Below are 59030 nucleotides of genomic sequence, written 5' to 3'. Positions count from 1 at the left end.
CACACACATCGACCCACACACACATCGACTTGCACACACACACCGACTTTAGATATACACACAGATGGAGTTACACACACATATCGACGTACACACATACAGCAACTCACACACACATCGATGCACACACATATACATAGACTCACACATCGACCTATACACACACAACAACTTACACACACACGGACTCACACACATACATAGACTGACACACATATTGACCTACACACATACACATACAGTGAGGGAAAAAAGTATTTGATCCCCTGCTGATTTTGTACGTTTGCCCACTGACAAAGAAATGATCAGTCTATAATTTTATTGGTAGGTTTCTTTGAACAGTAAGAGACAGAATAACAACAACAAAATCCTGAAAAACGCATGTCAAAAATGTTATAAATTGATTTGATTTTAATTAGGGAAATAAGTATTTGACCCCCTCTCAATCAGGAAGATTTCTGGCTCCCAGGTGTCTTTTATACAGGTAACGAGCTGAGATTAGGAGCACACTCTTAAAGGGAGTGCTCCTAATCTCAGCTTGTTACCTGTATAAAAGACACCTGTCCACAGAAGCAATCAATCAATCAGATTCCAAACTCTCCACCATGGCCAAGACCAAAGAGCTATCCAAGGATGTCAGGGACAAGATTGTAGACCTACACAAGGCAGGAATGGGCTACAAGACCATTGCCAAGCAGCTTGGTGAGGTGACAACAGTTGGTGCGATTATTCGCAAATGGGAGGATATTGTCAATGATCTCAAGGCAGATGGGACCATAGTCACCAAGAAAACAATTGGTAACATACTACGCCATGAAGGACTGAAATCCTGTAGCGCCCGCAAGGTCCCCCTGCTCAACAAAGCACATATAGATGCCCGTCTGAAGTTTGCCAATTAATATCTGAATGATTCAGAGGACAACTGGGTGAAAGTTTTGTGGTCAGATGAGACCAAAATGGAGCTCTTTGGCATCAACTCAACTTGCCGTGTTTGGAGGAGGAGGAATGCTGCCTATGACCCCAAGAACACCATCCTCACCGTCAAACATGGAGGTGGAAACATGCTTTGGGGGTGTTTTCTGCTAAGGGGACAGGACAACTTCACCGCATCAAAGGGACGATGGACGGGGCCATGTACCGTCAATTCTTGGGTGAGAACCTCCTTACGTCAGCCAGGGCATTGAAAATGGATCGTGGATGGGTTTTCCAGCATGACAATGACCCAAAACACATGGCCAAGGCAACAAGGAGTGGCTCAAGAAGAAGCACATTAAGGTCCTGGAGTGGCCTAGCCAGTCTCCAGACCTTAATCCTATAGAAAATCTGTGGAGGGAGCTGAAGGTTCGAGTTGTCAAACGTCAGCCTCGAAACCTTAATGGCTTGAAGATCTGCAAAGAGGAGTGGGACAAAATCCCTCCTGAGATGTGTGCAAACCTGGTGGTGTTGTATATGTGGTGTGTGAAAATTTGATGAAAATAATGAAAATCAAATGAAATTTGAAATCTGCATAATTAATCCGAAATTATGTTAATTTGTGTAATTATGCGTATAAATCATGCTAATTCGAGAAGTAATCGTATTAATTAATACGAGTGGGTGTGGTTATGTTAATGACACCCTTTATGATAATCAGGCCCCGCCTCGTTGACGAGGTGGGGTTATCAATCGGGATAATGCAATCAATCGTATGGAGTTATGCTAGTATCAACTCGGCTTCGTTGTCTAACTTCGTATTATCGATCAGTGTAATGCAATTATTCTCGCTTTAACGTTTATTGGGTGGATTAGTGTGTTTTTATTTTAGGTCCCCACGTTCATATCTCGCCGCATAGGAAATGATCACACGACCACTTCTGCATTAATCAATTTTATTTCTAAATAAACTTTAACTCTAATATAGTATGTGAACTCTCAATCTCGGAACTTCAACACGGTATCAATACAGTACCATCACGACAGTGTGGTTTCACTTTGATATTCCACCCCCCCCCCCCCCCCCCCGTGTAACGCAATTGTTGTTAGTTAAAACATGCGTGCAAGCCATTCTAAACAAAACTTTAACATTCTATTATGAATGATTATATTTGAAATCGGCCACACAGTACTCCTGGATGCTCATTCATCGATCCATAGGCAATCCTTATCATAACGCAAGATACTTAAAGATTATACGGCGATATTCGTACGAAAAGAAAATCAAAAACAGTTATTATTCTCAAAGGCACAAATCTCAATAGATCCATCGGCAAGATTATATGACTACAGAAATGGCTTGGAGTAAGGGCAGACGATGGTGTGCTCTTTTTTCCCCCAAGATCTTTATCTTATACCAAGTTTTAATTAATTGTGGACCAGATCGCCTGATAAGGATCTGGTTGGACACATCATTCCCCACGTGAGTGTAGCTCTGCGGAAAGTGTCAAGAATCAATTCGTATTTATGGATCTGTTGGGAATTTATGCGATTAAGAGTACAGCCCAACTAAATATTAAGGAGGAAATGATTACACACACATCGAGTGACACACACACATGTATGGACTTACACACACATGTATGGACTTACACACACATGTGGAACAACACACACACATATATGGACTGACACACACAGACACACAAACGCACGTTGACTTACACACTCAGATGGAGCCATGCACACATCGATTAACACACACATGGACTAACACACACAGCGACTGACACGCACACAAATGGACTGACACGAACACACATATGGACTCACACACACATGGACTCACACACACACATCGACGTGCACAGCAATCCCCGATGATGGCACAGCTATCAGTATCGCAGTACTACATATGAGTAAATAGCGCAACGTGAGCAATTGAAACAATAGAAATGCATTGAAGAAATAAGTGTTAATTAAAGAGCATGAGTACGCACAGGTAAGTTGAGAAGCAGGCCACAGTCTAGATTATAGACTGCTAGTACGCCGACTCAATGACATAAGCATTGCTACAGTCGACATAAAAAGCTGGCAATACAGGCAGCAGCTGAAAAAGCAGAATACAGTCGACATGAAAGGCTGGCAGTACACTGAGTGAGGTAAAGAAGCAGGCAACAGATTATAGACTGGCATATACTCAAAATAGTCAAAAGGAAAATGAGCAGTGTAGATAATAGACTGCCAGTGCACTGACGTTAATTAATCAGCAGGCAGCAGGCCACATCACAGACTGGCAGTAGACCTACATTTTGATTAAAAGCTTTCGTGACTGCAGGGATTCATATTCTTGGTTCTTTCGGTAAAGTCACGTAGAAGGGAAACAATAAAATAATAAAAAATATAAAACAATAAAATTCTCACGACGTTTCGACTGCAACACAAGCAATCATCATCAGGTGTGAAAACCACAACAAGAAAATTTGAAAAAGTGGCGGTTTTTTTTACATTAGCACCACGGATAGCGATTTGACAGTTTGTTCAGATGGACGAGTCCATCTATATTCTTGGTTCTTTCGGTAAAGTCACGTTGAAGGGAAACAATAAAATAATAAAAATATAAAACAATAAAATTCTCACGACGTTTCGACTGCAACACAAGCAATCATCATCAGGTGTGAAAACCACAACAAGAAAATTTGAAAAAAGTGGCGTTTTTTTTACATTAGCAACACGGATAGCGATTTGACAGTTTGTTCAGATGGACGAGTCCATCTATATTATTGGTTCTTTCGGTAAAGTCACGTTGAAGGGAAACAATAAAACATATATAAAATAATAAAATTCTCACGACGTTTCGACTGCAACACAAGCCGTCATCATCAGGTGTGAAAACCAACGGCAAGAACATTTGAAATAAGTGTGCTGCAGTCGAAACGTCGTGAGAATTTTATTGTTATGAATATTATGTTGTTTTATTGTTTCCCTTCAACGTGACTTTCCCGAAAGAACCAAGAATATGAATCACTGCAGTCACAAAAGCTTTAAATCAAGAGTCCATCTATGTTCGGATAAAAGGAAGGGGGGAGACGAAAAATAATGGATGCGGTCTGAAAGCCACCTTAAGCGTGATCAATCAATTAAGACCTGAAATGGTTTATCAAATTCCTGCCAATGATTGCTAAGCCAGAATCCATCTTCTCGGTTGAAATTGTCTCTGTGTTTGTAAATGTGGATAGCCTCATGAACGAATCTCTCATGGTAGCCAGATGGCTTGCAAAGAACCTCTGTCTTGGAGAAGTCAATGTCACGTGAACCTACTGAATTATAACAGTGATCTGCCACAGCCGAAGTGTTGGTCCTACCGTATTTCAGGTCTGCTTTGTGTTCACAAATGCGGTCCGAGACATGTCGTTTGGTTTCTCCAATGTAACTACTACCACAGAGGCAACTTAGTTTGTAGACGCCAGGGTACTGTATGTCCGGAATCACATATTTTAAAGACGGAACCAGATCACGGATTTTATGTAATGTGTTTAATCGGACCTGGATTGTGTTTATTTAAGATTTTGGAGATCTTTTTTGTGATCCCCGCAATGTACGGTAAAGTGATGGTTTTGAAAGGCTCCTCAAGAGGGTCCTTCTTCATGGTTGGAGTGATAGCTTTGCGGATTGTGTAGTCGGAATAACCATTAGCCTTAAGAGCTTGGTGTACGTGATTGAGTTCACTGGCTATGTGTTCCTGGTCGGATATGCATTGGGCTCTATGGTGCAGAGTCTTGATGAGGGAATTCTTCTGGGATAGATGGTGGTGGGAATCCGGTTTCAGGTAAGCATCCGTATGGGTAGCTTTCTTGTAGACAGAGTGGCTCATTGAACCATCAGGTCTCTTTTTTATTCGGACATCCAAAAAAGGTAGATTGCCATCTTTTTCGACTTCCATGTTAAATCTGATGGCTGGGTGTATGGAATTGATGTGGTCGAAGAATTGGTCTAGAGCAGGCCGACCTGAAACACGGTAGGACCAACACCTTGGCCGTGGCAGATCACTTTAATGATTCGGTAGGTTCACATGACATTGACTTCTCCAAGACAGAGGTACTTTGCAAGCCATCTGGCTACCATGAGAGATTCGTTCATGAGGCTATCCACATATACAAACGCAGAGACAAATTCAACCGAGAAGATGGATTCTGGCTTAGCAATCATTGGAAGGATTTGATAAACCATTTCGGGTCTTAATTTATCACGCTTAAGGTGGCTTTCAGACCGCATCCATTATTTTAGTCTCCCCCCCCTCCTCTTTTCCGAACATAGATGGACTCTATTTAAAGCTTTCGTGACTGCAAGAATTCATCTTCTTTGGTTCTTCCGGTAAAGTCACGTCGAAGGAGAATAAAATAATAAAATAAGACAATTAAATTCTCACGAAGTTTCGGCCACAACACAAGTAGCCTTCTTCAGGTGAAAGAACAGAACTGTCGGGACGACAGAGCTTGAATGAACGCTGTGGCATCTTAGCGTTAATGATATCATTGCCCATGTCGACGTTGCACTCAAAGGCTTGAGTCACATCTCTGCAGACGTAGCAAGATCTGAAATCGCTGCAACCCTCAAAAACGCTAAGATGCCACCTAGCAACATCAGCAAAGATGAACGCTTTGAATTCTCTCAATTAAAAAAGAGAGATGATATTGTCGTCCTATCAGCCGACAAGGGCAATGCCACTGTCATCATGGACAAAACAGAATATAACAACAAAATTCAAGAACTACTCAACGATGGCAGCTTTACAAAAATAAAAAGAGATCCCACCAACAGCCTGGTTACCAAAACGAACAAAATCATCTCTGATTCAACAGCATTAATTGATCAGACCAAACAGTTCTCGTTGAAACCCTCTGCTGCCAGACTACCAAGATTATATGGTCTCCCAAAGATACACAAAGAAGATACACCCCTTTGTCCCATCGTCTCTACTATCAACTCCCCCACCTATAAACTGGCTGATATACTGCGACCTTTCACTGGAAAAACCACCTCTGCGGTACTAAATTCTACGCACCTGGTATCGACAATCAAAGGCATTTCCATGTCCCCAGACAACCTGCTTGTCAGTTTTGATGTGGTGTCCTTATTCACCAAAGCTCTGGTACCTGACACCATCGCAATAATTGAAGACTTGGTTCATCAAGGACTGCATACTGATGTACCCCTCCTGGTGAGACATTGCTTAACCAACACATACTTCACCTGGAATGGAACTTTCTACATACAGACTGAGGGCACCCCAATGGGCTCCCCGTCTCCGGTTGTAGCCAACGTATTCATGGAAAAATTTGAAACTGACGCCATCCAGACTGCCACTCTACACCCGACCTTATGGAAGAGGTACGTGGATGACACTTTTGTCATCTGGCCACATGGCCAGCCTGCTCTAGACCAATTTCTCGACCACATCAATTCCATGCACCCATCCATCAGATTTACCATGGAGGTCGAAAAAGATGGCAAGCTACCCTTTTTGGATGTCTTAATTAAAAGGGTTCCTGATGGTTCAATGAGCCATTCTGTCTACAGAAAAGCTACCCATACAGATGCTTACTTGAAACCGGATTCCCACCACCATCCATCCCAGAAGAACTCTCTCATCAAGACTCTATACTATAGAGCCCAATGCATTTCCGACCAGGAACACATTGCCAGTGAACTCAAGCACGTACACCAGGCTATCAGAGCTAATGGTTACTCCGACTACACAATCCACAAAGCCATCACTCCAGTCATGAAGAAGGATCCTCTTGAGGAGCCACTCAAAACCATCACCTTACCCTACATTGCAGGGGTCACTAAAAAGATCTCCAAAATCCTGAATAAACACAAGATCCAGGTCTGATTCAACACAGTACATAAAATCCGTTATCTGGTTCCATCTGTAAAAGATGCTGTTCCAGACATACAGTACCCGGGCGTTTACAAACTAAAGTTCCTCTGTGGTAGCAACTACATTGGGGAAACCAAACGACATATCTCGGACCGCATCCGCGAACATGAAGCAGACTTGAAACACGGTAGGACGAATTCTTCTGCCGTGGCAGATCACTATTATAATTCAGTGGGTTCACATGACATTGACTTTTCCAAGACAGAAGTTCTTTGCAGGCCAACTGGCTACCATGAGAGGTTCGTTCATGAGGCCATCCACATATACAAGCAGAGATACAATTTCAACTGAGAAGATGGATTCTGGCTTAGTAACCATTGGAAAGATGTTTTAAACCATTTCGGTTCTTAATTAATTGTATTATACGGTGACCGTCAGACCGCAGCTCTTTCGCTGGCATTGCCTCTTAATATCTCTCACACCACGGTTAATGGTATGGTTTATAACATGGAGTATAACAGCGCGTTGTAGTTCTTTCCCTCTCCCCTCTCCTCCGTTCCGAGCATGGATTGACTCGTCCGCCTGAACGTCGCTGTCCGTGGTGCTGGCGTTGAGGGGAAGGGAGGAAAACCCACCATTTTTCGCCATATGGCATTGATATATAACGACTTATTGTTGGTGGCTCAGTTGGTTGGAGAGTATATAGAGTTTATTGATAACATTGAGGGAGCTTATATTTTTTATTGGTTTACTATATGGTATTCATTATATAGTGTAGTGTATACCCAGTTGCTTTGTGATTAATAGCTCAGCTTATTGAAGAATATATTAAGTACATTTATTATATTGATGTAATATAGATTGTTTTTTCACATCGGTTTACTTCATGATAGTTGGTAGTTGGAGGCCTTTAGCGTCCATATACTAAATGCCTCTGTTGATATGTTAACTTTTACTTTAACACAGCTATTTCTGTCACAAGCTAATCCCTCAGCTATTTCAATGCTAATTCTGCTGCTTTGATAGGTAAACTCCTTTGTCAAGGCTCTCCACGCCTCTCACCGAGCTTAAAAGATGTTACGAATCTTAACAGCGTTCATTCAAGCTCTGTCGTCCCGACAGTTCTGTTCTTTCACCTGAAGGCTACTTGTGTTGTGGCCGAAACGTCGTGTGAATTTTGTCTTATTTTATTATTTTATTCTCATTCTACGTGACTTTACCGAAAGAACCAAAGAAGATAGATGCACTCGTCCATCTGAACAAACTGTCAAATCGCTATCCGTGGTGCTAACGTTAAAAAACCGCCACGTTTTTCAAATTTTCTTGTTGTGGTTTTCACACCTGATGATGATTGCTTGTGTTACAGTCGAAACGTCGTGATAATTTTATTGTTTTACATTTTTATTATTTCATTGTTTCCCTTCTACGTGACTTTTACCGAAAGAACCAAGAATATGGCAGTAGACCATTGCAGCGTCATAAAAGCACAGCTAAAAAAGGGAATATTTAGCAACGTAATAATGAAAAATAAGTTTAGTGCACACAAACATTATGATTGTAATATCTGGCAACGTATTTGTTTAATAATAACAAGCAAGAATACAATGGCATATAAGCGCTGTAATAATATTAATATCTACAGATTTCATAGCAGTAACTGCACACCATCGTGTTGGGGGGGGGAGGGGGGTGAAGAGGACATTCCACTGTGAAAAAAATGCCTCAGCGTTATGTTTATATTTATTGCATGTGAAACGTGTAAAAATAATGTCCCCTGTGAGCTCGACTGAATGTACATCACTTTGCAGGGTCCGCCCCCCCACCCCCCCAGGCAATTGTCGTCAGTTGGTATGATCGAGCTCGCGCAATAAGTAAATAATTAACATAAAAATGGCACTAAATCGCTAATTTTACTGATTTAAAGTTTACGGATGGGAAAACGGAATAGCCTATTCCCACCGCGGGGCTTAGGGCGTGCTGCCTAGCAAAAAATTTTCGACGTAAAGCCCACCGTTCGGGAGCCAAATCCGTTGCAAGCGTGCGCATGGAGACTTTTATATACAAGATATTATTATTAAGAGACACATCGCCAACATTGCATTATTGCATTGAAATATACTGATCACATTACATCGCATTTACTATAAGTCATCTCTGAATGGATTCCAACACCTGCATGCAATCTTAGACTGAGAAGCCAAGTGATAGCACGGTTGATATTTGTTAAAAGAGGTTCACAGTTCACATCTGTCCGGCAGCCCTCATGATTTCTGCAGCAATATTGACCAAAAATATGCACCATCAGCTTAACAGTGGATGTTCAACATTCATGGTGTGAGGGTCAAAATTTGCCAGATTCGAAAGATTAGCCACAAATTACCCCACTGGGGTTACACATCAATCATCGCTCCACCCTAATGGCAGACTCATTTCCACGTGCAGGTCGGTACTGAATTACCTTGCACCACAAAGGGACAGCTGCCACTTGGGCTAGCTGACGAACGATTGAGATGAAATATGATACAAGCCTCTTTTAGTTGAAACATTTCACCTTTGATTAGCAAGATTGGCTACGTACAGTGAGAAAGAAATAAACATTTATGCAAGCGCCAATATTAATGTAAATATTAACGTTGAATGCTGTGGAGCTTTTTTGTCTCCCACTCCTGCTTACAGATCTACCCAACCTCCAAGTCAACACATGCTGGCCGCTCCTACTCTGCATCCTCCAAAAGTCTACCTCCACAAACTGCTGGGTTTCATTTCACCCTCTCTCAGTCTGCAGCCTCCTCCAGTTTCACGCTGCCTCTATTGATCACTTGGAGGTTAAACCCTTTTAATGGGAAAGGCACAAATCTGGCTGTCGCCTGATGAAGCTATTTGTAATGATTGGCGAAACGTCGTACTCAAATTGTAAAAGTTGTGGCTTGCGTCTCCAACACACCGGTGTGCTATACTAGTGACGAATTGTCATGTTCTGTTAACGTGACAACCCTTATTAGTTGGCTGTGTCGGGTGGTGGTGGGTTTTGACGATAAATTGAAATATTTCCGTGATCTAACCTTAAAAACTTCTTATGGGAAAGGCCTGTGAATGAAATGGAACTTCTTTATCTAAAGCTCTATGATACACATCTACAGTGAGGGAAAAAAAGTATTTGATCCCCTGCTGATTTTGCACGTTTGCCTACTGACAAAAAAATATCAGTCTATAATTTTAATGGTAGGTTTATTTGAACAGTGAGAGACAGAATAACAACAAAATCCAGAAAAACGCATGTCAAAAATGTTATAAATTGATTTGCATTTTAATGAGGGAAATAAGTATTTGACCCCTCTGCAAAACATGACTTAGTACTTGGTGGCAAAACCCTTGTTGGCAATCACAGAGATCAGACGTTTCTTGTCGTTGGCCACCAGGTTTGCACACATCTCAGGAGGGATTTTGTCCCACTCCTCTTTGCAGATCTTCTCCAAGTCATTAAGGTTTCCAGGCTGACGTTTGACAACTCGAACCTTCAGCTCCCTCCACAGATTTTCTATAGGATTAAGGTCTGGAGACTGGCTAGGCCACTCCAGGACCTTAATGTGCTTCTTCTTGAGCCACTCCTTGTTGCCTTGGCCATGTGTTTTGGGTCATTGTCATGCTGGAAAACCCATCCACGATCCAGTTTCAATGCCCTGGCTGACTTAAGGAGGTTCTCACCCAAGAATTGACGGTACATGGCCCCGTCCATCGTCCCTTTGATGCGGTGAAGTTGTCCTGTCCCCTTAGCAGAAAACACCCCCAAAGCATGTTTCCACCTCCATGTTTGACGGTGGGGATGGTGTTCTTGGGGTCATAGGCAGCATTCCTCCTCCTCCAAACACGGCAAGTTGAGTTGATGCCAAAGAGCTCCATTTTGGTCTCATCTGACCACAAAACTTTCACCCAGTTGTCCTCTGAATAATTCAGATATTAATTGGCAAACTTCAGACGGGCATCTATATGTGCTTTGTTGAGCAGGGGGACCTTGCGGGCGCTACAGGATTTCAGTCCTTCACGGCGTAGTGTGTTATCAATTGTTTTCTTGGTGACTATGGTCCCAGCTGCTTTGAGATCATTGACAAGATCCTCCCGTGTAGTTCTGGGCTGATTCCTCACTGTTCTCATGATCATTGCAACTCCACGAGGTGAGATCTTGCATAGAGCCCCAGGCCAAGGGAGATTGACAGTTCTTGTGTTTCTTCCATTTGCGAATAATCGCACCAACTGTTGTCACCTTAGAACTTGATTAGGCGCTTTCGTGACTGCAGGAATTACTCTTTGGTTTATTCGGTAAAGTCATGTAGAAATAATAAAAATAAAATAAGATTATATAATAGCATACGACGTTTCGATCGCAACACAAGCAATCATCATCAGGCAGAGGAAACACATAACCGCAGATATATATACAGACCTTAAGTAGGGGGAATTAACACAGATATACCAGGGGACACAGAGAGACGGAACATCACACTAAATCAAACAGGGTTTAGCAAAATTTGTAAACTATATAAAGCAACACAAACGGTCGGTTAAAACACAATTAACGCATGGTTTGGTTGAATACGCTGTTTCAAAGATTGTTAAATTGTAAGTTAAGTCTGAAATTTAGGATAGTGATAGAATACTTACCGTAGAGAGACCGTTCGAGGGGAGACTCGCGCACAGTTAAGGAGTAAAGTAAAGCTGTCCCGAGGCTTTAAGAAGGCGAGTGATGTAGGAGGGCCAAGGTCCACAGACAATGGGACACAAATTTGCATGATACAAGTTATCAGGCACACAGTTGTCAGGCACCCAATGCGCAGCAGCGCACACCTAGAGGTCCCCAGGCACACAACCATAGGCAGAGACAACACAGCGACACAAATCCAACTCAAGACACAAAGGTAGACACACCAGCAGAGAAACACAAAGCCAACATAATTCATACCTTCCCGTAAAGGTGGTTCGAACTTGATTAGGCGCTTTCGTGACTGCAGGAATTACTCTATGGTTTTTTCGGTAAAGTCATGTAGAAATAATAAAAATAAAATAAAATTATATAATAGCATACGACGTTTCGATCGCAACACAAGCAATCATCATCAGGCAGAGGAAACACATAACCGCAATATATACAGACCTTAAGTAGGGGGAATTAACACAGATATACCAGGGGACACAGAGAGACGGAACATCACACTAAATAAAACAGGGTTTAGCAAAATTTGTAAACTATATAAAGCAACACAAACGGTCGGTTAAAACACAATTAACGCATAGGCTGGTTGAATACACTATTTCAAAGATTGTTAAATTGTAAATTGAGTGTGAAATTTAAGATAGTGATAAACCCTGTTTGATATAGTGTGATGCTCCGTCTCTCTGTATCCCCTGGCATATCTGTGTTAATTCCCTCTACGATGGTGTTTTTTAAGATATGATGACTGCGCAAATGCCTTCCCACACACAGTGCACTTGAAGGGTGTTTCTCCTGTGTATTCTCTGGTGTGTTTTAAGATGTGATGAATGTGCAAATGCCTTCCCACACACAGTGCACTTGAATGGAGTTTCTCCTGTGTGTATTCTCTGGTGTGTTTTAAGATGTGATGACTCTGCAACCACCTTCCCACACACAGTGCACTTGAAGGGTTTCTCTCCTGTGTGTATTCTCTGGTGTGTTTTAAGATGTGATGACTCTGCAACCACCTTCCCACACACAGTGCACTTGAAGGGTTTCTCTCCTGTGTGTATTCTCTGGTGTGTTTTAAGATGTGATGACTGTGCAAACGCCTTCCCACACACAGTGCACTTGAAGGGTGTTTCTCCTGTGTGTATTCTCTCGTGTGTTTTAAGATGTGATGACTGTGCAAACGCCTTCCCACACACAGTGCACTTGAAGGGTGTTTCTCCTGTGTGTATTCTCTGGTGTGTTTTAAAATGCTATGACATTGCAAATGCCTTCTCACACACAGTGCACTTGAAGGGTTTCTCTCCCGTGTGAGTTCTCTGGTGGACCTGAAGAATTGATGAATGTGCAAACGCCTTCCCACACACAGTGCACTTGAATAGTTTCTCTCCCGCTGATTGTCTTCGCTCCATTTGACCAATTCTGTACAGCAAAGTGGAAGAGGAACTGGCAGCTGCAGACAAAAAACAGGAATATCCACACAATGTAAGTCAGCATAGAAGCATAGACATGTATATATATACACAGTCACACGTGATATTCACATATTACATAGACAAGAACACTCAAACATTAACGAGATTTTAAAAAAATAACCCCCAATTTAACACACAGGCTGTTTAAAGGCACTTGCTACTATTGACGATTAACTCTTGGCCTGGCATAGCAGGAAAGTGACCAGTATAATATGCCTGGAGGCCCTAGTAGATTTAATATCAATGATAACCCTTAACTCTACGTACAGAATTTCAGTTGTATTTGGCTATTGAAGAAATATATAATTTTGATTTAAAGCTTTCGTGATTGCAGGGATTCATATTTGTGGTTCTTTCAGTAAAGTCACGTAGAAGAGAAACAATAAAAAAATAAAAATATAAAACAATACAATTCTCACGACGTTTCGACTGCAACACAAACAATCATCATCAGGTGTGAAAACTACAGAAAGAAAATTTGAAAAAAGTGGCGTATTTTTCAACGTTAGCACCACGGACAGCGATTTAGCAGTTATTCAGATGGACGAGTCTATCTATGTTCGGAAAAGAGGAGGGGGGAGATGAAAATAATGGATATGGTCTGAAAGCCACCATAAGCGAGAACAATCAATTAAGACCCGAAATGGTTTATGAAATCCTTCCAATGATTGCTAAGCCAGAATCCATCTTCTCGGTTGAAATTGTCTCTGTGTTTGTAAATGTGGATAGCCTCATGAACGAATCTCTCATGGTAGCCAGATGGCTTGCATAGAACCTCTGTCTTGGAGAAGTCAATGTCATGTGAGCCTACTGAATTATAACAGTGATCTGCCATGGCCGAGGTGTTGGTCCTACCATGTTTCAGGTCTGCTTTGTGTTCACGAATGCGGTCCGAGACATGTCGTTTGGTTTCTCTAATGTAACTACTACCACAGAGGCAACATAGTTTGTAGACGCCAGGGTACTGTATGTCCGGAATCACATCTTTTACAGGCGGAACCAGATCACGGATTTTATGTAATGTGTTGAATCGGACCTGGATCTTGTGTTTATTCAAGATTTTGGTGATCTTTTTGTGATCCCCACAATGTAGGGCAAGCGACCGTCATCAGGTGGAACAGATACAATAGGAGAACTGCTGACATAGGAGAAAGAGCTGCTGGTGGACATCCCATCTCTCCGGCGACGACTGCCCTTCGTGAAAGAATTCTCAGTCGCCGGAAGCGACTGGGTGGCCTTCAAGCAGCGGTTTCAGACTAATAGCGGGGTGGATGGAGGCGGAGGAGCTGAGAGCGCTACCCGCCACTCTTGACGACAATGCCCTGGCGGCGTTCCTCACCATCCCGCCATCCGAGAGGGCGATGCTGAACCAAGTCTTTGACCAAATGGTGGAGATCTACGAACCACCATCGAATGTGCGCCACAAGTTCACTGCATGAAGGTGGGAGGCCGAGACGCCCCTTGCCTTCCGTAGCGCACTTTTGGCGCTAGCAAAGGCTGCCTTTTCGAAGATGGACCACAACGGACTCAACTCGCTGGTCCCCAAGAAATTGCTGGCTTTGGCCAAGGACCTCAATGTCGTCCTGCCAGCTGTCGACGACGACGAACATTTATCGTCTATTAAGGTTGCAAGATGCATCCAGGCGCAAAAGCTCTTGCAACGGCACGTGATACACCCGAAGACGTAGAGCCCGTCCTAACCTGCGCATCGACCCAGGGCGGAGACTGGCGAGGGGACGGGATGGTGCGATGGGAGGAAGAACGATGGCGACACATCACACACTCAGCCCCTGAACCCACCTCACTCATCTCGTTCCGTTGGGTTTCGTTCCCGTCGTGCGTCAGTGCGGGGTGGGTTCGGATTTTGATCGGGCCGACTGGCCGCTCCAGCCGGGTCAGTGGTCGAAGTTGGCCCATAGAGTGGTTGCCGCGACCGCAGGTTCGTCCGCTGTTATTGGATAGAGGGGGTTGAAATAAGAATTCTCGTTGACACTCGTGCGTCAGCGACCATCATTTCCGAGTTGATTTATAACATCTTGTCCCCTAAATGTCGTACCCTATGTTCTGTTAAAGCTCTGTGCTTCGCCGCAAACGGCGGCTCATTGGGCATCATTGGGAGAATAACAGCGGAGGTGTGCAATGCGGATGTCAAATTGACGGGACCGGTTCTTGTATCGACGTCCCTTGCTATTGCTTGCCTGCTCGGCACTGACTTTTTGGGGAAGATGTCCCTGAAAAATGTAATTGACAAAGGGCGCCTTAAGTTACCATTAGGCCGTCGAATGGCATTTTTGCCTTCTCCCACTCGCTTATGCAGCCAATGCTACCGTGAAAGCACTTGCACGTAAAACAATAAGGATTCCGCCTGGCGCGCAAATGTTGGTCCCTTTGCGATTGCGGAAGCCGCTAGATCAGGAGGCGACTGTGGGAGGAATATTCTTGGGACCCTCTAATAAAGCCATTCGTGGGTTTATGTTAGTAGGGGCCCAGACGTTGGTATCAAATGATCAGGAACCGTTCATTCAGTTCTTTAACGCAGGGTTAGACACATCGGTTATTCAAGAAGAAACCGTGCTAGCTCATGCATCGCTAGTGCTTTGTGAAGGAATCATCATTGGCAGTGTGGTGGCCTCGTCAAATACACAGCCGCAAAAGGGTTCTGATGAGAGTTGCATGGATACGCTTTGTTCGGATCGGAAAATGCGGAATTGTCCGAGGCCCAGAAGAGGGGGGAAAATTGAAGCCGCTTTTGCGTGAATTCTCAACCGTATTTTAGCAAAGGCAAATTTTACATCGGCCGCACGACGCTTTTGAGTCATCGCATCGATACGGGTGACGCCGCTCCAATCTGGCAGAATCCCTACTGGCTGAGCCCTACAAAAAAAGAACACATATGGCTGGCGGTTGAAGAAATGTTAGCCACAGATGTTATTTCACCATCCACCAGCCTGTGTGGAGCCCCTATTGTTCTTCTTAAACAGCAGGATGGTAGCTTGCGTTTCTGTGTTGACTTCCATAAGCTGAACAAGATCTCTGTTGCTGATGCGTACCCTCTACCTCGGATGGACGATTCCCTGGATGCTCGAGCAGGAGCAGAGTTCTTTTCCACTCTTGACCTCCTATTCGGATTTTGGCAGCTGCCACTACATGAAGCCTTTAAGCCCAAAACAGCCTTTCGTACACCACAAGGCTTATTCGAATTTAATCGGCTTCTGCTGGGTCTTCATTCCACACCGGCTACGTTCCAGTGATTAATAGCTGGAGACCAGCTAGAACCAGTTCTCAAATGGTTATGTGCTGCATTTCTTAAAATGCGTGCGGCCAACCTAAAAGTTAAACCACAGAAGTGTCATCTGTTCGACATCTTGGCCACATCATCAGTAAATCAGGAGTTGCAACGCAACCGGACAAAACCACGTGTATTCGTACTTGGCCGACCCCCACATCAGTGGGGGGAGGTGCGAAGCTTCATAGGATTTGTGTCCTATTACCGCTGCTTTGTCGCCGGGTTCGCTACTATCTCAAAACCTCTCCACACCTTGACGGTAAAGGGTAACAAATTCCATTGGGGGGAGGAGGCCGCATTTATTGTGCTTCGGGATGGCTTGGTGAACACCACTCCCCTCCGCTATCCGGACTTTTCCTTGCCGTTCGTCCTTGATACAGACGCTTCTAACACCGGAAATGGAGCAGTTCTGTCTCAAGTTGTCAATGGCATCGAGAGTGCTGTCGCATATGCAAGCAGAGTGCTGTCTCCGGCCAAACAACGGTACTGTGTCACACGCCGGGAACTGTTGGCTATTGTGTTTTTATGCAACAGCATCGCCCCTATTTGTATGGTTTGAGGTGCTCTCTAACCATGCAGCGCAACAGTATGCGCTGCGTATTGAACAGTGGTCTGGGCAACTTTCACGATGGTTGGAAGTTCTCCTTTACTGTTACTTATCGCAAAGGCTCCTGACACACGAACGCCCTGTCGCGATTACCAACCAGCGATGGGTGCGTGTGTTCTTCGGGCTCTGAGCGCTGTAAGCCACCCACCGAGGACTTGCCCCCTCCCCTTGTGGCGTCGGCCGAGGTTGAAACCTCTGAGATAGCCGAGGATCTTGTGGCGCGTGACGCCATAATTGGGTTGGACCACGAAGAATGGGGGCGCCTCCAGGTTGAGGACGCTTCCCTGCTTGAATTTCGACGCCGTGTCAAGGAGGCTGATGGGGGTGGGGATCGACGGGGTGTTGCCTCTGTCATTCTCAGAGGCAGATTGCTCATGCACTGGGATGGAGGGTTGCGCCGTTATAATATTGTTGTGCCCACGGCCCTGAGGGGTAAGGTCAATTGGGCGGTGCAAGAGTGACTGTTGCACCTGGGTGTGCATAAGACGTTGGCCACACTTAAGCTGGACTTATTCTGGCCTGGCATGGTGGAAGATGTTGCTAATTTGTTGAAAGGGTGTGTGCAGTGTGCGTGGCGAAAACCGCCGTCGAAACCTGTTGTCCACCACTGCAGTCCATTCAGGTATCCTGCATAAATGAACTGGTTGCTCTGGACATCCTTGGTCGATTTCCCACTACCCCTCGTGGAAATAAGTATTTGCTAGTGGGAGTCGAGTATTTTTCACGATGGCCGATGGCCTGGCCGCTCCCCAATCAGTCGGCGGCGACGATCACTGAGGCATTCCTCAATGGCTATGTAATAGACAAGGGTGCCTCACATAGGGGTTTTTCTCACTCTGTTCAGCTTGTTCGTTGTTTAAGGGGGAGTTGACAGCAGGGATGGCTGAGTGCTACGAAGGGTGGGGGGGGGGGGGGGCGTTATGTAATGACATCGCGGGATGTCACTGTGTAATGCCGGCTCTAGAGAGGCATGGCGTGCGATGTATTGACATCACGGACACCATTTGGATGTGGGTGCAGACCGGCCCTAGAGGGGCTCGGTGAACGCTGATCAAAATCATTGGATTGCACCACGCGTAGCGTGCAGTGCTGGCCCCTACAGGATAGGGTGTGGGAGTGCCGGCCATGGAAATAGGGTTACTAAAGGCCGTGGCACTCTGGTTGGCCCCAGAGGACACGTGACCGGTTAAGTCTACACAGGGGCCCCCAAATGGGAATTAGGGGTGGTCACGTGTCAGGGTCGAGATTCTGCTCGAGGATTCTTGAAAGTGGCCGTGGCCAAGGGCGGAGCCAGCCACGCTGCAGAGGATATAAGCTGGGTCCCCCAGAGGGACCGGTGCTGTTATTCATTCTGAAGAAACCTCCGTCTATGTTCTACGTCCTGCAAGAGTCTCCAACACGTGGACCTGGACCAAAGCTGTGGTCCGGTCTGTTGTGGCTAGTTACGTTGTGATTAGTGTAGTGAGCCTGGTGGTCACTACCATAGGTTGTTATTCTGTTAACCCGAGTGTTGGTATTAATAAATGTGTTGCCTCCAAACAGTACTTCTGTGACTCAGTTGAACTCGCTACACGTGAAATTTAAAAAAAAACTCTAATGCTTTGATTAAACCTAGGTGTTTAATATGGTCAATATACTTTACAGCAAATAAAAACTTTACACTCACGCACTGGAATGGTGAAGAAGGTGGTGTTGTGGCTAGAACCATGCCTGGGTGCTTCTCTCTGCTCAGTACAGATGCTTATACTCTTCACCATGTACTTAACCGAGGAACAATCAATCAAGCAGAGGCCTACAATAAGTTAAGCTATCACTTGCCAATCATGTCTGCTGTCAACAATAATACAACTCTGAATGTTGGCTCCATAATGCAGTGGACGAACAAATGTGCCTCCGCTCCCCATGTAGATACACTCTTACATACAGATATGTTTCACATGGATCATTAACAGATTATATAAAGAAAACAGCCACCATTCACCACTAATTGGTAGTAACATCATCATAGTGGTCATGCCATGATAGGTGCGAATTGAGGCCATATAAGTGTGGAGCACTTGCCAGTAGGTCATGGGAATTAATCAGGTGTCAAGAGATGACTGAGATGACTGGCAGATGCACCACCTGTGCTACCCATTGTGCCAACTTGCTGCATTTTAGCCACCCAGCGCTCCACACATTAATGTGTCACTCCTCTGACCTCATTGTTGCAGGACGAATGCCTCCAACTACCCTGCAGCATCCTTCACGGGCCTCCTCCACAGAGGCCGATCTTCACACTCCTGGTACCAGTCATCGGCAAGTCCAATCACCTCCACATCTTCCAATCTTTTCTCTAGCCCATGCCATACCCGTTAAGTCCCTCGTATCCGAACTAACTTACGCTGCTTGAGCGTGCAGTTTCTGAGCATGCGGGTTTCATGACCAACGAATGCAGCCTCGCCTGCCAGAGGCTCACCGATTATATTCTGTATGGATATCTCAGGGATTTGTACTAGAGGATGAATCTTAGGCAGGCCAGCCTTAATTGTATAAGCCAGCACAGATGGGTATTTAAAGGAGTCCATATTTCACATACACAGAGAAAGGGGTCATAGCTGTGGGCAAGAAGATTCAGTGATTTGTATGGAGCAATGGTCCAGGCAGATTCCTTACCATGTTAGACAATCTAAGGAAAGAATGCTGCTCGACTAATATGAATTGAGACTATAGCTGCCAAACCAGAGCTGGTCGTGGACACATTAACCAAGTATGGGAGCTTCTGTACCACCTGTAGAACTGCCTAATTACTCATTAAGAGGCGAGCAAACGGAATGTTGGATGACATGAAATACCCTGGCAGGTCCTTTATTTTTTTGGAACATATGTAAGGCTTTCGATTTAAAGCTTTCGTGACTGCAATGATTCATCTTCTTTGGTTCTTTCGGTAAAGTCACGTAGAATAAGAATAAAATAATAAATTGATAAAATAAAATAACACAATAATATTCTCACGACGTTTCGGCCACAACACAAGCGGCCTTCATCAGGTGAAGGGAGCGAGACTGTCTGGTAGGACAGCGCTGGAGTGAGAGAGCCACGTTCAGATCACGGCTTTTAAGCTGTGTGAGAGGAACAAAGAGCCTTGACGAAGGAATTAGCATAAAATTTAGCATTGAAAAGGCTGAATGATTAGCTTGTGACTGGTCACAGAAATAGCTATGTTAAAAGTTAAAGCATACACATCCGCAGAGGCACCCATTGTTAAAAGGAATTAGCATAGAATTTAGCATTGAAATAGCTAAATTAAGGCATTCGCTTGTAACTGCTACAGAAATAGTTACGTTGAAGTCAGAGCATACACATTCACCGAGGCACTTAGTACAAATCAAAACAGGAGAATTTAGCATTGAAATAACTAGGCGAATTTAGCATTGAAATAACTGGGTGATTTGCTAGTGACTGGTCACAGAAATGACTACAAAACTGAGCTATTCACAGTACTATATAGTGAACCAATAAAAACTAAAATATAAATTATCTTCATGTTATCAATAAACTCTATATTCTCCAATCAGCTAAGCTACCAACCATAAGTCGTTATATATCACAATGCTATATGGCGAAAAAATGGGTGGATTCTTACCCTCAAATTTCCGTACCACGGATAGCTACGGGCCCCGTTCAGACGGACGAGTTCGTCCATGGTCGGAACAGAGGAGGGGGAGAGAGACAGCTGCGAAGCCCTAGTATACTCCATGTTGTAAACCATACCATTAACCGTGGTGTGAGAGGTATTAAGAGGCAATGCTGGCGAAAGAGCTGCGGTCTGAAGGTCATCGTAAAATTACAATTAATTAAGAACAGAAATGATTTAACACATCTTTCCAGTGGTTACTGAGCCTGAATCCATCTTCTCGGTTGAAATTGTCTCTGTGCTTGTATATGTGAATGGCCTCATGAACGAATCTCTCATGGTAGCCAGTTGGTTTGCAAAGAACCTCCGTCTTGGAGAAGTCAATGTCATGTGAGCCCACTGAATTGTAACAGTGATCTGCCACGGCAGAGGAGTTCGTCTTACCGTGTTTCAAGTCTGCTTTATGTTCGCGGATGCGATCCGAGATATGTCTTTTGGTTTCTCCAATGTAGCTACTACCACAGAGGCACTTTAGTTTGTAAACGCCCGGGTACTGTATGTCTGGAAGAGCATATTTTACAGATGGAACTAAATCACGGATTTTGTGTACTGTGTTGAATCGGACCTGGATCTTGTGTTTATTCAGGATTTTGGAGATCTTTTTAGTGACCCCTGCAATGTAGGGTAAGGTGATGGTTTTGAGTGGCTCCACAAGAGGATCCTTCTTCATGACTGGAGTGATGGCTTTGCGGATTGTGTAGTCGGAGTAGCCATTAGCCCTGAGAGCCTGGTGTACGTGTTTGAGTTCACTGGTAATGTGTTCCTGGTCGGAAATGCATTGGGCTCTATGGTATAGAGTCTTGATGAGGCAGTTCTTCTGGGATGGATGGTGGTGGGAATCCGGTTTCAAGTAAGCATCTGTATGGGTAGCTTTCCTGTAGACAGAGTGGCTCATTGAACCATCATGTCTCCTTTTAATTAAGACATCCAGAAAGGGTAGTTTGCCATCTTTTTCGACCTCCATGGTAAATCTGATGGCTGGGTGTATGGAATTGATGTGGTCGCGGAATTGGTCTAGAGCAGGCTGGCCATGTGGCCATATGACAAAGGTGTCATCAACGTACCTCTTCCATAAGGTCGGGCGTAGAGTGGCAGTCTGGATGGCGTCAGTTTCAAATTTTTCCATGAATACGTTGGCTACAACCGGAGATAGGGGGGAGCCCATTGGGGTGCCCTCAGTTTGTTTGTAGAAAGTTCCATTCCAGGTGAAGTATGTGTTGGTTAAGCAATGTCTCACCAGGGGGGGTACATCAGTATGCAGTCCTTGATGAACCAGGTCTTCAATGATAGCGATGGTGTCAGGTACCGGGACTTTGGTGAACAAGGACACCACATCAAAACTGACAAGCAGGTCGTTTGGGGACAGGGAAATGTCTTTGATTGTCGATACCAGGTGAGTAGAATTTAGTACCGCAGAGGTGGTTTTTCCAGTGAAAGGTCGCAGTATATCAGCCAGAAAACGTGCCAGTTTGTAGGTGGGGGAGCTGATAGTAGAGACGATGGGACGAAGGGGTGTATCTTCTTTGTGTATCTTTGGAAGGCCATATAATCTTGGTGGTCTGGCAGCAGAGGGTTTCAACAAGAACTGTTTGTTCTCATCAATTAATGCTGTTGAATCAGAGATAATTTTGTTCGTTTTGGTGACCAGGCTGTTGTTGGGATCTCTTTTTATTTTTGTATAGCTGCCATCGTTGAGTAGTTCTTGAATTTTGTTGTTATATTCTGTTTTGTCCATGATGACAGTGGCATTGCCTTTGTCGGCTGAGAGAACGACAATATCATCCCTCTTTTTTAATTGAGATAATTCAAAACGTTCGTCTTTGCTGATGTTGCTAGGTGGCAACTTAGCGTTTTTGAGGGTTGCAGCGATTTCAGATCTTGCTACGTCTGCAGAGATGTGACTCAAGCCCTTGAGTGCAACGTCGACATGGGCAATGATATCATTAACCGGTAAGTGTCTCGGTGTGACAGCAAAGTTTAGACCTTTAGCTAAAACGGATTTCAGACCATCAGAAATGGAACTGTTACTGCGATTAATTACGACTTTGTTGACGTCTATCTTTTCGGTGTGTGGATCCGATTTTTTGCTGGAGAGGTGATTGAATTTGGAAATCAAATTGTCCCTACATTTGTTCGACATAGTGGCAGCCGAAGAGGTAGTCATATTGTCTACATGTTCCCAATCCGATGTAGACATTGTTGCTGTCAATTTTAAGTGTGATTTGTAGAGTGTCTTGTCTAACTGATCGAGTTCGGTGCGTGTAAGTCTGATTTTTTCCGAGATAAGAGCGAAGCTAGTTCTAGCTAGAATTCGTTTTGCATTGAGAGAAGTTGCAACAGCAGAGGTTAGTGTAAATGCGGTTGGTATTACCTTAGAGTCGCGGCATCTCTTCAGAAAGGTGAGAGACTCGATTAGTTGAGCCTTCTTATCCCGAAGTCTGTTGAATGATCTTAAGGATGTGTGGAATCCCTCCCCGTAGAGGCGGTTAAATTTCGATTTAAAGCTTTCGTGACTGCAATGATTCATCTTCTTTGGTTCTTTCGGTAAAGTCACGTAGAATGAGAATAAAATAATAAATTGATAAAATAAAATAACACAATAATATTCTCACGACGTTTCGGCCACAACACAAGCGGCCTTCATCAGGTGAAGGGAGCGAGACTGTCTGGTAGGACAGCACTGGAGTGAGAGAGCCACGTTCAGATCACGGCTTTTAAGCTGTGTGAGAGGAACAAAGAGCCTTGACGAAGGAATTAGCATAAAATTTAGCATTGAAAAGGCTGAATGATTAGCTTGTGACTGGTCACAGAAATAGCTATGTTAAAAGTTAAAGCATACACATCCGCAGAGGCACCCATTGTTAAAAGGAATTAGCATAGAATTTAGCATTGAAATAGCTAAATTAAGGCATTCGCTTGTAACTGCTACAGAAACAGACTGCCACTCTACGCCCGACCTTATGGAAGAGGTACGTTGATGACACCTTTGTCATATGGCCACATGGCCAGCCTGCTCTAGACCAATTCCGCGACCACATCAATTCCATACACCCAGCCATCAGATTTACCATGGAGGTCGAAAAAGATGGCAAACTACCCTTTCTGGATGTCTTAATTAAAAGGAGACATGATGGTTCAATGAGCCACTCTGTCTACAGGAAAGCTACCCATACAGATGCTTACTTGAAACCGGATTCCCACCACCATCCATCCCAGAAGAACTGCCTCATCAAGACTCTATACCATAGAGCCCAATGCATTTCCGACCAGGAACACATTACCAGTGAACTCAAACACGTACACCAGGCTCTCAGGGCTAATGGCTACTCCGACTACACAATCCGCAAAGCCATCACTCCAGTCATGAAGAAGGATCCTCTTGTGGAGCCACTCAAAACCATCACCTTACCCTACATTGCAGGGGTCACTAAAAAGATCTCCAAAATCCTGAATAAACACAAGATCCAGGTCCGATTCAACACAGTACACAAAATCCGTGATTTAGTTCCATCTGTAAAAGATGCTCTTCCAGACATACAGTACCCGGGCGTTTACAAACTAAAGTGCCTCTGTGGTAGTAGCTACATTGGAGAAACCAAAAGACATATCTCGGATCGCATCCGCGAACATAAAGCAGACTTGAAACACGGTAAGACGAACTCCTCTGCCGTGGCAGATCACTGTTACAATTCAGTGGGCTCACATGACATTGACTTCTCCAAGACGGAGGTTCTTTGCAAACCAACTGGCTACCATGAGAGATTCGTTCATGAGGCCATTCACATATACAAGCACAGAGACAATTTCAACCGAGAAGATGGATTCAGGCTTAGTAACCACTGGAAAGATGTGTTAAATCATTTCTGTTCTTAATTAATTGTAATTTTACGATGACCTTCAGACCGCAGCTCTTTCGCCAGCATTGCCTCTTAATACCTCTCACACCACGGTTAATGGTATGGTTTACAACATGGAGTATACTAGGGCTTCGCAGCTGTCTCTCTCCCCCTCCTCTGTTCCGACCATGGACGAACTCGTCCGTCTGAACGGGGCCCGTAGCTATCCGTGGTACGGAAATTTGAGGGTAAGAATCCACCCATTTTTTCGCCATATAGCATTGTGATATATAACGACTTATGGTTGGTAGCTTAGCTGATTGGAGAATATAGAGTTTATTGATAACATGAAGATAATTTATATTTTAGTTTTTATTGGTTCACTATATAGTACTGTGAATAGCTCAGTTTTGTAGTCATTTCTGTGACCAGTCACTAGCAAATCACCCAGTTATTTCAATGCTAAATTCGCCTAGTTATTTCAATGCTAAATTCTCCTGTTTTGATTTGTACTAAGTGCCTCGGTGAATGTGTATGCTCTGACTTCAACGTAACTATTTCTGTAGCAGTTACAAGCGAATGCCTTAATTTAGCTATTTCAATGCTAAATTCTATGCTAATTCCTTTTAACAATGGGTGCCTCTGCGGATGTGTATGCTTTAACTTTTAACATAGCTATTTCTGTGACCAGTCACAAGCTAATCATTCAGCCTTTTCAATGCTAAATTTTATGCTAATTCCTTCGTCAAGGCTCTTTGTTCCTCTCACACAGCTTAAAAGCCGTGATCTGAACGTGGCTCTCTCACTCCAGCGCTGTCCTACCAGACAGTCTCGCTCCCTTCACCTGATGAAGGCCGCTTGTGTTGTGGCCGAAACGTCGTGAGAATATTATTGTGTTATTTTATTTTATCAATTTATTATTTTATTCTCATTCTACGTGACTTTACCGAAAGAACCAAAGAAGATGAATCATTGCAGTCACGAAAGCTTTAAATCGAAATTTAACCGCCTCTACGGGGAGGGATTCCACACATCCTTAAGATCATTCAACAGACTTCGGGATAAGAAGGCTCAACTAATCGAGTCTCTCACCTTTCTGAAGAGATGCCGCGACTCTAAGGTAATACCAACCGCATTTACACTAACCTCTGCTGTTGCAACTTCTCTCAATGCAAAACGAATTCTAGCTAGAACTAGCTTCGCTCTTATCTCGGAAAAAATCAGACTTACACGCACCGAACTCGATCAGTTAGACAAGACACTCTACAAATCACACTTAAAATTGACAGCAACAATGTCTACATCGGATTGGGAACATGTAGACAATATGACTACCTCTTCGGCTGCCACTATGTCGAACAAATGTAGGGACAATTTGATTTCCAAATTCAATCACCTCTCCAGCAAAAAATCGGATCCACACACCGAAAAGATAGACGTCAACAAAGTCGTAATTAATCGCAGTAACAGTTCCATTTCTGATGGTCTGAAATCCGTTTTAGCTAAAGGTCTAAACTTTGCTGTCACACCGAGACACTTACCGGTTAATGATATCATTGCCCATGTCGACGTTGCACTCAAGGGCTTGAGTCACATCTCTGCAGACGTAGCAAGATCTGAAATCGCTGCAACCCTCAAAAACGCTAAGTTGCCACCTAGCAACATCAGCAAAGACGAACGTTTTGAATTATCTCAATTAAAAAAGAGGGATGATATTGTCGTTCTCTCAGCCGACAAAGGCAATGCCACTGTCATCATGGACAAAACAGAATATAACAACAAAATTCAAGAACTACTCAACGATGGCAGCTATACAAAAATAAAAAGAGATCCCACCAACAGCCTGGTCACCAAAACGAACAAAATTATCTCTGATTCAACAGCATTAATTGATGAGAACAAACAGTTCTTGTTGAAACCCTCTGCTGCCAGACCACCAAGATTATATGGCCTTCCAAAGATACACAAAGAAGATACACCCCTTCGTCCCATCGTCTCTACTATCAGCTCCCCCACCTACAAACTGGCACGTTTTCTGGCTGATATACTGCGACCTTTCACTGGAAAAACCACCTCTGCGGTACTAAATTCTACTCACCTGGTATCGACAATCAAAGACATTTCCCTGTCCCCAAACGACCTGCTTGTCAGTTTTGATGTGGTGTCCTTGTTCACCAAAGTCCCGGTACCTGACACCATCGCTATCATTGAAGACCTGGTTCATCAAGGACTGCATACTGATGTACCCCCCCTGGTGAGACATTGCTTAACCAACACATACTTCACCTGGAATGGAACTTTCTACAAACAAACTGAGGGCACCCCAATGGGCTCCCCCCTATCTCCGGTTGTAGCCAACGTATTCATGGAAAAATTTGAAACTGACGCCATCCAGACTGCCACTCTACGCCCGACCTTATGGAAGAGGTACGTTGATGACACCTTTGTCATATGGCCACATGGCCAGCCTGCTCTAGACCAATTCCGCGACCACATCAATTCCATACACCCAGCCATCAGATTTACCATGGAGGTCGAAAAAGATGGCAAACTACCCTTTCTGGATGTCTTAATTAAAAGGAGACATGATGGTTCAATGAGCCACTCTGTCTACAGGAAAGCTACCCATACAGATGCTTACTTGAAACCGGATTCCCACCACCATCCATCCCAGAAGAACTGCCTCATCAAGACTCTATACCATAGAGCCCAATGCATTTCCGACCAGGAACACATTACCAGTGAACTCAAACACGTACACCAGGCTCTCAGGGCTAATGGCTACTCCGACTACACAATCCGCAAAGCCATCACTCCAGTCATGAAGAAGGATCCTCTTGTGGAGCCACTCAAAACCATCACCTTACCCTACATTGCAGGGGTCACTAAAAAGATCTCCAAAATCCTGAATAAACACAAGATCCAGGTCCGATTCAACACAGTACACAAAATCCGTGATTTAGTTCCATCTGTAAAATATGCTCTTCCAGACATACAGTACCCGGGCGTTTACAAACTAAAGTGCCTCTGTGGTAGTAGCTACATTGGAGAAACCAAAAGACATATCTCGGATCGCATCCGCGAACATAAAGCAGACTTGAAACACGATAAGACGAACTCCTCTGCCGTGGCAGATCACTGTTACAATTCAGTGGGCTCACATGACATTGACTTCTCCAAGACGGAGGTTCTTTGCAAACCAACTGGCTACCATGAGAGATTCGTTCATGAGGCCATTCACATATACAAGCACAGAGACAATTTCAACCGAGAAGATGGATTCAGGCTCAGTAACCACTGGAAAGATGTGTTAAATCATTTCTGTTCTTAATTAATTGTAATTTTACGATGACCTTCAGACCGCAGCTCTTTCGCCAGCATTGCCTCTTAATACCTCTCACACCACGGTTAATGGTATGGTTTACAACATGGAGTATACTAGGGCTTCGCAGCTGTCTCTCTCCCCCTCCTCTGTTCCGACCATGGACGAACTCGTCCGTCTGAACGGGGCCCGTAGCTATCCGTGGTACGGAAATTTGAGGGTAAGAATCCACCCATTTTTTCGCCATATAGCATTGTGATATATAACGACTTATGGTTGGTAGCTTAGCTGATTGGAGAATATAGAGTTTATTGATAACATGAAGATAATTTATATTTTAGTTTTTATTGGTTCACTATATAGTACTGTGAATAGCTCAGTTTTGTAGTCATTTCTGTGACCAGTCACTAGCAAATCACCCAGTTATTTCAATGCTAAATTCGCCTAGTTATTTCAATGCTAAATTCTCCTGTTTTGATTTGTACTAAGTGCCTCGGTGAATGTGTATGCTCTGACTTCAACGTAACTATTTCTGTAGCAGTTACAAGCGAATGCCTTAATTTAGCTATTTCAATGCTAAATTCTATGCTAATTCCTTTTAACAATGGGTGCCTCTGCGGATGTGTATGCTTTAACTTTTAACATAGCTATTTCTGTGACCAGTCACAAGCTAATCATTCAGCCTTTTCAATGCTAAATTTTATGCTAATTCCTTCGTCAAGGCTCTTTGTTCCTCTCACACAGCTTAAAAGCCGTGATCTGAACGTGGCTCTCTCACTCCAGCGCTGTCCTACCAGACAGTCTCGCTCCCTTCACCTGATGAAGGCCGCTTGTGTTGTGGCCGAAACGTCGTGAGAATATTATTGTGTTATTTTATTTTATCAATTTATTATTTTATTCTCATTCTACGTGACTTTACCGAAAGAACCAAAGAAGATATGTAAGGCTGCTCATGATGAAATTCTCCAGGTAGAGAACAAGAGTCCCTAACTCCATCGCATTGAGTAGCCATTACCAGATCATCAGCCTACATAACATGGTTGACCAGCAGGAATGATCCCTTAACTATAACCAGCCATCCATCAGCCTCTCATTGTAACTATACCAAATGCATTTTTGTTGGGCCATTGTGAGGTTCTCAAAACTTTGTACCTATTGAATATGTTATCTTAATGTACAGACAGTCCCCGGGTTATGGAAGGGTTATATTCCCGGGAACGATCCGTAACCCGAATTTCCCATGTCGGAAACTGAGCCATTTTCTCCCAAAATCAAGACAAAATCCCAAAGCCGGAAATAGTTGTGTCGCCCGTACCCAATTACTCGTTTGTTTTATCTCAGTACTGTATCGCGCTATAGTCAATTTTCTATCGCGACCTGTATCGTATTGCTGTACATACGTTCTGCACTTCCTATATTCTTTCATTTAATCGAATATCGACCCTAACACTATCCATAATTAAACTAATGGAATATATACTTATCCAAATATTTATGAACACCATGAGACGTTCTAATATTAATTAACAGAAAACAGTCACTTCTGAATATTCGTTTACCAGGCAATAGGCTAGGCCTAGACCTCTCTTGCTGTTGGCCGAGACCTTAAGCAATCGAAGTGCAAATGTGTTAAATAAAGTACATAACGTAAATAACTTATGAAATAAACTTCAAATGAAAACTATAAAGAGAAACATGGGGAAAACAAGATAGTTCTAAGCACAGAAAACCAAAATTACATAATGCTACAAAACAATTCAATTTCCCTTCATCTTTTCCAGTCATTATTGCAATGCAATTAAGGGTGATATGACACAGAACGTGACGAGACGATGTGCCGGGAACAGTATATGCACGGTAACAATGTAACAGCATGACTGAGAGTGCAGAGCAGCTATACACCACCGCCTTGGGGAAGATGCTGCCTGCCTTACGCCTCACTCAGCAGTATTCATCCACAACCTCACCGCACTGGACTGCTTGTGCTAAGTAACTAAGGCAAACATTTCCGCATGTTTATTTTTTACATGATTTATGGGAGCATTTCCATAAGGTTGGATTTCCGTAAGTCGGGTCTTCCGCTACCCGGAGACTTACCGTAATGTATGTGGCCAGAGGGAATTCCTGTCCACACGCCAACTTGAACATGAAACAGGTCTGAATCCTTGCCACGCAGCATTTGCCGTGCCTGCCCAAAATCACAAAAATCCTTAACGAATGTGAGCAGACGGGCAGGGATATCGAAAACAATGAATAACCAAAACCCGAAGCCTCTTCATGGTACTTAGGCCTTGATTACATCAATAAAGCAGGGATCTAGTTTCTGAAAAAAAAATCGATACATCTGTGCTGTAGCAGATGAACAGAAAATACAGGAGACCTTTGAATATCGCGGGGTTAACTTTCTTGGAACGTGCGGAGAAAGCCAAAATGCCAATATTCAATACTTAAGCCTTACCGAAACAATGGGGTTAGGTAAACGGCAAACAAAAATATGCATTTTTTTTAAAACACATAGACAATTTCAACCGAGAAGATGGATTCTGGCTTAGTAACCACTGGAAAGATGTTATAAACCATTTCGGTTCTTAATTGATTGCATTTTACGGTGACCTTCAGACCGCAGTCCATTCGCTGGCACTGCCTCTTAATACCTTTCACACAACAGTCAATGATATGGTTTATAGCATGTGGTATAATAATAAATAGTATAACATTGTAATGTTTAACATTATTCATAAGGCAATATATAGTATCGTAATTGTATAGTGAATATACAGCAGTGTGGTATATAGTAGGGTTGATAGAATAAGACATAGTGTAATGTTACAAATCTAATAATTAATAGTCTAAAGTATAGGGTAGTGTATAGTAACGCATTGTATAATTCAAAGGTGGAATTTTGTCTATGGATATGATATTATACCATGTAGTTTAAATTGGAAGTTATACTATTGTATAGTAGTCCAGTTTATAGCATAGTTATAACACAACACAGGACAGAGGAGCACACCTTGGCTGTTCCCTTTCTTTCTTTCTTTTTCTGTGTGCTCGGTCACCACCCTCCTCCGATCCGGTGGTGGTGCTGGGTAACATGCTAATTCATATGTTAATTCCGCCCACACAGCTTAAAAGACGCGGTCCTTGCTTGGCAATGTTCACTCAAGCGCTGTCTTCTGGACAGTCATGTTTATTCACCTGAAGAAGGCTACTTGTGTTGTGGCCAAAACGTTGTGAGAATTTTATTTTATTGCTTTATTTTTATTATTTTATTTCCATTCTACGTGACTTTACCGAAAGAACCAAGAAGAAAAATATGCGTCACAATTGAAATACCGTATTTTCACGCATATAGCCCGCATACGCATATAACCCAGAGACGCATATACCCCGCAAAAATAGCGTTTTGTATAAAACCAATTTCAGATAGCCCGCACCTCCATATACCCCGCATGCATTCATATATTTAACGTCGTTACTGCAGCTTAATTCCATCATATTAATACGAAGTTTACATTTGTACTACATTCCACTATCAATTGTTAACATTAAAATCATAACGTGCACAAAGAAAACAAACTAACCGGAAACGAGTGAATTTAAAACAGTAAATAAGTGACAAAAGTAAATATCCAATAAATAAGTATCACATAACTGGTAGATAAGTACAGTTTTAGCACTGGTAGATTGCGCACTGCGCAGATAATAGCAGCATTCAGGTAACTCCGTTGCCTCGTCCCCCCCACCTTTCTCTCCCCCCCAGCTGCCCCAACCCCCAACCCCCACCTCTCTCTCCCACCACAGGGTTATTATGCTGGGTTGCCCAAAAGTCAGAAGACGTAAGTCATTGTTATACATGTTGGCCCAAAAGCAAGGACACAGAAGGTTATTCTTTTACAGGGTAGCCCAGGAGTCAGGAGACATAGGGTTATTATCATTATACAGTGTGGCTCAAAACTCAGGACACGTAAGTTATTGTTTTCCATGGTGGCCCAAAAGTCAGGACACAGAGGGTTATTTTACAGGGTGGCCCAAAAGTGAGCACACACAAGGGAGTTGTTATACAGGCTGGCCAAAAAGTTAAGACCATATGGTTATTTTACAGGGTGACCCAAAAGTGAGGACCCATAGGGTTTTTAGACAGGGTGGCCCAAAGGTCAGGACAAACAGGATTATCATACATGGCCCAAAAGTCAGGACACATAGGATTATTATACAGGGTGGCCCAAAAGTCAATACACACGTGATGATTATACAGGGTGGCCCAAAAGTCAGACAAATAACGTTATTATGATAGCGATATTAGATATTAGAACACACTAGCGGTTAGTACCCGGCGTTGCCCAGGCGAAAAAGGCAGACACACACATGGACATACACACAGACATGGACCGACACACATAGAAACACATCGACTTAGACGCACACACACAGATATGGTTAAACCCAAGATGGATCGTTAACAGGCCAGCCTAACCGGCAAAGATGTTGCATTAGGGGGGTCCACGTTTCGCAAGCGTAGAGAAGGGAGGGAATGACCGTGGGCGAGAAGATGTGGAGCTTCATGCGGAGCGAGAAACCAGGTAGCTTCCACACAGTGTTACGCAGCCGATGAAAAGATAATGCTGCTCGACTGATTCGGAATGAGACCTCTGGTGTTAAACCGGAGCCGGTCATGAGCGAGCACACTGGGCAGGTATAGGAAACTCTGCACTCTCTCCACAACGGGCCCATCAGCAATTGTGAGTTGTGGGGGTGGATTGTCCGATGGTACAAAATACCCAGGCAGGTGCTTAGTTGTGGTGGGGCTGATGGTAAGGCCCCACGTCTTTGTGGCAAGCTCCAGGTTCAGCAGCAGCGCGTCCAACTCCTCTTCTTAGTGAGCATTAATTACCAGATCATTGGCATACATAACGTGGTTGAGCAATAGGGAGCCATCCCTTGACCACACCTGGGCATCGATCAGCCTCCCATTGTATCTGTACCAGATGGTAATTCCTCTGACTTACGTGGTAAGAATATATGTAAAATAATGTGGGAGCCAGACATCCCTGTTGCACCCGAAGGTGTAAAGGGAATGGGTCTGACTCACGTCCACGTAGTTTGACGCGGGGCCGCTCACCATCATGAAGGTCCTTAAGGATCGTGAGCAGAGGGTCAGGGACTTCGAAAGCACGAAGAACAACCCAGAGGCCAGGCCTACTGATGGTATCATAGGCCTTGACCAGGTCAATAGAGCACACACAGGACCAGCAGACACGCAAAGAAATAGACTTACACTAACATGGAGCAACGCACACACAGCAACTAACACACACGCACATCGACTTACACACACATATATGGACTCACACACACATAGACATCCACTTGAGATACACACACATGTAGTTACACACATATTGATGTACACACATACAGCGACTCACAAAGATCCCCCATATAGCCTTAACAGACTGTAGGGGCAAGTGCTGTTAGCGAGCACCTATGAAGGCCGAAACGGTACACGAGGGGGTGGGTGGCCAGCACCACGCCCGACCGCCTTTGTCGCCCTAGTGGCAATGTTTACACACCGCACCAGGTACTCATTTGAGACTGAGTCGACCTAGGGGAGGCCCGGGACCGGTTCAGATAACATAAGTTGACCAATTGAAAGTTTACGGACGTGAAAAAGGAATAGCCCATTCCCACCGCGGGGCTTAGGGCGTGCTGCATGGCAAATTTGTTTAGTCGTAAACCCCACCATCAGAAAGCCAAATCCCTCGTAAGCGCGCACGGAGACTTTTATATATAAGGGTGGCCCAAAAGTCAGGACAAATCGGGTTATTATACAGCGTGGCCCAAAAGTCAGAACACAGGATTTTTATACAGGGTGGCCCAAATGTCAGGACACAGGATAATTATACAGGGTGGCCCAAAAGTCAATACACATGTAGTGGGTATTGTTAGCGTTGCACGCGGTTACCACTACTTACCTGGTGTAGCATCAGGTCAACAGAGGGCGACAGCTAGTACAGCCTGTATCAAGTAACGCCGTTAGGCCAAGGAACCCAGAGGGCGGTTGGGAACCGGAGGTATACACCCCAGGCACCCAGTGGGCGCTGGGGGATTATGCAATAGTTGAAGTCCCTCCAGAAGGTTTTAGAAAGTAGGTGTGGCCAGAGGCGGAGTGACCCTGGGAGCTGGAAATAAGGCGGACCCCTGAACGGGTTTGCCAGTCGTTGTCAAGCTGAAGACCCGAAGAGCCGAAGAGCCAGCCTAGAATAGGACCCTGGGAACCCCCGGACCCGCCGTCCTTCTAAGGGCCGGGACTGAGTAGGCCAGTGGTCGGACCCAGGGAACACCCGGACCCGACGTCCTTCTAAGGGCCCGGACCGAGCGGGCCAGTGGCCGAGGACCTTGGCTGGGTCGGGTCAGCTCGCCTCCCCTAGGTCTCCCTAGCCGGAGGGCTGAGATAGAGGGCACGATAGCCCGGAGGCTGTACCTCCTCAGGTATCGGGTGGAAGGGGCCGTTGCCCCTTTGTGTTAGGGAACCTGTATTGTTATAAATAAACGTGTTGCCTCCAGAGAAGACTGGGTCTCCATCATTACCACTACAACTGGCGTCAGAAGTTGCTGACGACCTAACTACAAATGGAGACAAGCAGTTGTGTACGTACCTGGGCTCCGGACGACGACGACGACGGTGCTACGCTCACTCCAGGGGCGACAACACCACCAAACAATGAAGAGTCCGCCCCAACGGCCGACATGCAGCCTGCACAGGCGCCCGTGAGTCCGCCGCCTTCGGGGAGAGCGCTCCGTGTGGTGCATTCCCACCTCATCGACCTCATGCACGCCGCGGATTCTATCATCAAAAAAATCCAGAGAGGAGCCGACGGCAAAGGAGGGGGGAGCGGACCCGCAAGCGGTGGCCATTCCCGCCACCGGCTCAACTCCCGCCAAAGATTTTGAATCTCCTGCTCAGGACGACGTCACTTCCGCCCACGGACGCACTTCCGCCGGAAGACAAGTGCATCGCGGAAACGACGTCACTTTTGGCGTTGATGTTTTGGCTGCTTGTCGTGGGGGTCGTCCACATTTTTTTCTCTACAAGAGAACATTGGCAATTAGGATGGCTGATTTTTCTTCACGGGGGGGGGGGGGAGTGATGTAGAGGAATACCGCGTGTACCCAACGAGGGGCGAGTGCAGGAAGAGGTGCAGACTAAGAGAAGAGTCGCGGAAGGTCGAGGCATGATGGGAGAGGGGCCGTAAGATGTCCGCCAAGGGGGGGGCTGGCAGAAAAGAGGGGCCCCGGGCAGGGGGGATATAAAAGGGGGACCTCGGGAGAGAGAGGGGAGGAAGAGCTGGAAGACGTCACAGGCAGAGAGAGAAAAGGGGGGGGCTATGGGCTGAGGAGGTCGAACCTCGCTATCTGGCGGTGTGGGTTGACCTCCCGCCTGGAGAAGACTAGGGGAGACCTAGGGGTAGCCCTGACAGGGTAGTTGAGGAAGGGGTTAAAGGACGGGGTGTAACGTGTACCCGCCACAGATGGAAGTGTGGAGTGTAGAGATAGTGAATAGAGAGGAGAGCACAAGTGAATAAACGGCAAGCAGCCCTGAGTAAAGATCTGCTCTCCGTACGGTTCTGTAAAACTCATCCGCGTCAAGAACTACTACACATGCATTCGCAGATGCACGCTCAAAGTTATCATTACGATCAGCGTACATTGTTACAAAGTGTGATTTTATTCGTTTAAATTGGACCAAGGGCAAAAACAAATCACGAGTTTTCAAGGGGGGGGGGGGGGGCTTAGTTTGTTGTATCTGTGTACTTTGTTGAAATGCAAACCAAACAGTTTGTGTGTTAAAAGCGTTACAAGGATAGGCGTACGCAGAAAGGCAGTCAAAAAATCATGTTTATTAGGTAAAATAAGACAACATAATTAGTGTTGTGGAGAAAATATCTCCTTTAAGTAAAATTTCAGTGTTTTCCCTTGTATATACTATATTCGTGATTTCGAAGACAATGAGTTGGGGGGTATGGTTCCTAGTCTACAAAAAATACCTTTGACCCTGTATCACATGAACAACAGCACTTCATGTAAATGTTCTGCACAGGTTACTGTAAAAACAAACGTTCATCTAGTTAGGACATTCCATTTTTGACCATTTTATTCCAAATGGTACTTACGGAAAAAATCTCCATCACGTACTTTACCATTAAAAATGCTTTTATACTTGAGAAATTTGCTGAACCATAAAGTATACCTCTCAGATAACCGGCACATTTGATGAACTGGCACCCTCGATTCCCCATAGATGCTGGATAAGAGCTTATGCTGTATATACTCAAAATCAGATCATGGGTGTTAAAATTATAACTCTAAATTATCAAGAGACACATCGCCAACATTAAACTATTGCATTGAAATATACTGCATCGCATTACATCGCATTTACTGTACACATTTACTCTACTCTGGATGCCTAAAACTGCATGCATTCTTCGAATGAGAGAAGCCAAGTGATAGCACGGTTGATATTTGTAACAAAAATGTTCACAATTCACATCTTTCCGGCAGCCCTTATGATTACTGCAGCAATATTGACCAAAAATATGCACCATCAGCTAACATTCATGGTGTCAGGGTAAAAATTTGCCATATTCGAAAGATTAAACACAAACGACCCGACTGGGGTTACACATCAATCATCACTCCACCCTACTGGCAGACTTATGTCCACGTGCAGGTCGGTACTGAGTCACCTTGTACCACAAAGGGACAGCTGCCACTTAGGCTAGCCGTCAAACGATTAAGATGAAAGAGAAACAAGCCGCTTGTAGTTGCTGAAGCATTTCACCTTTGATTTGCAAGATTGGCGACATACAGTGAGAAAGAAATAAAACATTTATGCAAGCGCCAATTATTAATCTAAATATTATTATAACACGTTGAATGCTTACTCTTTGGTTCTTTCGGTAAAGTTAATAAAATCACGACGTTTCGGAGGCAACATAAGCTTCCGTCATCAGGTGTAACTAGCACAGCAAAATTACTGTAAAGAGAGCTATTTCATAATAAGAGATTATTATATAGGATAAGAGGGGGGGAGGAGCCAGGGAGGACGGATGCAGGGTGGGGGGGTGTTGGGAGACGGAGATGGTAAAAGCTCCAGATGCTATTCCTGCACCAGGGATGGGAGGGGAGAATGGGATGGGAGACAACTTTGAATGCTATGGAGCTTTTTTGTCTCCCACGTCTGCTTACAGATCTATCCAAACTCCAAGTCCACACATGCTGGCCACTGCAACTCTGCATCCTCCAAAAAGTCCACCTCCACAAACTGCTGGGTTTCATTTCACTCTCTCTCAGTCCGCAGCCTCCTCCAGCTTCACGCTGTCTCTATTGACCACTAGGAGTTTAAACCCTTGTAATGGGAAAGGCAAAAATCTGGCTGTCGCCTGATGAAGCTAGTTGTAATGACTGGCGAAAAGTCATACTCAGATTGCAAATGTTGTTGCTTGGCTCTCCAAACACACCAGTGTGCTGTGCTAGTGACGAATTGGCATGTTCTGTTTACGTGACAACCCTTACTAGTTGGCTGTGTCGGGTGGTGGCGGGTTATAACGACAAATGTATATATTTGCGTGATCTAACCCAAAAATCCTCTATTATGGGAAAGGCCTGTGAATGAAATGGAACTTCTTTATTCTAAGCTCAATGATGCACATCTACTTGGTCTCCATTTGACTCAGTATTGCCTAAAAAATCTACCCACACCTCCACATCCACAAATTGCTGGGAGTTGCCTCGCTCTGCCTCAGAGTCCACAGTCTCCTCCAGCTTCACGCTGCTTCCATCGATGTGAAGGTCGGATTTTGGAGTTGAATCTTCATCCTCACATTTCACTATCACTTCACTCTTTACCATCACTTCTTCGCTCTTCACCGATTCTAATTTCATTTTCACTTCTTGACATTTCACCTTCACTCCTGGCCACGTTTCATATCCCAAATGGTATTCTGGTTCTTGTTTCATGAGGGATGGACTCATTGCAGCACTTTGACTTTCACAAGCCGATTTCAGATTAATTTCCTGATTAATGGTTTGATGCTTGTTTCGATCCCCTAACTGTCTAAAACCCTTCCCATACACTGTGCACTTTAAGGGTTTGTCACCTGTGTGTATTCTCTGGTGTGTTTTAAGATGTGATGACTGTGCAAATGCCTTGTCACACAAAGTACACTTGAAGGGTTTCTCTCCCGTGTGTGTTCTCTGGTGGCCCTGAAGAGTTGATGACCAGGCAAATGCCTTGCCACACAAAGTACACTTGAAGGATTTTTCGCCTGTGTGTTTTCTCTGGTGTCTTTTAAGAAGTGATGAATGTGCAAACGCCTTCCCACACACAGTGCACTTGAAGGGTGTTTCTCCTGTGTGTATTCTCTGGTGTGTTTTAAGATGCGATGACATTGCAAATGCCTTCCCACACACAGTGCACTTGAAGGGTGTTTCTCCTGTGTGTATTCTCTGGTGTCTTTTAAGAAGTGATGAATATGCAAACGCCATCCCACACACAATGCACTTGAAGGGTGTTTCTCCTGTGTGTATTCTCTGGTGTGTTTTAAGATTTGATGACTGTGCAAAGGCCTTCCGACACACAGTGCACTTGAAAGGTGTTTCTCCTGAGTGTATTCTCTGGTGTCTTTTAAGATGTGATGAATGTCCAAACGCCTTCCCACACACAGTGCACTTGAAGGGTGTTTCTCCTGTGTGTATTCTCTGGTGTGTTTTAAGATGTGATGACTGTGCAAATGCCTTCCCACACACAATGCACTTGAAGGGCGTTTCTCCTGTGTGTATTCTCTGGTGTCTTTTAAGAAGTGATGACTGTGCAAACGCCATCCCACACACAGTGCACTTGAAGGGTGTTTCTCCTGTGTGTATTCTCTGGTGTGTTTTAAGATGTGATGACATTGAAAATGCCTTCCCACACACAGTGCACTTGAAGGGTTTCTCTCCCGTGTGTGTTCTCTGGTGGACCTGAAGAATTGAAGAATGTGCAAACGCCTTCCCACACACAGTGCACTTGAATGGTTTCTCTCCCGCTGATTGTCTTTGCTCCATCTGACCAATTCTGTACAGCAAAGTGGCAGAGGAACTGACAGCTGCAGACAGAAAACAGTAATATCCATGCAATGTATGTCAGCATAGAAGCATAGAAATTCATATATACACAGTCACACGTGCTAATCACATATTACATAGACAAGAACACTCAATCATTAACGAGAAAAAAATCACCCCCAATTCACCACACAGGCTGTTTTAAGGCACTTGCTCCTATTAACGATCAGCTCTTGGCCTGGCATAGCAGGCAAGTGGTCAGTATAATGCCTGGAGGCCCTAATATATTTAATATCAATGACAACCCATAACTCTATGTACAGAATTTCGGTTGTATCTGGCTACTGAAGAAATGTTAACGATTGCAAATGTCTCATAAAAATAGCAAATGGTGTTAAAAATGAAACTTCGCATTGGGCAGAAATATTATAAAATGGACAAATTAATGTTCAATCGCAACTTGGAAGTTCGAAGCCAGGCTCAGATTTGCTTGAATGCTCGGATGGACAGATGTAATATCAGCTTCATGTGCTGTGTTTTCCATGCTTATGAAACGTTCCATGTGTCGGGAACTGTACAAGAGAAGGTTCTAGAAGGCGGGCGTTGTTATGATTGGAAACAGGTGACCAGAAGGCACTGGAAGCATAATTCAATTAAGGACATACATGTTATAGTAAAGTGGGGGACGGGGCCGAGCGAGTATATAAGGGGGAGCGAGGCCCGCGGTCAGTGCGCTTACTCGGGGACTAATTGACGACCAGAGGTGGACGACATTGGGGCCGACCGTGGAAACCATCGGGGTTGACTGTTCAGGTATCAACTTGGAGGAAACCATCGAGGCTGACGATAGCCATAGCAATTACGAGTGTGGCAGTCGTTACACTTGGACTGTATATACGTTCGGAGAAATAAAGCTCTACTCCCCTGAAAATGGATGTCTCCAAGGAGCTTCTTTACACGGGTAATAAAAAAAACATTGCATTGATTAAACCTAGGTGTTTAAAATGGTCAATATACTTTACAGTAAATAAAAACTTTACACTCTCATGCACTGGAACGGTGAAGAAGGTGGTGTTGTGGCTAGAACCATGCCTGGCTAGATGCTTAGACTCTTCACCAAGTACTTAACCTAGGAACAATCACAAAGCAGAGGCCTACAATAAGTTAAGCTATCACTTGTCAATCATGTCTGCTGTCTGACCTATTAATGTCATTTTTTGTCTGTGTGCCTGTGTGTGTGGCCGAAACTTGCGAAGGATTTGGCTTGCAAACCATGGGGTTTACTTTGAAAAAACGTACCCAGGTAGCACGCCATAAGCCTCGTGCTGAGCCAACGCTATTGAAATTTCGTGTCCGTCACCTTTGAAGTAGTTTAATTAGTGATTTAGTGATATTTTGGGTTATTTTTTTCTTACACGCGTTCGGTAGGGGGGAGGGCCCCTACCAAGTAACACGTGTTCAGTGGGGGTGAGGGGGCAATTCTCTTTCGTGTGGACACTGCGCAAAGAAATACACACAGATTTACAGCTCCCTTCAAACATTTATTACCATAACTTTTTACTCATTACAAATTGCCTTTTATAGTTTAGATTTCATGACAGGGATTAACCAATGTTTCATGACCGTTACCATAAGTAACAAGATTTTTGTCCCCGACTACTAAGTGCTACTTTATGAGGGCATGACACTTATGCACACGTTTTCTCTTTGAAAACAGGTACATTTCTAAATATCACTGTCCAACTCACAAAAACGAGGTTTGGGGGGAAGAATAACCTTTTTCTATACTCTTGAAGCATAAGCAGCCGCGTAATATCACTGACTGCACAGGGGAAAACCAATAAATATACGCATTGCTATTACATCTTCATATCTCCTATAATAACCCAGGAATGTCCTTAACGCTCATGACGTCACTCCACATCGACCAGCCCCCCTCATTAATATTCATGAACAGGTCACGTCCTCAACATGGGCCCGCCCCCAACCCTCCTCATTAATAATCATGAGCAGGTGACGTCACTCAACATCGAAGAGCTCCCCTCTTTAATAATCATGAACAGGTCACGTCCTCCACATGGGCCCGCCCCTCATTAATAATCATGAGCGGGTGACGTCACTCTGCATGGAGAACTCGCCCCCTCATGAATAATCATGAGCAGGTGACGTCAATCAACATCGAACAGCCCCCGTCATTAATAATCATGAAGAGGTGAAGTCCTCCAAATGGACACCCCCTCCATTAATAATAATTAGCGAGTGACGTCACTCCACATTGGGGGCGAGGCGCTTCCTCCACCCTCCTCGGCGTCAACTTACAACCCTCACTACAAAGGCAGAACCCTCACGTCACCGATCTCTGGAACGCTATTGAGACATCAAAGTAAAAAGGACGTCATGATGAACAAGGAATTATAACTTTAAAATGAAATAGGTCTGTGTCTGCCCTTAAAAATTGCACACGCATTAATGCAATGAATATCAAGTCGTGGTCTGCTTTTCGCTTGCAAGTTTCAGATTTACTGCAATACACCCGTCCTTGGACGGGCAAAAGGCTAGTTCTATCATATTTACACTTGCCCCCTCAGTACGGGGGTTGAGCAGTGTTATGTCAATTACGCTTGATTGGTGCGCATCTACTCATAGTTACAGGTCAGTTAGGTTCATTTTGTATTCGTTCACTTTCATAAATTTGCCGCTCTTACTCGCGGCAAATGTTTGCACCAAAATGGTGGAACACCCTCGTAGTAGCTCCAAATTTCTTACTTATTATACACGCGTGCATTTCCCCTCTCCCTTGCTTCTTTCGCTAAAGTCACGTACAAAGAAAAAATTATATACAAACTTATTTAGTCTATATAAAAGTTAAAGTGTGCATGTGTAGGTCCATGTGTGCTTGTGAGAACATATATGTGTGTGCATTGTCTGTAGGAGTCCATGTGTGTGCGTCCATGTGTGTGACAGTCGCTGTGTTTGTTTGTGTACGTCCATGTGTGTGTGCGGTGTGTAAGTCAATGTGTGTGTTTGTGTAAGTCCATGTGTGTGTGTTAGTCGATATGTGTGCGTTGTTCCATGTGCGTGTGAGTATATGTATGTGTGTGTAAGTCGATGTGTGTGAGTGTGTCTATGTGTGTGTGTAAGTCCATGTGTGTGTGTCTTAGTCCATATGTGTGTGTGTGTGTAGGTCGATGTGTGTGCGAGTCTAAATATTTGTGTGAGTAGCTGTGTGTCTGTGTGTGTGCAAGTCGATGTGTGTGTCTGTGGGAGTCCATGTGTGTGTGTTAGTTGATGTGTGTGTGAGTCGATGTTTGTGTAAGTCCACGTGTGTGAGTCGATGTGTGTGTGTAAGTCGATGTGTGTGTGAGTTGATATGTGCGTTTGTAAGTCGACGTGTGTGTGTCGCTGTGTGTGTGCAAGTTGTGTGGCATAACAACCCCCTACCTTCTCGTGGTGCCGGACGGGCAACATTGTCGTGGACAGTGCCGTGGGGGGAGGGCCAATTCCAATTGGCCGTTCCCCTCAGGGCGTTTGTTGCCACCACAGCGGCTAAATTGGGGCTCAGGACGGGTGCGAGGGGCTGGTAACCCCTCCACCTTCAATAAATTACCACGACTAAAATAACTAATTAAAAAGCTTGCGCCGGAGGCCCCGGGGGACAGGCGTCTTTCACGTCTCCTGGCCAAACCCCATTTGGTGGAGCCAGGAGATTTAATCTTTACCCTCGGGGCTCCTCCAGAAACAACAAAAAGCCACTATGGTTGGCCACGTGGAATGTTCGAATGCTCACTGCGGAAGAGAGGGTGCCACTCCTCTGTCGCGAGCTGGACCGGTACCGCCTGGATCTCTGTGGCATTCAGGAGGTCCGGTGGCCCGGCTATGACTCCTGTCACCATGAGGGGTGGACAGTCCTCTACTCGGGGCAGGAGACTGCCAAACAACAGGGTGTGGCTCTTCTTCTGAACAAAAGCATGGAGGGGGCGTGGGAGCATGGCGGTGAGGTGTGGGAAGCTGTAAGCCACAGGATACTTTGGGCTCGCTTTCCCATCAACCGGATGCGAGGAGTGGTGGTCGTGGTTACTTATGCCCCCACCGAAGACGAACATCCGTGGAGGGATGCAGGCAAGGCCGATGAGTCAGATGCCTTCTATGACCTCCTGTCACAAGTGCTGGCTAAAGTGGCCCCTCGAGTCATCTTGTTGGGTGACTTCAATGCCCGAGTTGGTCATGATGCAGGCACCTGATCTGTAGTGATTGGAAGGCATAACAACGGTTGGAGGCTGCTAGATTTTTGTGCAGCCCATGGGCTCGTAATTACCAACACGCTGTTCCGGCATCGGCGCATCCACACAACATCATGGATGCATGCCGGGTCCAAGCAAGAACATCTGCTGGACTACATAGTGCTGGACCAGCGGATGCGAGCCCATGTCCTTGACACCAGGACCTATCGTGGAGCTGATCTGCCCTATGACCATCGACTTGTCATCTGTAAGATGCGCCTGCCATTCTTCCACTTCGGTGGTGGGTGTACACCCAGGACCCCATTCCAACCTAAAGTGGCCTGGTCTCAGTTATCTGATGAAAGTTGCACGCGATAATTTCATCAACGTTTGCGGCTGGGGTTGGCATCGTTCCCCACTCCTCCTGATGTCGAGGGTAAATGGGCGAGGTTTAGGACTGTGACTCATGCAGCTGCAATGCCTGCTTTGGGTACATGGTCTAGACCTCCCCAGAGACTCTGGCCTAGACCTCTGACAGAGGAGATGTTCAGGATGGTTGAGAAAAAGCAACAGGCCCACTCTAATCGTCTGCAGCATCCCATGATAGAGAATGAGGCTTCCCGCAGCCTTCGCTCGGAGGTTCGGAGAGCCGTGAGGCGCTGCAAGGATGGGTGGTGGTCGCGGGTTGCTAAGGAGATGGAGTCTGCCTCAATGGCCCGCGATCACAAATCCCTATTTAACTCCATCAAAAAAATAACCTGCAGTGCCACACGTATTACCATCATTAGGGCAAAGAATGGTGATCCAATCTCCGACCACTAGGAACAGGTTTGCAGATTTTCTGAGCATTTCTGTGAGGTCCTAGGGGAATCCCTCAACCTGGAAAACACCATGTGACAAAGTGGGGATGACCCTGCTGAGGCTGCGGTGCCTCAATAATTGGAGGAGGAAGTCACCCCCTGTGAGTGGCTGGCTGAGGTGCCATCTGTTGAGGAAGTACTGAAGGCGATCCGGAGTCTGAGACCAGGAAGGGCACCGGGCAGAGATGATCTCCCAAGTGAAATGCTGAGGGAGGGTGGCGTTTGTGCGCAGACTGCCCGACATGACATCATAACAACAGTTTGGGCCATGGGATGGGTTCCGCAGGATTGGAAGGATGTCCTTGTGTTCCCCCTCTTTAAGAAGTGGCACCGCACAGACTGTTAACAACTACAGGGGTAGCTCACTCCACAGTGCCAGGAAAGGTTCTGGCAAGGATTATTCAACATCGCCTTACTAGGCACGCTGAGGAGAGGCTTGTGGAGCCCCAATGCGGTGTCAGGAAAGGGCGGTCCTGCACAGATGTCATATTTTCTGTCTGTCTGCTACAGCAGAGGTGTAGGGAATTCCAACAAGACCTACATCTCTGCTTTATTGACCTGGTCAAGGCCTATGATACCATCAGTAGGCCCGGGTTCTGGGTTGTTCTTCGTGCTTTCGGAGTCCTTAACCCTCTGCTCACGCAAATTAAGGACCTTCATGATGGTGAGCAGGCCCGGGTAAAACTAAGTGCCCGGGAGTCAGAGCAATTCCCTGTACACCTTGGGGTGCGACAGGGATGTCCTCTAGCTCCAACATTATTTAACATCTATTTCGACCACGTAGTTCGTGAAGCGTTTAGTAGCTGTACCAGAGATATTTCCATCTGGTACAGATACAATGGGAGGCTGATCGGTGCCCGGGTGCGGTCAAAGGATGGCTCCCTATTGGTCAACCACGTTATGTATGCCGACGACCTGGTAATTGCGGCTCAGAGGAGGAGTTGGATACGCTGCTGCTGAACCTGGAGCTTGCCACTAAGAGGTGGAGCCTTACCATCAGCCCCACTAAAACTAAGGAACGTGCCTGAGTATTTTGTACCATCGGCCAATCCACCCCCACAACTCACAATTGGTGATGGGCCAGTTGTGGAGAGAGTGGACAGTTTCCCATACCTAGTCAGTGTGCTCATGACTGGCTCCAGTTTCACAGCAGAGGTCTCACTCCAAATTAGTCGAGCGGCATTATCTTTTCATCGGTTGCGTTACACTGTGTGGAAGATACCTGTTCTCTCGCTTCACACGAACCTCCAGCTCTTCTCGCGCACACTCATTCCCTCCCTTTTCTATGCTTGCGAAACTTGGACCCCCCTAATGGAACATCTTCGCCGGTGAGAAACATTTAGTCTGGCCTGCCTACGATCCATCCTGGGTTTAACCAGGCTGGATTGTGTGATGAGCTCACAAATCCTTGACAGATCTGGACAAAGTCTCATTGGTGACCTCCTACGGCAGGCAAGGCTGCGTTGGCTGGGCCATGTAGCCCGCATGCCCCAGCCACCACATGCCTAAACAGCTTTTGTTCTGCCGGATCGAGGGGGCTAAACGGGCGCGGCACAGACTAGAGAAGAGATGGAGTGATGTGAACAGGAGGATGTGGAGCCGAGTTGACTTGTCGATGACTGCTACCAGCGGTGTCAGGATTGGCGTCTCTGGAGGAGGCTCGTGAAAGACGCTACTGGGCAGTTGGAGACAGTCACCCTCCAACAACAATGGAGGGTGGAGGAGCGACTCTCAGAACAACGAGCGGAGCGCCGGGTGCCTAAAGCACAGCAAGTTGGCACAGTAGGGGGGGCACAGGTGGTGCATCAGCCAGTCGTTTCAGTCAGTCGACCCGTGGCACCTGGGTCTGCCCCGTGACCTCCTGCCAGAGGGCGTTCGACACTTCACGTGCCCTCAAGGTGCACATAGCCTGGCACAAGCATCATCGTGACATCAACGCCACTTCGTGGCGAATGGCGGTTGTTGTATGTACGTACATGTTTGTGTGTGTGTGTGTAGTGGGTTCACGGGACACGGATACGGTGGAGTAGAGGCATCACTCTTTATTTAACTTAACAAGGGTTACACTGGAAGGGGTAATGGCCTCTTCACCCGTAAATACGCTGGGACACCCCCTAGGCTATCAAGCCTAACTCCTGTGCTCCTCGTTCCTCCAGCTACAGGCGCTAGAGGAGGCTATCTGATCTGTCCCTGGTCAAGCACAGATCACGGCACCCCACCAACCAGACCGACCCTTAAAAGGGCTCCGGCTCTGAGGCTCTGGGGCAGCACCACTAGCTTACCCTGCCGGCCCTTAAAAGGACAGCGGTCAGGGAAGTCCAGGGTCTATCTAGCCGGCCTTCCTTCTTCACTGGTTCTTCATTCTTGGCCCCAACACACTGCCCCGAGCTCTCTGACTCCCCGCCCTTTATACCCATACACCACTGAGGGCGGGGCTATAGCGGACGTGGTTGTAGCCACCAAGGTGTGGCTGTGTGTTACCTTCCCACACTGTGTTTCCTTCCCACAACACCCCTACATATGTGCGTAAGTCCGTGTGTGTGTGGCTCTATGTGCGTGTGAGTCGATGTGTGTTTGTGTGTGAGTCTACGTGTGTCAGTCAATGTGTGTATGGCAATGTGTGTATGACAGTCCATGTGTGTGTGCGTCGATATGTGCCTGTGTACGTCCATATATGTGTGTGTGTAGATCCATGTGTGGTTGTGTGAGTCCATGTGTGCGTCGGTCCATGTGTGTGTGTAAGTCCATGTGTCTCTTAGTCGATGTGTCTTTGTAAGTCCATGTGTGTGTAGGTCAATGTGTGTGTCAGTCTATGTATGTGTGTGTGAGTCCATATGTGTGTGTAACTACATGTGTATCTAAAGTCGATGTCTGTGTGTGAGTCCATGTGTGTGTGCACGTGTAAGTCGATGTGTTTCTATGTGTGTGGGTCCATGTCTGTGTGTAAGTCCATGTGTGTGTCTGCCTTTTTCGCCCGGGCAACGCCGGGTACTTACCGCTAGTAACTTATGAAATAAAAGAGAAACATGGGAAAAACAAGATAGTTCTAAGCACAGAAAAACTAAATTACATAATGCTACAAAAAGAAAAGTTTTAGGTAATGCACAAAACTATTCCATTTCCCTTAATCTTTTCCAGTCATTATTGCAATGCAATTAAGGGTGATATTACACTGAAAGTTACGAGACGATGTGGCGGGTACAGTATACGCACGGTAACAATGTAACAGCATGACTGAGAGTGCGGAACAACTATACACCACCGCATTGGGGAAGATGCTTCCTGTCTTATGCCTTGCTCCGCGGTATTCATCTACAACCTCACTGCGCTAGACTACTTGCGCTTAAGTAATCAAGGCAAACATTTCCGCATGTAGATATTTTATTTACGTAATTTATGGGAGCATTTCCGTAAGGTTGGATTTCCGTAAGTCGGGTCTTCCGCTACCCGGGGACGAACCGTAATGTATGTGGCCAGAGGGAATTCCTGTCATGTCAACTTGAACAGGAAACGGCTCCGAATCCTTGTCACGCAGCATTTGCTGGGCCTGCCCAAAATTATAAAAATCCTTAACTAATGTGAGCAGAGGGGCGGCGATATCGAAAACAAGTAATAACCAAAAGCCGAAGCCTCTTCATGGTACTTAGGGCTTCATTACATCAAGAAAGCAGAGATCTAGTTTTTTATTTAAAAAAAATCGAAACATCTGTGCTGTAGCAGATGAACAGAAAATACAGGAGACCTTTGAATATCACAGAGTTTACGTTCTTGAAACGTGCCAAGAAAGCCAAAACGGCGATATTCAATACTTAAGCCTTACCTAAACAATGGGGTTAGATAAACGGCAAGCAAAAATATGCATCACAATTGAGAGTACTTTACTGTATGCCAAATAAACCAAAAACAAAACAATTGAAATAAACACGTAGAAACTGTATAGAAAAAAACATTCCAAGACAATCAATAGGATTATAAATACTGAATATATACTCTACATACGATGACGATGTGTGTGCGTGAGTGGAGAGTGGTAGTGCTTCGGTTAGCGTGCTGCGATATGAACCCAGCGACCCGAGTTCAATTTCTGCTCACACCCAAAACCATGACGATTATCTGAACTGGCCCTGCGCCTTCCCAGGTCGACTCAGCCTCAAATAAGCACCTTGTGTGTTATGAAAACATCGCCACTGGGGAGATAAAGGCGGGTGGGAATGGTGCTGGTAACCTACCCCTTTGTGTGCCGTGCCGACCTTTATAGGTGCTATTTGCGAATAGCACTTGCTCTACCAGTCTGTTGCGGCTAAATGCTTGCATGGCAAAGGTTGAGGTGCCACCGATTTCCTCGCATTCCTCACCCACCCCGCCCTCCTTCCCAGAACAGTATACCCACGAAAGTGTAAATTGGTATGCAAAGAGGTTGCCCGTGATAGGTCGAAACCGCAAAAAATAAACCCTTTATATTCAAGAGTCTACTGTATGACATTTGCACAGAACTGTCCTGGCCTGAAACCACAATGGGGCTTTGCAAGCTTCTTCTCTGCAGGTCTGGCAAGCTGAATATTCATTATCTGGCAATCAGTGTGGTCGAGCATGAGATCTTCGTCCAATCCAGCAGAAATCATCGTTTAGCCCATATTGTTGTAATAATGTTCTGTATTGCAACCTGCGTAAAATTACCACCCTCTCTCAGCACCTTCCTTTGGAAGTCCATTATGCCCCGCACTAAAACTGCTCTAAAGACTCTGGGTTTCCCAAGTCGTTTAAATGTCACCAATCACATTATTCTGGGTTCACACTTTGTCACCAGATGGTGCACCAGCCAACCAGTGACAGTGTGGTTACTTCCTGGAATATTTAAGACATAGTAAAAGCAACAAATACATATACACAAACACACACATTAAAATACACAAACCCGTGTGTTAGCTACCCAGCACGTTAACACTCCCAAAACACTCTCTGTAAAACCAGTAATACTAACAGAAGCTAAAAATGCAATAAAAAACACAAGGTTAAGTGTTAACTTACACTCACAGTCAAATAAAATACATTAACACACATGAGCACATTCCTATGCACACACATACACACAGTTACCCGCAACAAAGACCCGCAATATAGCCTTAACAATAAGTTCAGGAGTGGGTGTATGGCCAGCACCACACCCGACCGCTTTTGTTTCCCCAGTGGCGATGTTAACACACTGCACCAGGCACTCATTTGAGGCTGAGTCGATCTAGGGAGGCCCAAACCTCATGATTTAATTGTTTTCTTTTATTCTTATTTTGCAAACAGATACCTATTGAAGGGCAGCATTAAGTCTGCATTAACCACACATTCTTGTGGTATATTTTACAAAGCTATTTTTTCCGTAGAGTTGCTCTTTATTTGACTTGTTATTAAAGCATTGGACTATCCTAAAAATCTGCGACATGCATCTGATTGTCTGTGGGTCTGTGTGTGAGTCTATGGGACTCTGCGAGTGTGGGTCTCTGTGTGAGTCTAGGGGTTAACAGTTTCCCAGATGTCACTGCGCAAAGGTTTGGAACCACGTATCGTCTTTTAGCATCTCAATGCTGCAATCTATAACCTCATTTAAACTATTATTAAAACCACTAAAGTTTGAGTGGAAATGTCATTTTACAACAGAATTGGGATTAAGTTTGTTTTGTAAACCTGTAATTTTGGAATGCGTTGATGTCTGCCTGCCAAGTCGCCCTTAAAAAATAGCGTCTAAGCGGCATGGGTGTTACTCGTGAAATTCACTTCTGATTGTGAGTTAGTGGGTGGGTGAGTGGGCCAGTGAGTTTGGGTGAGTGTGAGGGAGGTCGAGTAAGAGAGTGTGTGATTCGGTGACTGTGCTTGTGTGGATGGATGAGTGAGTGAGCGAGTTATAGAGTGGGTGGGTGGAAGGGTGGATGAGGAGACGAGTGAGTGGACGGATGAGTGAGTGGGCCAGTGAGTGAGCTTAATTATAATTAAATGCTTTGATGTCTGCCGGCTGAGTCGCCCTTGAAAATAATCTTCTTAGTTCAATGGACTTCACTCGGAAAATAAACTTATTCTGACTGAAATAAACTTCTGGACTGGTATCGTCCAAATATTGCAATGCTGAACAAATGCCTCCCAGGTTACTCAATCAGGAATACGCGAATAAGCATCGCCCCTCCCCCCGACTGCCAAACCAACTCGGCAGGACGCTCCTGAACTGAAGCAAAGAGACTCAGTGTGATAAAGCACTCCAGTGTGCACCACGCTGGCGAGATTTTCACTACAACGCCCGGTATACAGGAGGTCGTGGGTTGGATCCCGAGGCTGACGCGTGTTTATTTGGAGTTTGCGTGTCTCTCTTTCTGCGTGGTCGCGTGAATTTGAACTCCGCTTTTCCCCTCCAAATTTAAAACAGTCTGCCTCAGCAGCAGAGCATGCTTTCCCACCTGATGATGGACGCTTGTGTTGCGCCCGAAACGTCGTGATTTATTTTATTTTATACCTACATGACTTTACCGAAAGAACCAAAGAGTATGGATTCATGCAGCCACGAAAGCTTCAAATCAAGAATGAGTTTAGAGCATTTGGCTGCTGTAAATTTCCACACAATGACAAGCCACTTCGTTGTGGGCAGGTCGCTTCTGAAAGAGATATACAGCTAAAAATATGAGAAATATGAAAAAAAAGAAACATGGTTTTCAAGTACTCAGCCAGGTGAGGACAAATAAAAATTAACAAAAATTTAAGCAAATACAATCAGGCGATGGCAGGAGGCAAGCCCAGCATGGCTAGGCCACACTTTGTAACGTTCCAACCTGGAAATCGATTCCGTACTCGCTGCTACACTCAATTGATATCCCGAGGAGAACAATAGAAGAAGCGAGGCTGCACTTAAATAAACAAAAACAACCACCACCAAAAACCACGACCACCACCACGATGTGAACTTCTCACCTCGGATCTCAGTTGAGTCGCGAGCAGCTTTCCGGGATTTTGTGACGTCACGCAGAATCGCGCGGCGGGCTAGATGACATGACGTCACTTATCGAGTTTACCAACTCCCACTGAATAAATTATGTTAATGAGCAAGTCCCTGACTTTGAGTGATTGGGAGTGGCAGCTGAATCGGACACAATTAACTCGTGACGTATGTAATGGGAAAATAATATTTATGAAGCAGGCCCTTATGGGGAGTGATTGCGAGTGGCTTTGCCCAAATTATGATTTTACTGGTGACATGACGTTCCTAGCGAGGTACACATGCTCTGCCGTCTCGCGACGATGACGTCACGTGGAGTGGTAAAGTGAGAGAGCGAGCACGGTGAGGAGTGGGATTAGAGTTTAAGTTTATTTAGATTCCTTTTTAATTTCTTCCTCTGTTGCACTGGTATCCCTTGAGTGGGTAAGCTCAGCTACAACAACAAGAACGTGAACATTATTGCGTGTGTGTGTGTGTGTGTACACTATGTGACACCACTGTCATCATAAGCATCAACATCATCGGCACCATCATTTCATTTTTCAGTTTTTCATTTATTTGGTACTAGTGTGGTGCCACCGCGGCGGAGCAGCTCCGTCGGGGACCGTACCCACCGCCATGACACCACCAACGCACACACACCCCATGTAGAGCCGGGAAGGGAGGTCACCTGGCCGACAGGTTTTTATCCAGAAGCCCCTAATGGGATCAAGCTTCATGGTTTCCTGCGGCCGGGAAATTGGGCGATCTCCCCCCGTAGCTGATGCGCACCGCAGCGCCGTGACCTGATATTAAGTTTACGTGGTCACGGCGGAGGCCGCAGAGCCACCGCGGATGAAATCACGCACACACGGCACGGGGCGTGGGAACGGCGGTACGCCTTTGTCATAGGTGGAATTAGGGACCCCAATAACAATGAGACAGGAGCATTCCGACATCTGAAGGGACAGGGCAGCCCGGGGTGTGAGAACAGCGGTACGCCTTTATTATAGATGGAATTAGGGACTCCAATAACAGTGAGACAGGAGCATTCCGAAATCTGAATGGAAAAGGCAGCACGGGGTGCGGAAGCATCCGAATGCCTTTTGTTTTAGGTAAGGTCACGGATCCGAATGTGAAAGAGACGAGAATAACTCGGCCTCTGAATGGACAGGGCAGGCGCGGGTGCGGAAGCATCCGAATGCCTTTTGTTTTAGATAAGATCACGGATCCGAATGTGAAAGAGACGAGAATAACTCTGCCTCTGAATGGACAGGGCAGGCGCGGGTGCGGAAGCATCTGAATGCCTTTTGGGTGGATAAAATACGGAGGCTTAGCGTAGCAAAACAGACTTATTCTGAAAATCATCGCGGTCCACGGCACAGCAGAGTCAGCCGTTCGAGACGTCCATGTGACGACCTCCAGCACAGCCAGGCTCAACCCTCTACGGAGACGACTCACAGCCTCGTTCTTCTACAGTGTTCAGCGCAGCAGAGTGGAAGTAAGCACAAGTGAGAGAGAAGTGAGTTTGAGAGATTTAATCGAGAGTGGGGAGCGGAACGATAGGCAGGGTGAATTGAGCCTAGGATTCCCGAAGGATAGGCTAGGGAGGCTTGCTAACTCACACAATCGCGCGTAGTTAATGGGTTACTCGCGGTAAATAAAATAACTGGTAGGGGACAAACTGGGTCGTGTGGTCTTTTGGAGGGTGAAGAGGAGGGTGGAGAGTGTTTTGTGTTCGCGCGTATATGCAGCTGTTTACGGGGGTGTTTAGCGCTCGCGTACCCGTACGGCTGTTTGCGGCGAATAAGGGAGTCTAGCGCTTAGCGCTCGCGTGCCTGTGCGACTGTGTTGCGGTCGCGTGTCTGCGTGCTTGCCTATAGCGAGGTAGCAAGCTAAGCGCCTGACGTGCGCGTATTCGCGCGGCTATTTAAACGGCCCTTTAAATCGGAGCGGAGCGACTCCCCCCAATCCGCAGCGCGCGCACGGCAAACGCCCTGCCCTCCCACCCCTCGACCCCAACCCCCTCGCGTGCGATTGGTGTATGGGGCTGGGCAGGAGGTGGCGGCGTGTTGGTCATTGCCGGAGCATGTAGAGCGTGGGTGTGAGGGAAACACGCGACGGCGCGCCGCACCTGTTTGTTTACGTGCGGGACGGGGTTTTTACTTGCGAGCGCGCTCCCCGCGGCACGCCGCCACTTAACAACATAGCGTGCCGCAAGCATTAAGCGTACCACCCCGCTAATTGAGCCATGCCTATGCGGTCAGCAATGAAGTCAGGGGCCCCGGGGGGTGAGGAAGTGGAGGTCGCTAACCCGAACCCCACAGAACAACCGGGGGGCAGCGATATGAATGGAACGAGGGAGTCGGGGAGCAACGGCCCCGACAATTCGGTGATGGCGGGGGACGGTAGCCCCCACACTAGCGGTAAGTACCCGGCGTTGCCCGGGCGAAAAAGGCGGACACACACATGGACTTACACGTACAGACATGGACCCACACACATAGAAACACATCGACTTACATGCACACACACACATATGGACTCACAAAGACAGAAATCGACTTTAGACACACACACATTGACCTACACAAACATATGGACCGACGCACACATATGGACTTACACACACACATTGACTCACACAAACACACATGGATCTACACACACACATATATGGACGTACAGAGACACATATCGACGCACACACACATGGACTGTCATACACATACAACAACCGCCATTCGCCGCTAAGTGGCGGTGACGTCACCACAACGCTTGTGCCAGGCCATGTGCACCTTGAGGCCACGTGAAGTGTCGAATGCCTGCTGGTAGGAGGTCACGGGGCAGACCCAGGTGCCACGGGTCGACTGACTAAGATGACTGAGATGACTGGCTGATGCACCACCTGTGCCCCCTACTGTGCCAACCTGCTGTGTTTTAGCCACCCGGTGCTCCGCTCGTTGTTGTGAGCGTCGCTCCTCCGCCCTCTGTTGTTGTTGGAGGGCGACTGCCTCCGACTGCCCAGTAGCATCCTTCACGAGCCTCCTCCACAGAGGCCGATCTTGACACCGCTGGTACTAGTCATCGGCAAGTCCACTCAGCTCCACGTCCTCCTGTAGCACATCACTCCATCTCTCCTCTAGCCTGTGCCGCACCCGTTTAGCCCCCTCGATCCGGCAGCACAAAAGCTGTTTAGGCATGTAGTGGCTGGGCATGCGGGCTACATGGCCCAGCCAACGCAGCCTTGCCTGCCGGAGGAGGTCACCAATGGGACTTTGTCCAGATCTGTCAAGGATTTGTGAGCTCATCACACAATCCAGCGTGGTTAAACACAGGATGGTTCGTAGGCAGGCCAGACTAAATGTTTTTAACCGGCGAAGATGTTCCATTCGGGGGGTCTCAGTTTCGCAAGCGTAGAGAAAGGAGGGAATGAGCATGCGCGAGAAGAGCTGGAGGTTCGTGCGAGCAATATAACAGGTAGCTTCCACACAGTGTAACGCAGGCAATGAAAATATAATGCCACTCGACTGATTCGGAGTGAGACATCTGCTGTGAAACTGGAGCCAGTCATGAGCACACTGGCCAGGTATGGGAAACTGTCCACTCTCTCCACAACTGGCCCATCACAAATTGTGAGTTGTGGGGGTGGATTGGCCGATGGTACAAAATAGCCAGGCAGGTGCTTAGTTTTGGTGGGGCTGATTGTAAGGCTCCACGTCTTAGTGGCAAGCTCCAGGTTCAGCAGCAGCGCATCCAATTCATCCTCTGAGTGAGCATGAATTACCAGATCATCGGCATACGTAATGTGGTTGACCAATAGGGAGCCATCCCTTGACCGCACCCAGGCATCGATGAGCCTCCCATTGTATCTGTACCAGATGGGAATTCTTCCGTTACAGCCACTGAGGGCTTCACTAAGTACGTGGTCCAAATATACGTAAAATAATGTAGGAGCCAGAGGACATCCCTGTCGCACCCCAAGGTGTAGAGGGAATGGCTCTGACTCATAGCCACATAGTTTAACGCGGGGCCGCTCACTATCATGAAGGTCCTTAAGGATTGTGAGCAGTGGGTCAGGGACTCGGAAAGCACGAAGAACAACCCAGAGGCCAGGCCTACTCATGGTATCATAGGCGTTGATTAGGTCAATAAAGCACACACATGGACTAAGACGCACACATGGACCTACATACACGCATAGAAATGGACTTACCCTGACTAACATGGAGGCAGCGTCATAAAAACGAACAAAAGGGAATATTTAGCAAGCTAATAATGAAAAAGAAGTTTTCTGTACACAAACATGCTGTAATAATATTCATATCAAAGGACTTTATAGCAATAACTGCACGCATCGTGCTGGGGGGGGGGGGGCATAGGGCGAAGAGGACATGACACTCTGAAGAAATAGCCGCAGCATTATGTGTATATTTATAGCATGTGAAACGCGTAAAAGAAAATGTCAGGTGTGAGCTCGACCGAACGCGCATTACTTGGCAGGGTCCACCCCCCCCCCCCCCCACTCAATTGGCGTGACATGGTACGGTCTTTGTCGCTCAATAAATAAATATAGGAAAATCCCACTAAATCGCTAATTTAACTAATTTAAAGGTGACGGACGTGAAAAAGGAATAGCCTATTCCCACCGCCGGGCTTAGGGCGTGCCGGCTGGCAAATGTTTTTGGCCGTAAACCCCACCGTTGGAGAGCCAAATCCTTTGCAAGCGCGCGGAGACTTTTATATATAAGACTAGCAGTAAGTACCTGGCGTTGCCCTGGCGAAAAAGGCAGACACAAACGTGGACTTACACACAGACATCGACCCACACACGTAGAAAGACATCGACTTAGACGCACACACACACATATGGTTACACCCAGGATGGATCGTTAGCAGGCCAGCCTAAATGTTTCTAACCGGCGAAAATGTTCCATTAGGGGGGTGCACGTTTCGCAAGCATAGAGAAGGGAGGGAATTACCATGGCCGAGAAGACCTGGAGCTTCATGCGGAGCGAGAGACCAGGTTGCTTCCACACAGCGTAACACAGCCGATGAAAAGATAATAGCGCTCGACTGATTTGGAGTGAGACCTCTGCTGTTAAACCGGAGCCGGTCATGAGCACGCTGGCCAGGTATGGGAATCTCTCCAATCTCTGCACAACTGCCGCATCACCAATTATGAGTTGTGGGGGTGGATTGTCCGATGGTACAAAATACCCAGGCAGGTGCTTAGTTTTGATGGGGCTGATGGTAAGGCCCCACCTCTTAGCGGCAAGCTCCAGGTTCAGCAGCAGTGCCTGCAACTCCTCCTCTGAGTGAGCAGCAATAACCAGAGCATCGGCATACATAACATGGTTGAGCAATAGGGAGCCATCCCTTGACCGCACCCGGGCATCGATCAGCCTCCCACTGTATCTGTACTACGTGGTAATTCCTCCGAACTACGTGGTCAAAAGATATGTTAAATAATGTGGGAGCCAGAGGACATCCCTATCACACCCCAAGGCGTCGAGGGAATGGCTCTGACTGACGGCCATGTAGTTTGACGCGGGGCCGCTCACCATCATGAAGGTCCTTAAGGATCGTGAGCAAAGGGTGAGGGACTCGGAAAGCATGAAGAACAACCCAGAGGCCAGGCCTACTGATGGTATCATAGGCCTTGACCAGGTCAGTAAAGCACATACATTCACTCACATGCACACATGGACCTACAGGCACGCAAAAAAAATGGACTTACACTGACTCACATGGAGGCACGCACACAAAGCGACTATGTGGTTGCTGATGCCCCCCTCGCCACTCCCCATTAGGTAGGGGCTGATCTCCCCCTCACTCTCCGTGGGCGGGTGGGGCCCGACGTCTCCCCCCTCCCTCCCCGCGGGCGGGGTGCGACCTTCCCCCCCCCCCTCCGTGAGTAGGTGGGGTGCGACGTCTGCCCCCTCCACCCCGCCCCCTCCGCATTTGCGTCTTGCGGGCCCCCTGTACCCCCGACCGGGTGACCGACCCCCCCCCCGCACCAGTGCCCTCTCTGCCTGACATAGCTAGCGGTTGGCAGACACCGCCTAGGGGTTAATTACGCATGTGCCCTCCCCCCCACTCACGCGTTCTAACCGCGCGGATTACGTAATATTGTTTAAATCGCCACTAGCAGCTGGTCAGAAATAATTCATTATTGTACTAATCCGCCGTGTCAACAAACCGACTGCGCTCGGAATCAATTAATTAATCTCTGCGCAATACGCTCACGGCGAGGGCGAACATTAATCAATTTATTAATTTATTTGTATGTGCGTGCGTGTCGTACACACACTGATTGGAGTCACCCACACACAGCAGTCAGTCGATCGCTGTCCCACCGCTCTTTACCCCCGAGCTAGGGCTGACTGCGAACGCGGCTGAATTGACCCCCACCCCCCCAACCCCCCCGTACTTACTCACTTTTCCAGGTGCACGATGGGGGCTGGGGAAAATGCTCGCCTCAGAGACTTTGCCTGGCCAATCGTTTTCAGCTGCACCCTCGCAGGCACCCTCACGGCGTTACACGAACACGGTGGAAGTTGGGGAGGACGCTGGGCAGCGAAGACTCTGCCTGGGCGATGGTTCGCAGCTGCACGCAGCAGGCGTCACGCGGACGCTGAGGGCGGCTGGGATTCACCACGGCTCCAGGAGAACTCTGATCCAATTTGCCCTCCTTCCCCCCTTATGTTCCCAAAGTCCGTTAATCCCCGGGTCACATGATGTCATCCTGCGTGTCCAATGGAATCCTTTTTCGGCCGTTTTGAGTGCTTTGGTCGTTGGGGGGGGGGGGGGGGGTCACGTCACCCCCCCCCCCCTTTCCATTGTCTCTGTACCTGCGTTCCCCGCCGCTGACTCACTGATAATCCCCTCGATTCCTCTCTCTTAAATCATCCTATATTATCCCTCCCACCCCACTGTTTACAGCGTGCTCGCCTTGGGGTACCATCCCCCGTGCTGTGTATGCTTCATTGCGGCCGGCCTGTGAAGCTCTATGCCCCCTTTTGGGGGGGGCCACCATGTAATCCAGTCTGGGGGGCTCAGCCAATCTCCTGGTCCGGGGAAACCGTGGAACGTCCCTGCTAGTGGGGTCCTCGGGTGAAAACCCATCATACCAATTGATCCTTCCTCGAGACCCTACGGGGGTGCATGCGAGTGTTTAGTGGGGTGTGCATGCGTTCGTGGGGAGGTGTGCGAGGAGAGGGTAGCGCCGGCCGAGATGCTCCGCTGCCGTGGCACCACAACTAACACACGCCCATGGACTGACATACACACACATATGGACTCACACACGCATAGACATCCACTTTAGAAACACACACATGGAGTTACACACACATATATCGACATACACACAGATATACGTGGACTCACGCACATCGACGTGAACACACATATGTACTTACACACACAGATATCGACTAAGACACACACATATGGATTAACACACATATCGACTCACACACACGCATTGACTTACACACACACATCGAGTGACACACACACACATGTATGGACTTTCACACACATGTGGACTAACACACACACATATGGACTCAAACACATACATATCGACTCACACACCCACACATCGACGTGCACAGCAAGCCCCGATGATGGCACCGCTATCAGTATCGCAGTACTACGTATGAGTAAATAGCGTGACGTGAGCAATGAAAACAATTGAAATGCATTGAAGAAATAAGCAGAAATAAGTGTAAATTAAAGAGCAGCAGTAAGTTGAGAAGCAGGCTAAAGTCTAGATTATAGACTGCCAGCTCACCGACTCAATGACATAAGCATTGCTACAGTCGACATAAAAAGCTGGCAATTCGGGCAGCAGCTGAAAAAGCAGAATACAGTCGAGATGAAACGTTGACAGTACACTTGGTAGGGTCCGCCCCCCCCCCAACCCAATTGGCGTGAGTTGGTACGGCCGGTGGCGCGCAGTAAATAAATAGATATATCGAAATTTCACAAAATCAGTAATTTTACTAATTTAAATGTGACGGACGTGAAAAAGGAATAGCCTATTCCCACCACGGGGCTTAGAGAGTGCTGGCTGGCAAAACTTTTTCGACATCAACCACACCGTTTGAGAGCCAAAACCCTCGCAAGCGCGCGCGGAGACTTTTATATATAAGAAGATAGCCCTGTGAGCCATTTGGCTCTTGAATCGG

The 59030-nt window shown here is 46.2% G+C and overlaps 2 protein-coding genes across 4 annotated transcripts; both read right to left on the bottom strand.

Moving 5' to 3' along the window:
• Positions 1-10010: 10010 nt before the first annotated feature.
• LOC142906961 (uncharacterized) lies at positions 10011-31428 on the bottom strand. 3 transcript variants are annotated; one of them, XR_012930596.1, is made up of 4 exons: positions 30708-31428; positions 29792-29882; positions 11456-12945; positions 10011-11099 (listed from the first exon to the last, which is right to left on the bottom strand). XR_012930596.1 is itself a non-coding variant. In XM_076055805.1 (3 exons), the coding sequence occupies exons 1-3, from the start codon at positions 30788-30790 to the stop codon at positions 12211-12213; spliced, it is 909 nt and encodes a 302-aa protein (XP_075911920.1). In that variant the 5' UTR covers positions 30791-31428; the 3' UTR covers positions 10011-12210. The 3 variants fall into 3 exon arrangements, 1 of the variants encoding a protein (XP_075911920.1); XM_076055805.1 differs by having other exon boundaries at positions 10011-12945; XR_012930597.1 differs by lacking the exons at positions 29792-29882; positions 30708-31428 and adding an exon at positions 14768-21025 and having other exon boundaries at positions 10011-12945.
• Positions 31429-35575: 4147 nt separating this feature from the next.
• Positions 35576-50925, bottom strand: LOC142906959 (uncharacterized). Its single transcript, XM_076055798.1, has 2 exons — positions 50829-50925; positions 35576-38844 (listed from the first exon to the last, which is right to left on the bottom strand). The coding sequence occupies exon 2, from the start codon at positions 38801-38803 to the stop codon at positions 37397-37399; it is 1407 nt and encodes a 468-aa protein (XP_075911913.1). The 5' UTR covers positions 38804-38844; positions 50829-50925; the 3' UTR covers positions 35576-37396.
• Positions 50926-59030: the final 8105 nt, after the last annotated feature.

This window comes from Petromyzon marinus, chromosome 72, assembly GCF_048934315.1.
Source record: "Petromyzon marinus isolate PM22_M1 ecotype Great Lakes invasive population chromosome 72, UKy_Petmar_22M1.pri1.0, whole genome shotgun sequence".
NCBI lineage: Eukaryota > Metazoa > Chordata > Hyperoartia > Petromyzontiformes > Petromyzontidae > Petromyzon > Petromyzon marinus.
This window is presented reverse-complemented; position numbering and strand designations above follow the sequence as displayed.

Excerpts from the sequence above, each read along its gene's own strand:
- LOC142906961 (XM_076055805.1), bottom strand. The coding sequence starts at position 30,790 with ATGTTACCCAGCACCACCACCGGATCGGAGGAGGGTGGTGACCGAGCA. Across the intron at positions 29,883-30,707 it reads AAAGAAAGGGAACAGCCAAG|GCACGGCAAATGCTGCGTGG; the intron begins GTGTGCTCCTCT and ends GATTTTGGGCAG. Across the intron at positions 12,946-29,791 it reads CTCTGGCCACATACATTACG|CTGCCAGTTCCTCTTCCACT; the intron begins GTAAGTCTCCGG and ends TTTTGTCTGCAG.
- LOC142906959 (XM_076055798.1), bottom strand. The coding sequence starts at position 38,803 with ATGGAGCAAAGACAATCAGCGGGAGAGAAACCATTCAAGTGCACTGTG.